The sequence below is a fragment of the Ictidomys tridecemlineatus genome, chromosome 5 (assembly GCF_052094955.1).
Source record: "Ictidomys tridecemlineatus isolate mIctTri1 chromosome 5, mIctTri1.hap1, whole genome shotgun sequence".
NCBI lineage: Eukaryota > Metazoa > Chordata > Mammalia > Rodentia > Sciuridae > Ictidomys > Ictidomys tridecemlineatus.
The window spans coordinates 19,766,372-19,838,460 of NC_135481.1; the positions used below are offsets into that span (position 1 = coordinate 19,766,372).

A 72,089-nucleotide genomic window follows, 5' to 3' on the forward strand; every position below is an offset into this window, starting at 1 on the left:
CAGCAGAGGTGGCTTTCAAATTCTGGTCTTTTTCAGAGCTTGGATTTTACCCAGTACCTAGGCTGCCTCCTCAGCAGTGCAGTTTAAGCTTCCTTTATGACTGCTTCCTCCCACTATCAATGTTTATTACCTAGCACTTGAGGGTCCTCCCCAAACTGAGTACCTGGGCAGTGCTTTTGAGTCCACATAGCACATACCCATTATTTACTCATATCAGTTCTGGGTCTAGACAAGATTACAAACAAGAATAGGTAGCTGTGGTGAACATGTGGCTTAAAGTTCCAGTTTTCATATTTGTGTTTCATAGAGATGAAGAGAGAAACAGAGAATAACCTGTGGAGCTAGATTTCTCTACCCCAACCAGTTTGGAAACAGTGTTTTGTTTCTTTCTTAAGAACTCAATGTGTGTGTGTGTGGGGGGGTTTCGAAAAAAGGCTGTCTAGTCCAGGTCGAAGCAGAAATCACACACGGTTGAGAAGCAGCTTAATTCTATATTTTACATTATGTCTGCAACTTAAAAGAAAGTTTTTTTTTCAAAGTGCATGTTTTTATTTCTCACAAGTCAGAAAATATCCACATTACAAAGAATCTCTAATCAGCCCTAGTTATGAAAAATTAGAAACGACCCAAATGATCAAATATGAGAGAACAAATTATGGCACATTAGCTAAATGAATATCATATAATGATATCACGAAGACTAGCTTAGCAATATAGGAAAGTGCTTATGCAAACGTTTTTGAATACAAAAATTTGAATAAAAAGACATACACACACACTAGCAAACTACACGGAAAACAGAAAATCCTTCTTTTTAAAGGTGTTAAGATTACAGGTAATCTTTTTTGCTTTGTAGATTTTCTCTATTGTATGATTTGTGACAAATAAAAAACTCAAAATGTATACATATGGTATAGTATATGGTAGATTTTACTTTAGGCTCACATTTTGGCTTATTTACCTTGCAACTCTGTAACCAAATAGCTTTTCATTTGAACTTGCAAAGTATTGCATGAAATTTACATATTCCTTTAAATATACAACACACATCTATTCCTGTTATACAAATTGGGATTAATTCTTTAGGTTGGCATCTTTTCCATTCAAATTTAATTATCCATGTTTATCAGTAAAATTTTCTTTTTTTTTTCTTTCTGTTTTGGATAGGAATCAAAATTAGAAAAGCAAATGGCGAGCTCCCACCCCAGCCCAGCAGTTCCTGCTAAGGCAGCAGGAAAACCCAGCACACTGCCCTACTTTTCATCTCTCTTGAAAGACTGGGAAATGGGTTATCTGGAGACGCCCAGCACTCCTAACCTGTTAGGGAGGCTCTGAACTTGGCTGAGGCTTCTGAAGTCAGGCAACCTAAGAGGATCAGATCTTTATTACTCCAAGAAATAGAGCTAGGGCATATCCCATGGAAGAGGATGTTAGTGAACATTCTCAGTTTTTGTTTTTTCCAGAAACCCAAGGCTAACTAGTGGTGTAGAAAGCTGATTTTATGATCTCGGACAGTTTATGCAACTGTTTGTTTATATTCTATTCTTTCCTCTAAAGATTAAAAGTTGCCCTAGGACAAAAGAAAAGGTTTGATAGGTAAGACCCAAAAATGGGAAATAGGTAAGAGGGAGTGTTAAAATGAGACTATGGGAGAAGAAAGCTACAACAATGAACAAAAACCTAGTGGACAAAGTAACTAGTAAAACCAGACTTTCTAAGCCAGTAGAGCTCATTTCTAAGATTTTAGAGGCCAGGGTGAGTCATGACTTGCCTGGGACTGGAGTGCCTTTGAGGAAATCATACATCATGCCCCAGGGAGTCTTGTTTTAGGGGGATAAAAACCTTCCCAGAAGGGAGTATTCCGTTTCCCTTGTACTCCTGTATCATCTACTTTCAATTTGCCATGTCATCGTTTTTTTTAAGTGCGTGTGCATATATTTAGTTGCTTCCTCTGGATTTCACAGACTCCTTGTTGCCAAGAAGTATATTTTAGACCTTTTCTGTATCATCCTGCAACTCTCAATGTACAGTTCCTCAAATAATGTCTTTTAAAAATAGAAATGGAATTTAATTCTTAGTCTTTTAGACCAAATTACAAAGCTTACTTTCCATATATTCCCTAATTAATAAATGACAACATGGAAGCTCTTTTGCATCTGATAGTGAGTAGAATAAGAGGTTAGAGTAATAAAAAATTTCAGGAAATGGTAGAGAAATGAAGATGTTCCAGATAGTTTTTAAGAAGGGGGTTAGCAACTCAAGAGAGATAAGCAACTTTGCCAAGATTTGACACCAGAAACAATTCATTGGGACTCATTTTTTTTCTTACTTTATTATATTCTTATTACTAGACAAATTACTCTGCCTTTGTTGCTTCTTAATTTGGGGGGGCAGGGGAGGCACTGAGGTTTAAACCTAGGGGTGCTTAACCACTGAGCCACATCTCCAGCTCTTTTAAATATTTTAGAGATAGGGTCTCACTGAGTTGCTTAGGGCCTCACCAAGTTGCTGAGGCTGGCTTTGAATTCACAATCCTCCTGCCTCAACCTCCTGAGCCACTGGGATTGCAGGTGTGTGCCACCATACCTGGCCCTAATTTGTTGAGAAGGGGCTGGACAGTCCTGAGTTGTTCTGGAAAGGAGTGTTGGTGGACTACAGCAGGAAAACAAAACATGGCAGTGAGCCTTCAAGCGGAACAAGCTAGCAGTTCTCATTTTCGAACTGCCTGGTCTCCCAAGAGGCAGATATGCCAGCACCTCCCTAACCCCGAGCCCTGCCCTGCCTCTCCCCCATCAATCCCATCGCATTGTTCCCATTTTTGTGTGGATCACTGAGCTTTTAGCAATACTCAGTCCTTTTGGGGGATAGATAGTGAAGAGGTTCACATCATGTCCTTGACCAAAGCATGATCTAAAAGTAGTTCCTTGACAATTTTTTTATGCGAACCATGGTTTTCATGGAGGAACTGAACTTGAGACTGGTATGGAGTGTGGGTGCTGGTGCAGGATCTAGTGAACCCACTGAAACTCAGCTCACTGGAACACTGAAGGGCATTATCATTCCCAGGCACCTGGGAGTGGATTTTCAATTTTTGAGTGTAAAAGAGAGTTCCACTGGAAAGGCAGTATTCCAAATCCTTAGAGTTGGAAATAGATTGAGACTCACCATCATGCAGTATGCTGGTGTCTCTGTACCCTTCCCCATGCAGCATCCACTAAGAGGAGGTGGCTTTTCATTCCTCTGGCCCACCCATGCCCAGCAGGCCCTTGGGAAGATGGAGAGAGAGCTGCTCCTCTGTCACACATACAAAAGACACCTTACCTTTTGTGCCATCAGCTTTCCTCTGAACAGGGGCATGGATTCCACAGTGGTCCCCTTGATGACTCCTCCAGAAAGAATTAAGGCTGCAATGCCTTCCTTTACATCAAAGCCAGACCTTGGCACAGTATCCTGTGTTCTGTCTACTTGCAATCAGCAGCAAATCCAAATATAGTTTGAGAATGGTGTCACAGAAACCTATTCTCAAGGGTAGACGTTTTGATTAAAAGTGAAATGTCAATGTATGACATTCACCTCCTGTGCACAAATGAACAACTTTGAAGCTATTACTGGCGCTTGTTTCTGGGTCATTTTTCCAATCAACAAACATTATATCTTTCATGTATGGGGCATCCTGGCCATACAAAGAATAGCCTCCAGGTCAATGGTACTGGGGATTTTCATTTCAAAAGAAAAAAGTAGTTTCAGCTTGGCTAAGGGCACAATGCAGAAGGGAAGAAAGCCCAGGGCTGAGGAACACATTGCCACATCTACTTCTCAGCTAGCCCCTCTGCTGAGCTGAACTCAACCAGCTGAATGTCTTGGAGCAAGCCACTTAATCTCTCCAGGCCTCCTTTTCCTCTGGCCTTTGTGGTCAGAAGGGGCAATGTTTTGCTGAATCAGCATTTCATTCAGGGCATCAGCATTGGCAGGCTCTGATAAGGCCCTGACTCAACTCTTTGTTCTCCATGGCCTTGGAAACAAATGGAAATAAAATTCTCACAGGCAGCAAGAACCAGCCTTATCCTCTGGGTTGATGCCCATTTGTCATAAATTTGGCAAAGTTACATTCTTATTAGTGAACTCTCAATATAGCTTCATTCATTATGTGACACACAAAATTTATGACATCTGTTGGAGGAATGTAGCTCTGAAAACCCTCAATGTCAAAAAGTATATATAGTGGAGGGAACATTTCTCATACTGCCTGACATTTCTGATTTCTTTCTAAACCCCTGCTAATTTGGGAAATGATGGCTCCCTGAACACACTAATGGTTTTTGTTTTGAAGTGAGGATTCAGAATATTCTTTTCCTGTATACACATCTGATTGTAGACTTTTAAAAATTACATCTATAAATATTGTTGACAAGTTGAGAAAATGGTTAAGATACACTCAAATATTTGTTTAAAAAATGATTATTTTTTCCTGGAGAAGAAAAAAAAAATTCAGGCCCAAAATGTTAAACTATGGAGTATAAATACCAGCATACACAAAAGGTGGATTTTGTTTCTGTTAATGAATCTCTAGGAAAAGCAGGGGAACTGTTCTCTTCACTGCTAATTGCAAAAAAGTTCAGAATGCATTCAACAATGCTTTTATTTCCTCTTACTAATGGATTATAGAAGTCTCATAAGGAATTTATGTTTTTTGAAGATGTTTATATCCTCCCCTGTACCCTTTTCTCTGTGGGTTCTATTGTTTTGCTCTGAACAGGGCAACTGCTACAGCCACTCATTCTGGAATTAGGCCTGGTAAGTTTCAGCAATTCAGATTCAGAGTTGAACCTTGAAATCTCTCTCTATACTTCATGGGTCTCTATACCTGGTGGCCCTATCAGCAACGTTAGCCTTGGTCCTTTCATGATGGACTCCTAATCTTCTGAACCTGACTGCACAGGGCAGCCTGCTCAGAAGTTATCACACTAAGTCAGTGAAGGCGTGTGCCATATAAAAACAGGGCTGTTTTTAAAGTTTAATTTTGTAGATTAGGTAATCCTTCTTGGAATTGGTATGATGCATAATTAATTGATCTCATCTGATACATAAAACCCATAGAGGAAGTTTGATGTTAAACCAGTTGTGGTCACATCAGCTGCTGAACAATAGACTCTCCCTACATCTTCCTCTCCTAACTATGCTGCTTCAACTGTCTTCACCTGTATCTAGTCATTGCTTTTCTTCTGAATGTTTCCAACAAGTGGTACAAACCAAATAGAACTTCAGAGTCTGACAGACCAAGTAGCTCACGACCTGTGAGCTATGGAACTGAGAAAGTTGACTTGGCCTCCTGGAGCCCCTGAGGACTGATGTGAAGTTTAAATGAAACAATACTTGTGAGTACAGGCTCTTGCAAATATAAATGCTATCTGAGAATATTAACTATCACCTTCATTTAGAGTAAAGGTAGTGTAAGTCCCTGAGGTGGTCTTTAGAGCACACATAGCAAGTAGAGGGCAGCAGTATTATGAACCTGCCTAAGTGCCAAGACTTGTGCTCCACCATTCCTTAGGTTACACATTACAAAAGTAACCTGTGTGCTAAGTATTGATCTCACCTCCATTTTACACAGAGAGCACTTTAGATTGAGGTCCCTGACAGACGGCTAGTAACAGTAAATCCTGATCTGAAGTCTGAGCTGGCTCCCAAAGTGAAAGAGTGCCAGGTTTAGGAGAGGTTTCCATGACTATAGCAAAGTAGAAGCTTTTTTTTTTTTTGTAGCTAAGGACTGGCAGAGTGAAACTGTGGACCAGAAGACAGCTTTTTGGAAGTGGTGGGACTTAGAGGCCAGACCTCCAAGCTTTTTTTTTTTTTTTTTTTTTTTGCTTTATAGTCTATGTCTTTCTGCAGAGAGGAGATACTTGATTAAAGATCATGAAGGACACTTAAGAGATATTTGTACTTTTGAATGAAAATATTATACCTACATGCAAGTGAGTTTTCATTTATTTCCATTTGACTGTTTGCTTTTGGTGAGAACATTCTTTTTTCTCCTATAGCACAACTTAAGCCAAGTATTATTGTTTATCATCTGGGTGTGCTGGCTTAGTGTCTCCAAAAGCTATGGAAACAACTAATGATATTTACAGTTTCCAAGTCTGAGGAAAGGAAGATGCAATGGAATTTGCAACCCATTCAACCTAGAAAGCAGAAAATCAAAAAGACTCATGAAAGCAGAACTATTAAGTAGAATCACAGGGGTGTGGGCCAATAGCAGGTTTGGTATATTAATCCACCACCAGTTGATGTGTACATATTAGGGCTAAAGACTTAGCTGATATTTGAGCAAGAAATTCCCAAAGCAGTAAAAGCATTGCAAAAGATCTCTATGTCCATGCAGATACATACCAGTAATATGGAAAAACAACTTCTGGAAAGAGCCCTTCCTGCTTGCTATAACTTTTAAGAGACCAAAATAATGCTGCCTTTACTGCTTCTGAGAGTATAACACATGAGATCCCACTTCCCTCTGGCTTATCATTTTACAAAGTCTTGAAGGTCAATCATGCAGTCTAAACTTCACAAAGTAAGAACATACAAATGACAGGACCACCAAATTTAGAAAATGTCCTACAATGTGCATTTTATTTCATATCATTATACAATGTTTACATATAGTTATAATTCTCAAGAAAATGTATTTTCTTTACCAATTGTATGTAGTGCCTACACCTTTCACTTTAACATGGACAATGGGAAAGAGTGGAAATCCACATTGAATGCTCTTCTACAGAAGTTGTAATGGGCTGCAAGTGTGCCAATCAGAAAGGAATGGAAGCCTTAGAAGAGCAGTGTGGCTTTCAAATCCTTGGCTTCAGTGAACACAGGCATACTGGATCCATAGTCTCATCTTGCAGTAAAACTCAAGACAAAATAGTGTTGGACAAAATTCTAAATTGTACAATATTGAACAAAAGACCACAGGGGACATTTTATTTAAAGTAGCACCAATCCACAACTGATTGTCTCCGACATCAATCTTCCTGTTGCCCCTATCATTGGCACTTTGAGTGGAAATCTTTCTGCTTCAGTGAGGAGTCTTCCACTGACTAAGCAAACTGTGTGGCTAAACTCTACGTAAAGTGTGGCAATGTCAACCTGGGAAATGGCACATTTAAACCATTATTGCCCTAACATGGGCTTGCCTTTTTTGGTGTTTTCTCCCTACCTCCTGCCCTAGCTGGTGTTCTGTGGATGTTTTTGTGATGGTGGTAAAAGTAAATAAAAATGCATTTAAGGGGTATCATGGTAAGCAGGTGTTTAGAAACAAAACAACAAAAAATAAAATAAAAGAATGTGGCCGCAGCTAAGGAGGTTTTCACATGTTGTTTAACTCCAGTAAAGTCTGATCCAGCATCTGATGCATACTAAGGTTTTCTTCTTTGGCATGAGCCACTTTCTCTGTGGTGGGATTAGAAAATTAAGTCATGAATAGCTGCGCTTTGGACACAGTGGTGCTTTGTACATTCAGGCAGGCAAACATCAATCACAAACACAGAATGAGATGATTAGAACTAGGCATGCTTTTAAGACATTACTCATTTCTAGACAAGGACCTAAGATGGGGAAGACATCTTTAACCCAAAGGAACCACAGGCACAGCAGAGTCTTAGTGTGGTCAGAGACACCAGCACCAATAATCCGCCCTGAGAATAAAATGCAGGGTGGGTTTGGTGAAGGTTCACCGATTGTATGCTGTGGGAATACAGAGAGGCAAAAACCAAATACAGCTTGCAGCATTATTATACAAACTGGAGAAATTAATATCAGCAGATGCTTCTGAGTTACAGGCAGTTAAAGGTCTGGGAGACGTGTTGTAACACGGCCTCACAGAAAACAAAGATGACATAATAGGTTTTGGACAACTTTTAAAATGATTTATTTCTGTTGCTCATAAAGTTATCAACATGTTTCATGCACACTTCATTAGGACATTCTCTTAATATTTTATAGTATTCTATTTAGTAGTAGCAAGACATTCTCATCAGATTCCAACAACACTATTAAACTGAATAAAGCATACCTTTCAGACAACCAGGGACTTCTGATATAAGCTCCTGTTTTCAAAAGCTATTTGCCCAAGCATAGGTACATTTAATTATATTTCAAACACTATACCATATATGAATAAGTTAGGAATACAAATATGTAATTATATATATACTTAAAGCGGGACTCACAGTTGTCTCTGTGAAATAGAAAACAAAAATTTTTTGGTCCTCATTATTGAAAGAGGAGGACCTGCTGTTGCAAAAAGAGTGCTGACTTGATTGTTATAAATATTTATCCACATATATAATATATGTATTTTATTTTACCATAAAAAATTGTTTGGGGATTAAAGAGAACTTAATTATTCCTGATATATAGAGGAAAAGACAGGCCAAGCCAGCGCCTTTCAGCCGATTCCTTTCATTTGCATTTCTGCAGAAGAAAGTACCGTTTTCCACCCTATTAGCTGAGGGTTGGACAGTCTTAGATTTCCTGCACATGGGCTCCATTCCTAGAATTCAGCCCAAGAATTTTTCACACTTTTTAATCCTCATTCAGGGCCAACTTTAGTTCATTAGTTAGGCGGCGGTTTTGTTCAAGTTGCTGGTAGAGCTGGTCTGTACAGGTCAGCAAGTAGGTTAGCAGAAAAGAAGAGGCAGAAGAGAGGTTAGGCAGACTTGGTGAGAGACAGTTAATAGAGAACACAGAGATACCTCAGGCAGGACAGCAACTGGTCACTTGCTGAGCAGTCTACCCTCACCCCATTGTCATCTGTCCAGGTTGGTAAAAGGCCTGGCAGAAGGGTCAGAATTTCTCTCTTGCAGGGAGAAGGGAAAGGGAGGCACAGGAAATGAGGAGAAAGAGTTATATTCCCCTTGTACCTTACTAAAATCATCTTATGAACTGATCCATGTGCAGCTTCTGGCAACAGATTTTCGAACTGAAACCAGGCTGGAGGCAAGTCCACATGTCATCCACCCCTTGCTAGGGCTCAGCAGAGATCCTAGGCGGAACTGTGACCTACCCATTTCTGCCCACTCTTCCAGGACCCCTTCCTCTCTGCTCACAGTGCAGGCTTTTCCCTCAGGTAATAGCAAGCAGGTGCCACTGCTTCTGCTGCATTGAAACTTTTTGAAATGCACAACTAAGCTCCTTGTTCTTCGGTCAATCACCAGGATACAGAGTACACATTCTCAACTCTTTGGTAATGTGTTCCTCTATTCAAGTAGCAAAATAACAAGCATTTATCTCTAATCAACATTGATTTAGGAGTTATGTTTAAGAGGATGGCATTTATGTTTGGTGCTAATGTATGTGTATAAAATGAACAAAACCTCAAACATCGCCACAAAGACCTGTGTGATACCATTTTTATATACTGAGATGCAATCTGCTCAGGTGGCATAACAATCTGTTACCTGGTGATATAAGGGATACCTAATGACAACCAAGAGACTGGTACCCACCAGTCTAAAACTGAGAAACATGATTAGAGTGATGGTGATCACCTGGACCTAAAAATTCTACTTAATCATCTTGGTAAGCTAATAGTTTTACTCCTTGGGGAAAATGTGCTGACTATAGCCCCCAGGCCTATTGGGAAATTGAGCAGATTTCCTGATAACTTTCTTTCCTAAACAGCAGGAGATGGGTAAGATGCTATGCTCATTGTTTACTAGCTCACTGTGAGATGCTATGCCCAACATCTGTTGCTTTTTTTCTCTTTGCCAATTCAAATTTTCTGAATATTCACAGTTAATTGTCACCTCCTCCAGGTAGCTCCCAGTTACAATCATTTACTGTTCCTTGCCAACTCAAAACACAAAAAGTCTATTGGACTCACCTCACTCATCTATCTCTGCACAAGATGGCTAGCTCATGGAGGGCAAAGAACACTTTCAGCTCATCTTTTTCCATACTCCTACTACCTTCCAGTGTCCTGCATGTAGCATGTGCTTCAGAGTTACGAAAATGTACAATTCCCCCCCACTCACTATTGGGTATTGAACCCAGAGGCACTCTACCACTGAACTATATCCCCAGACATTATTTATATTTTGAGACAGAATCTCACCAAGTTGCCAAGGTTAGCCTCAAACTTGCAATTCTGCCTCATTCTCCCAAGTCACTGGGATTACAGAGATGGGCCACCACACCCAGTGGGGGGTTGCAAACCCCATTACTATGTTCACACTATCTTTATGGGAAACTGATGCCACAGGCAAACAGGCTGCTGAGCCCAATCGAATGTTTGATCCAGCAGGAACGAAGAACTTTAGAGAAACCCCCCAAAATTCCAGAGGGCCAATGTAAATTCAGTTTCAATGACAGTGGTCCCTGTTTCAGCCTCTTTTGAGCTTGCTCCCCTTCACCTGTCATGGAGCTCTTGTGCCTATCTGACCTGGGGGCATATGCATTTGGAAGTACTTTCCCCTCCTGTCTACTGGACTCCCAGATGTCTGAGGACTTCAATGCCCAGACTCAGTAATGCTTTTGGTTTGGTCCAATAGAGGCTCTTGCAGCAGCTGCAGCTTTGGCCTAACCCTCTGAACTAGAAGCCTGGCCTCAACAATTTCTTGATTAACTCAACTTGTGGTTTAACTTTCTTCTGCTCACCTTCTTAGGCTACAAGACCTGCTCTCTTGATCCACTGCCTTCCTATTTCCTTTGTAGGCAATACTTGAAAAATGTGTGTGAAATCTCTGGTAGGTTTTTCAATAAAGAGTTGTGCCTCCAGGCTTTAGTGAACATCTGCTCAGCAGAACGTTCAGACTTGTCATTTTGTCTATAGCAGGATTACTCAGAGATGGGTCACTTTCATTATTCTGAATTTTAAAAAAGAACAAGGCAGGAATCATGGCAAAAACAGGTCTAAGAAGCCTTAGCAAAAGAAAAAAAAAATTCAGAGGCATTTGTATTCCCAAGGGAAAGACGCTGTCCAGATTCTAAATTTAAAAATGTCTACCATACCATTACTAAAATACTTTAATTCAGAGTCTTAAAAAAAAAGTACTCTCTCTTTTCTCTGAAGACTTCGTAAAGGAACTGACACCATTTTCAGAGTTTTCCAAAAATTTTTAAGTACAGTGGTATATGAGTCCTTGTATACTATCAAATAGTATACAAAAAACAGATGAAGATGACCCATGTTTAAAACACAGAAGAAATAGAGCCAGACTGTTAAGGAAGGAGAAATGTTGAACATTAAGGAGCTAAAGTCTCCCATCTGTTTAAAGTTCTAATTTTGTAATTTAAAAAAAAAATTCACTTAACTGCTGTTTGTGAATTAAAATAGTGAAGCCTAAATAAAATACAACTGTGTTCTCAATAATTCCCACCAACTACTTTTTTTGGGGATTAAAAAGAATAATAATAATCAACTAATGGCTATAATTTAAAAATGTTCATAAATGAAGAAAAAGCTCAGCTACTAAACAGGAAGATTATATAGTACAACCCCTAAGAAATACATGATATGCTTATGAACACAAAAATAAACCTTGACTCAACTACAGCTGCCATATTTAGAAAACCTATCATGTCATTTCATGACCAAAATGAAGGATTCAGTAAGGAATAAACTAAGAAAACCTTGAACTTGTCTTTGTGTTGTAATCACAATTTACATCGTTTGAATCCAAGTTCCTTTCCACTTTCCCACTATGGAAATTCCTAGCTCAGTGGGACAGCTGTGTAGCCATTCATCATAAGCCTTTCATTAGTGAGCCATGTCCTCTGTATCTTGCCATGGCCCAATCTAGACCTCTGGCAGAGGAAGACACTGCTCAAGCCAGATCTTCTGACTCCCAACAAGCACTGTCCCCTGTGCAGAGATTCTCAACCCACACTTCATGCCAGAACTATTTCAGTTCCTAAAACTCACAGAGGCCTGGCCCTCACTCTAACTTCTGGAAAGCAAAACCCTCAGAGGGATGCAAGCGTGTGTATTTTTTTTTTAATATAAAAGTTCCAGGAGGAACTACTGGTTTAGAAACTCTTGATATTAACACAAAAATGTTCAGAAAAAGAAAACAAAAACAAAAACAAAAAACAGAAAAGCAGCAGCCAAAAATCAACCCTCATATGAATGAAGCAGAATTGTAGTTTTATTCAGTGTTGAAACCAAAACGTCAATAAATAAGAAGTAAAAAGAATAGCAAACAGCAATAGCTTACACAGTGTTTATTTTACACTGGAACGAAGAGCTTCTATACAATAGAAAGCACAGTATGTGCCTGGCCCTAAGGCAGGTGCTAAGAGAAAGAACCAGGTCAGCTGGAGAACAGATAAGTGCAGAGCTGAGAGGTGGGATATCCAGCTTGATGAAGGAGTCTTGGGAGAAGTGAAGCAAAGAAATTTATCTGCATGAAGAGAAAAGGTGGGAGAAAGAGAAAAAAAAAAGTGGCATAATGGAAAAAAGGAAGACAAAACTTACAGAGGAGAGCAGCACTTGAATCACAGGCAAGAGGCAGACATGCTTGCAAAACCCACTGTCAGCTGTACCTTGTACTGGCCCTAGTCTAGACTAGGGGCTATCTCGGGTCAACTTTTGGGGAAAATCCATGAACAGAATTTAAACCCTATTGTCAGGACTTTTCTTCATATTTAACACTTAAAGTTTGTCCCACAGAATCACATTTTAGCACTAGAGAGGACCCCAGAGAAAAATGATCTGCCTCATCCCCTCATTTGCAAATGAGGGAGGAGGTTTTCTTTCTAGTTTCCATGGTGACAGCCACTTTATAAGGGTGTGCCCCTGCCCCCCAACCCCATCCCAGTGTGGAGATTCTATATCTCTAAGGCAGCAGGCACATGCCACACTCCTAAAGTTACTGCCTTTCTGCATGGGTAAAGAAATGACAGGTGGGCCTAGAGAGCAACTTGTCCAGCTTTACTGGAATCTAGTGTGATTAGAATGAAAAGCCCTCTGTGAAACATTCCAGGTTAGAATTTAAAGAGGCAGATTAGTTTAATGTTTAAGTTTGGTTAGTGATATGCAAATCAGTTGTGTATGCTTATGGTTCTCCTGAGAACAAGCTACCTACTCCAACTCTTTATAGCTTCTCAAGAGTAAAATCTGGGCCATTAACCCCCAAATTCATAATGTGTAAGCTGTGTTTTATTTACCACCTCCCCTCTTTTAGGTCACAGCTTGTAGCAAATGTTTACTGTGGACATTTTAATTCCTTTTCACATAAACATAGAAATTAAAGGTGTGGTCACACATTGAAGCAATCACATTGCTCTAGAACTTTCATAAGTGAGGAAGAGAAGATCATTTTCAGAATCACTCCTTAGGCTATACTGGGTCATTTCCTTTTCCTCAGATCCTCAATAATCTGATATTTTGGGGTTTTCTTAAATTTACATTTCTTTTATGAAAATGATCATATTGTACTTCATGGAATCTCAGGAAACGAAATTTGATATTTCTTGAAAAATCCCTGCACAATTACCTAGTTTTACTCAAATCTAGTTTAATTTCTTGAAAGGATAGTATTCAAGGTCATTCATATTCCAGTTCATCATTTGGTGGGGACAATCTAATTCAGTGTTTACCAAAGAAAAGGATTCTAAAAGGAGAATGGTTTCCACAAAATGAATCTTCTTGGTCTTTCTATTAGTATGATGGTTATACAAGAGAGCAAACAGAAGAGTGCAAAGATGGAGGTCATGGAGCAGGAAGGGAGCGGTGGTGAGGCTATCACATAAGCATGAGGGCACAGGTGTGAGCAGGCGGATGCATGAGCATTTACATGGAAGTCATATCGTTGAGAGCGTGGTCCAGCTCCTCGCTGATGGCCTTGTACTTCAGTTTCTGAGCATACAGCTCGTCTAGGACCAGGAAGTGGAAGGCAGAGATGCAAGGACATGGAGAGTGATCAAGAGATGGAGGGTGAGCGAGGGTGGCGCAGGCGCCATCCCAACACAGCAGCAAGGAAAGGGCAATGCATGAAGGGGTTGGTGCCGCAGCAGGTGCCAACGCAGGAGGCGTGCGTTTTGTTTTTAAATAAATTGAAACAAAAACAAAGAGAACAAAACCCATTAGAAATTAAAATGAGAAAGACTCGATATGAAAATCATAAATACTGTAGGGCATATCAGTAAACCATGCTAAGTCCTAAACAAAACTACAGAAGGCTGTCTCTCCTGGTGGGAAATGGAACATCTTTCTTTTTATAGAGCTATATTTTAATTATACCAGAGTAGTCAGCCACCTGTCGCTATAAACAATGGAAAAAAATATTCAAAGGCAGTGTTTTGGAAGAACAACTTTCGATTAAAGCCTATAATCCTTATCTAGCTCCACCTTCAAACCACTGACTTCCTGACCAAACTAGACCATGGGATATTGATTTTTTAGTGTCATTTAAACTACTCCTGTGGTCTTCCCTCCAGAGCTGCTTGTACCTTAGTCTAGGAACCTTGAAAAGCATAGAAAGCCACACTTTCAATTGTATACCAGCAGACTGTTTGCGACCATATGTCATTCTTTTTCTCCACTATGGTTATTATTATCTGTACCAGCCTCTAGTCCCTTCTCCAACTCCTTCTGCCCACAATAAACATTTTTTTTCTTCATAAGTCTCAGAATTCAACATTTAGGATTTCTGTGAGATAGAGTCAGTGTCACTCAAATAAAACCTACGTGCCTTGGGGGAGAAATGCTTAAGCATAATCTCAAAATATTATTCCCTATTGGTTCCTATCTTCCTTTTAGGATACAGATTATTGTACCAATGAATGACTGACAATACCCAAGCCCTTCCACTGAATTCATACTTGGGAGAAGATGGGTTGTGTCTAAAACCAATGCACATCATTCTGATAATTAGGAGGTATCACTAAAGAAATAAAATATACCAGAGTCACTCTCATCTATAAGCATCTCACTCACGATGAAAATTAAACCCACTACCTTCTGAGGAGTGTAAAATGCTGGGGGGCATTTGCCATTTCAAAAAGAGACATGTGCTGCCTGGTGGTTAACCAGTCACCTGAAGAACTAAGGACTCAGGTCCAAGAGTTTAAGAGCCACAGATGAAAATCCCAGAGGAAGTTAGAAAAAAAGTGCAGGAACAAAGAAGTTTATCCAGGTAGATGCACTTGGATTGGACAATTGTATGCCAGGTCAGTATTCAACCATGAGGATTAAATGAAAAACAATATTTAAGATCTTACCTTCTAAGTCATCAATGCTTTTCTCCAATTTAGTTACTGACCTCTCGGCAAACTCAGCCCGAGTCTCAGCCTGTAATGATTTAATTTATCTAAGTCAAAGTTTAAAAAGTTTCACAGTTCTAGTAGTCACAAATACAGGGAAAACTAGAGAATGGACATGAGGCATCTCACCCATGAAATGGATTTAAAACTATCTGTCAGTTTTAGTCACTACTGTGGGCAATGGGAACTAGCATAGTATGTTAATTCCAAGACTACCTCTGAATAACTCTGGCTTGAATCAGTAACTTTAAAAGCAAAAAATTCCTGACCAGCTTCATGGACATAAATATGATCAAAATCCAGTTGACTTCATCCAAAATTCTTATGTTATTATTACCTCCTTCAGCTTGTCAGAAAGGACCTTGATCTCTTCCTCATATTTGTCTTCCTTCTGAGAGTACTGTAATTAGAAAGAGCATTCCAGATGTCAAGCTGTGGCTGTTTTCATCCCCTCTAACAAAAAGAACTCGCCAGCTCAACCAACAGATGTTAAGGATCTCCGAGGCAGTAACAGAACCTCCAATATCAAATGGCATACTATAATACATTCTCTGCTTTCTAGCCTATTGTTTTACATAGGATAAGAACAAGAACAAGATAACTTATCCACCTGGCACTCTGTTTAAATTAAATTGATGACTCACATACTCGACATAAAATATTCTCTATGAAAAAAATTATAAAAATACCCCCTGTATCCAATAACCACTAGAAATCATCTAAAAAATTTGCCATTTATTAAAATGTCTACTGTGCCAGTGCTTTCATCAGCAGGGCCTCTTTTGAGCAGCTCTTAAAAGATGTGTTCCCCACACCATGCTCCTGGCCTACCTTCTCAGCCTGAGCCTCCAGTGACTTCAAGTTGTTGGTCACAGTTTTCAATTCTTCTTCAAGCTCGGCACATTTGCTAATGTTTTCGATCAGAGGCAGAAAGGGTGGGAGACAAGCCAAAGGAAGGAAGAGAAAAAAGGAGAGGAATGGGAAAAAATGAAAACCAAGTCCTAGAGATGAAGGGCTGCCTTAAAGTAGCCAAACTATCAGGTATGAAAACGGCTCAATTTTGCCATGGACATTGCCTCCCAACTTTGCAACAGTGGAAAGGCAGGATCACAAAATTGAGCAACTGAAGTGTGATAATTTGGCTTCTTATTTGGCTGCCTCTAAGAGCATTTATAAAGGGAAAAACAAAGGAGCGTAAAGGACCAAGAGAAAGCACTTAAAGCAAGATATAAATAGCAGAGGGTGTAGTGAAGGTGCAGTCGTTACATCAAACCAACCAGTAGGCATTGGAAGCTGAAAGACGCCTGGGTTTCAGTTAAACCTAAAAACCACACATGAGCCATCAGTACCTTATCCTCTGCAGCCATTAATGCTTTCAAGGTCTGATCCATTATTCTTAATTGTTCTTCCAGCTGTCGAACTTGGCTGTTAGTGGACACAGGAAATGCACAAGGCCATTCACAAAATCAGTGTGCAGGTAAGGCATGCAGTGATACACGCATTCATACATAGACACCCCACACGAGTCCTCCGTGTTCCATACTCGTGGCTCATCCACAACAAATGAGCACAAAAGGAGCCCGGAGCTGAAATAGGTAAATGTGCAGCTGCCAGAAGGTCATGCTGTTTAGTCACTGCTCTGCAGCACCCCACACGCTCCTGGTGCTGGGCCCGCTTACCCTTCTGAGAGCTCAGCCCGCTCCTCTGCACGTTCCAGGTCACTTTCAATGATGACCAGCTTACGGGCTACCTGCAGCAGGACAAACACAGTACACACACATTGTGGGGCTTGTGTATTTTGTATAAGGGTTGTTTGGGTGGGAATCAGGCTGCATCAGCCCATACAGATTCCTGTCTACATACAGGATCCTCCCCATTTGGGGAGACTGAAGAGAAGCAACTTTCCCTCAGGAGTGCTGACAGACAGGAGGCCAGAGTCTTTGCTCACCAAGACCCAGAATGGACAGCTACAATTTTGCAATATCAATCTGAAGTCTGACCCAGGTGAAATCTACATAATTACATAATAGCCAGACCAGAGTGTGGAATGAGAGTGAAATATGAAATCCAGTCTCAAAAAATAACATACTGCTATTAGTATGCAAACATACTGATCACCATACTTCTCATTAAGAAACCCATTTAATACTGAAAAACTAGGGACTGCCAAGAAACCATGAAAATAAACCTAGGAATTCCACCAATACAGAGTTCTGTGCCACAGCCTCCTTTTTGTGGAGGCAATTTAAGAAGGCAAAAGAAATTAACATGAGATGTGGTGGTGAGATGACTAACAAGGTCAAATCTGTATTCAGTGGAAGAAAGAACCTGAGAGAAGGGATCCTCTGAAGCAATTCAAAATTAGCAAGCACAGTATAATCTGGAGAAAGGTCAGTGCTGTTTCAGAGAGTCATGATGTGATACAATGAGGAAAAAACTAAAACTTTGACAGTCATGTTGACTCTGTTATCACAGGTCATTGTCACGGTAATATGACCAGGAGCTGATTCTCCTGAGAACCTGTGCTAACAGAGGATTTCCAAGACCTGGGAGGAGAGGCCTTCATGAATCTATTAAGTAGATGCTACTCAGTTGCCTGAACTGGACTGCTAGGTGGATCACACTGAAAGAAATACTTGCATAAGGACAGCCTGAGCATCCTTTCCCAAGGGTTCACCTTTCCCATTTCCTGGCCAAAGACCTTTTATCCTGGTCATTAGGGAAGGGAGTTTTAATTCTTCTTCCCAGTGCCATTGACTAGCTTCCTGATAAAGGCTGGGATCCCCTAGCTGGATCAAAATAAGAACCATTTTCTGGAGTCAAAGAAATTTGCTTCTCAAAACTACCCATTTCTACCAAGGAAACAGACTGCTTCCCTCAGGAATCAAGGCTATGTATGTTCCCTGAACCCCAGAAGACCAGGAATTGATGAGGCTTTGGGCGCTAGGATCTGACCTCTTCATATTTTCGGTCGGCATCTTCAGCAATGTGCTTGGCCTCTTTCAGTTGGATCTCCTGAATTTCCATTTTTTCTTCATCCTTTTGGGCTCTACTTTCAATGACTTTCATGCCTCTGGAAAGAAAGACAAGTACAAAACCCAAGATTTAGAGTTGACCTTACCAGACTCATATTTCTTTGACCTTCCTAGAATCATACTGTCCTGCTGTGGTCTGAGAGGTTTAGATCAAAATAGAGCACAGAACTACTTTTTATTTTTTACCCCCAAACCATGAAGCAAGACCTTCTAGTGCTAAAGGCAGAAAAAAAGACACATTTCTCTCTGCTCATTGTGCTTATACTTTGGGTACTGCAGAACCTGTCCAGGCACTTTATGTTAAGTCAGAGGAACAATATTAGGGTCCCATTAGAATCTGGAAGGCATGGAAACAAGAAAAGCCAAGATGCTTTATTTGTTAAATAAATAAAGGAATTTCTTTCCTTTCCTGAGGGAAGTCTGTTTGAAAATTACAAAAGCTACAATCAAAGCAAATTTATTTTTGTGTACCTCTTTCTATAAAAAAAAGGTCTTACCCCATCAACCACAAACAAAAACAGTAGACTAGCCCATAAGAAACTGCTGATGTTTGAGCATTTTGGACCTATAAAAGTAGCAGTTTTAGTAGAGTCAACTGAATTCTTTAGATAAGAAACCAAGTTTTACTTCTAATGGAACCCTCTCTAAATAGGGAGGTTGGGAGGGATTGATACTAGCTTCTACATCGATCTGTATATTAGGGTCCTATGGCATGGTGTTACATTTCAGAAAATGTTAACTGATCTATGATATATTAAAGATTTATGGAATAAGAAGTCATGTTAAAATGGGACTCATTTACAAAATTTAAGTAGGCAATAAATAAACCACTATTTTTTGATCTAGTACTAGAATATACTTAAGGAGACCCAAGGTCCAGCTTTGGCTTAGACGCAAATATGCTATCAGCCTTTGGGCAGTGATAGTCTCTGAGCCTTAGTTTTCTTATTTTTCCTTCAGGGGATTGGAGTAGATGATCTCTAAGTTCCTTTTACTCCACGGTCTAACATTATCGGACCATATTTACAGTTCACTAACAGGTATATTTCAGGAGGAAGTTAGCTACAACATCACTGTTATATATACACTGTAAGAGATAATCAGTCATCATGAAGAATTTCAAAACTCTTGGCCAGTGAAGAAACACTAATTAGTAGTAAATAATGAGGTGACAACTGAAGCTAAAAACCTTCTTGAACCCTAAAGTCTGAAATCACTTTTATATGTGATAGCAGGGAGCAGAGGCTTGCTGTAAAGATGCAGAAATGGATAAATGACTGACTACATTCTCCTGCCCAGGTTACAACACAGGCAGTCACACTTGTAGTGTTCTAACACATCATCCCTCAAGCAGAACTCTCTTACCTCATTGAGTCTTTCCTGAAGTTCTTCTTTACAATGTGGCAAATACATTAACTTGAACAGTTGAGCACAGAAGAAAAAACCTTCTGGGATGCATGAGGTTAGTTGTGCTGCTGTATATGGACCATGGTTTCCCTTTCCTACCACAGGTGGCATCTTACAGTAATAAGCCAGGTAGAGTCATGTTACAATGGAGGTGGGCTCAGAGCACACAAGTACCTGACTTATTTGTATGTTTGGCAGTGTCTTGTCCGCAATTAATCCTAGTCCAAAACAAATTTACTTCTGCAGATCACATTTCTGTTTTATCTGGGCTTCTTTCTTCCACCTATTTGACAACTAAGAGCCCACAGTTTCTGACCCAGGCCCAAGACTCCTTGGTGTATTTTAAAATAAAGTAGTTATTATTATTTTTTTTAAATGCACAATTGCTCTGTGGGTCAGCTGGAATTAAAGAACCACTACATATCCCTGAAACTTTTCATTTCCAAGTCTGTCTCCCTTGTTGGGTGGTGCTCTGTGAGGACCAGAACAGTATCTGTTTCTTCTCTATAACTCTAGAGCTTAGAATAGTGCTTTGCACACATTCAGTATTCTATTTATTTTATTATTATTATTGTTTTTGGTGGTCCTGGGAATTGAACCTAGGCCCTTCTGCATGTTGGACAAGACCTCTACCATTGAGCTCCAGCTCTAGCCCTTTTCTACTTATTTTAAAGAAACAAAATCAAACTACACATGTGATCAACTGAAGAGATGACTCCACTGAAGGCTGTAAAATTGTTAAACCTCAAAGATCAGAGGAGCTTCCTGTTCATCCTGCCAGGAGGAAAGGCTTGTGCTAAAATGGCTGGATGAGATGTTCTCACCTCTCGCTTTCATCTGCTGCTTTTTCAGCCTCCTCCAGCTTCTGCAAAGCTGTTGCCAGACGCTCCTGAGCACGATCCAACTCTTCCTCAACCAGCTGGATGCGTCTGTTCAGAGAAGCTACATCAGCTTCAGCCTAGGCAGAGAGAGTGGAAGGCCTTTCAGAGCTGGAGAGAAAGTGAAGGTGGCACTTACAGAAAGTGGCTGATTTTAGATAGGACGTGTGGTCCTAGTGGTCAGTTAAAAGTGCATTACAAGCCCTCATCAACTTTGGAGTTCTCAGAAATGTACATATGTTGAATTACAAAGTGAGCATCCATATTTACACACAATTTTTATCAAATAAATGTACCATTAGCAAAGATTCACATAAGCCCATTTCTCACCCTAGTATTACTTGTCCATTGAAGGAGAGTTTTATCACAGCCACCTCATTCACTAGGGGCCTGAGGTGTAGATAAAGACAACAAGACTTACCCAGAGATTCAGCCACTTATGACAACAGCAGTACCACAGAAATTGGAACCAGCAGTTTCATTAAATTCTTTTTTTTCTGAAACCACTTTCTCAAAGAAGCCTTACAAAGGAACTAAATACTCAAAAATCCAGTAGTTTAAAAATACATACCACATGGAGACCTAACACAATTTTAGAAAGCTTCCATCTCTCACCCCCGCCTTTTCAGGAACTCCTTCAAAATAAGTGGTCACACCAGAAAGAGGCCAAGACAAATCTCCCAAGAGTTTTTGTCCTAAGCCTACTGGATATTCTTACAAGTCAAGATTGCTACAAGAAAAGTTTCAAACTCTTATGGAGAAAAGGAATACAGATAATGTTTTTACTTGGAATCTATGCTTCTTTGGGGGTACTGGGGATTGAACTCTGGGGCACTCGACCACTGAGTCACATCCCCAGCCCTATTTTGTATTTTATTTAGAGACAAGGTCTCACTGAGTTGCTTAGCTTCTCACTTATTTACTGAGGCTGGCTTTGAACTCTTGATCCTCCAGCCTCAGCCTCCGGAGCCGCTAGGATTATAGGCATGTGCCACCTGCCCAGCTGAAATCTATCTTTTAAATAAAAATTTCCTTCCCGGATACAGATACTACCTCCTGTCATACACATTTGTTACTATATTTGAGAATACTAGAAATGTTGTAAAGGTGGCCATTCAAATTTTTATTGCGTGGAAGTGAAGATGGAACTTACTAATTAGGTACTATTTATTCATCTTTATCCACTTTGAATGTACATCTATCAAGGGGTGATGGGTTTTCAGGACATGTAGATTTCTAAATATTACAATATACACCTCAGGACCCACAGTAGTTCTTTATATACATCTCTGTCTTTACTGAACTATAAGCTACTCATATTTTATATATATATATATATATATATATACACATATATATATATATAAATACACATGTGCGTGCGCACACACACATATATATGTAAATATGCAATTCTCTGCAGAGTATAGACACAACAAATGTCTATTCAATCAAATACGTAAAACCATTCTAATTTAAACAATAGCAATTTTCCTAGCTCATGGCCCCATGACAGAGTTCGAAATGCACACGTAGTTAGAGAGAGGTTGTGGTCATGGCCTTGAGTCAAAGGAATATGAAAGAACATTCAGCTTTTTGCTCATTTAGATTTGTAAGATTTTAAATGCCAAGTTTTATCTGGGGAAGAGAGGTGAAAAAGGCACTTCCAACCATAAACACATTTAAATATACTTTTATCTCAACAAAAAACTATATGGTAATTGACAGATGGAGGCAGGGAGCAGAGCAAATGTGAAATGAATCCAAAAGGAACATTTACAACTGAACTGGCTCATAAAGTCAATCCTTATCAGTGTTCAGCTAGCAACTAGGTACAGCTAGGAATGGCTGGCAGGTAACCCTTGATTTCTGCTTGTTTTTGAAGGGTGAGGGCAATAAGGTAGGGAATTTTCAAAGTACAGGGAACTGCCTTTTAAAGTCATAGTCCCCCTTTTTTTTTTTTTTCAGTTGTAAGAATGTATATACATTAAAGGTGCAATTTTGGGCCAAGTTAAATGTCTTCACTGTTTTATATTTTCCTTTTCCAGTAAAATTCTATTCCTTTTATGACTAGAGGTGGGGAACAGGGACAAGCAGTCAATCCTGAATGTTGAAATAATAAGGGTAAATATCCCCATTACAGATGCTGTGGCTTATCAGATAAATGGCAACAAGATTTTCAAAAACATTTTTGTAGACACCAAAGTCTGAGTTTCCTGATCTGCTTTAGATCTGGGTCCAAACCTTGAGAACTTGGTGCTCACAAAAAGGTGACTGTTTATTCTTTGGGGAAAGAACCTTCTGGGTGACAACTGGGTCTATGGCCCCAGCTCCTCACACAGTTGAAGCCCCAGAGAGGAAGGAGCGGGCACCCTGAGTTCATCCTTGCCTCTGGTATGCAAGACTACCCCACATGAAAGGCTCACCTCAATCAATCTCTACTTCCTACTGCCCCCACCAGCTTTATTCTTTCTTTTCCTTAGCCCTTGACTCTGTTTAGAAGAATATTATTTTGAAAATATCACTTACACTTCTGCCCCAGGAGCATTTTGTAGAACCTGATTCTCTGATAGTAGAGTATATCCTCCAAAACTAGTCTTCAGGGACTTACATAGGGTGTCCACACAATGGCAGGGAATGGAGACCTGTCTGTAGAAGCCAGTTTGACACAAAGATGGGACTGGTGCACACACAGAGAACCTACCTATAGACAGCTGGCTCTTCCTGAGAAACTGATATAAGTAAACAAAATGGGGGTCTCATTTTTTTTCTTTAGCTGGAAGAATCCATGAGCATCATCTAGCTCCCACAACTGGCTAGGTGCCAGAATCAACTAGAATATGTGTATTAAAAATATAAACTTCCAGAGAGTTTCCCATCCCTTCCCCATCCCTAGAGATTCTGATTTAGGAGATCAGAGGGGCAGGGCAGGAATTTGCACTGTAAATAAGCAATCCCCTCGACTCCTCCAGCACCACCCCAAGAAGCTGTCAAATTCAGTGGATCAAATAGGACTATTCATCTACCTCTCAGCTCTCTGGGACCTCTGACCCAGAGTGCTGAAGCAAGCTCCTATATAGCCCTCAGTGGAAGACAGGACTAAACTCTCTATAATACTGATCCAACAAATTTTGTACAGTTCCTTGGAATTCAGGAAAAGTTTAATTTCATATTTTAATCAAGGCACTTTCTTTCTTTTTACTTTTCCTCCCCTTATTTACTATGCTCTGTGTTCAAAGGCTTATTCTCTCATTTCTGGTATTTTTTCCCCCCCGGAATTTTGAGTCTCCTCTAGATATTTTCTCAGGTTCTTTTTATCATAGCCTGGGTAGTTTTAAGGATCTGCTGCTACCTGTTAATACTAGTTCACAGACATGACCATTTGCTATTTAAAAGCAGTCAAATAACAAGGCACTCGGGAGGGTCAAAACCCTAGATACAATTTTTTTCCCCAAGGCATGTAAGTTACCCTTAGAGTACTGAGTTAGCTTTCTTCCAACAAGGGCCTATGTGTCCACACTGCGAGTGAAGACTTTCAGTCTGGGTTGCTAGTTTCTTTTATTTCAAAAGTGCTATTGTGTCCCAACATGTGATAAACTTCTCAGAAACAGACTGCTGCATTAGTAAGGCTACCAATGTCTTCTTGCAGATCTATTGTTAAACTACCACCTAGCACTCTGAACTTGTGAGGTCCTTAGGGTTGCACATGCCCCTCACCCCAGCAGGTACTAACTACCTATACAGAAGTCAAGCGCCTGCTCACTATTCCCACTCTTCTGTGTCCACCTACACAGAAAACAAAGGCACACATACTGTTATCCCACCTCAACAAAGTACAGAAATCAGTACATGCCCACCCAATATAGCAAAATGTTATTCCAAATAGGATTTGAAAAAGTCAAAAAATAAAATATCTTTATAAGGCCTGGGATTTTGAAGAGATCCAGATGTTTTAGCCAATACAAAACCAACAATTTAAAATTGCAATGATTTTTACTTTAAAAACAATGCCCCAGTTAGGGCTAATCACAAGAAATAGAGGTAGGAGAATAATATTGTATCCTTAAAATCAATCCTCTGGAATATATTTTCAAAGTCCTGCCTGAACCAGAGTGGATCATGGGATGACCAAAGTTCATATCTTTTTATTCATGTCAACCGTAGTTATACAGAGGTTTCTCCCAACTTGCTGTGTAAGATCAAGTGACTATAGCCAAGTTAAACTTCTGCCCTTATATGGTAAGGAAAAGGGGGAGGGAGACCCAAAACACTGATGACATTAGTGGCCACTCCCATGGATAGCAGATAAACACAACCTCGTCTATTTGTGCCAAAGCCTATAATTTATGAGGCATATTTGTATAATGAGGGAAAACAGACTTGAACAAGGCATTGTGGTGCCTCTGCTGTGCTACAGAGAGTGGAAATGGAGGGTACTGTATACATTCCAATTACAGCCACTTTGGGAGTGCCAATGCAAGCACAAAAAGCACTCTCAGTTTCCTGGTCCCAGAACTATTTACCAACTCTTCAGAGGGAAAGGGCTGGGCATTTTTGAAAACTGGTTATTTCCCATGACTTAATAAAGTTACCAACTAAGAACTTGCTGCAACTATAAGCCTCCTCATTTGCTGGGTACTATCCAGAAAGGAGAAAAATCTCTTTCTTGTTATCTTTTTTAAAAAAATAATAACAACAAACAAAACCCTTGTAGATCACAAGACCTACAGTCAACCATTACATCAAGCAAAGTAGCCTCATTCCAACATTTTGAAGGGCCCACACACCTTGGAAAAACAAACTAGGAGGAAATAAGGGATGGCTGCTCTTTCCAAGGTAAGTGTTGGTTTAGTAGGGCCAATTAATGAGAGCCTGTCAGAACCTCTGAGTATCTGAACTTCAGCCAACTCTCCAGTCAAATATTTTTTGCAGTGGTTCATGATTTTGTCGCTAAACCTTTATCTTTGCTGCCAAGAGAAACTCTTGCTGCTAGCTTGATTCATGGCTACCTAAATTAGCTACACTGAAGTTCTAGTTTTAGAAGTTAGGGACAACTCTCAATCGGAAAGTCTCCAACTGTTAGGAACAATCCTCAACCAGTCTTTAAGTTACTGTTTTATAAGGTTTTGTGTCTATAGATAGACTGTTTTTTGAAAAAAAGTCTTAAAAATTTTTCAAAACAATTTATGCCGCTTTTGACATAAAGTCTTAAGAAGAAAGCCTTGTCCTTAGTCAACTAGCAAAGGAGGAATGCTGCTATAAAAATGATGCATAAAATAGAAGGTGAATATAAAAATCATAACATAGCCTTCATAAGATCTGGTGGTTTTTTGGTGTCTAATATCAGTCACTAGGCCTGGAGTTGATCCAGGCTCTCTTGCATATGATCACATATTCCCTTTCTTGTTAGGATGAGAGTAGTTCAACTCACATCACCAATATATTAACCCACCAAAATTCATTCCAGTCTGCTCACTTCCCCTCTCTATTCAAATTCCAAAAGGCAGGGGTGGGGTTGAGGTTTGATTAAAAGCATTAAATGAAAAATTTTATGATGTAGTGAAATGAGCAGGCCATTTGTAATAGCCCTTGCAAGGTGGTGAAATGCAGGTAAGGAACAGTGGGTTAGGCAGTATTGTGCAGAGTTAATAACAGGGGAAGTAGCACAACCCCTGTTGTGCTGAGTCCCACTGTGATCTCTTTACATACCAACCCCTTTAACCAGTAGATATATTGTTACCCACATTTTACACTTAGGAAACCCAAAAACTAAAAGATTAACTGTCTCCAGCTAGTATGTAGTAAAGTCAGGATTCAAATTCTTGCAATCTGGGTCCAGAGTTCTTGTTCTTATTCATCATGTCCTATTAGGTCTAATGGTTCAAGGACAGCTGCAAAACAGAGAGGGAGCTGGAATTAATCTATCACCCAGCCAAGTTCAGAGGCATTGGTGGGGTGGGGGCACCCTGTTGACTTGTCCTCAAAGCAAATACTGAAAATTATCTCTTGCCTATTGATTTCCTTATTTCTGTATTTCATCTGGAAACTTCTCTAATCAGGACTTGAAGAGGACTTGTTTTTTTTCTGTACTTTCTGCAAAACATGTCTTCAAGTTTCTGTTGTAAGCCCTACAGTCAATACAAACATTTAACCTAAAGGATTTATTCAGTTCAGAAAAGAGTATATGACGCACAGTATTTTTTGATTTAAAACATACTCTCAAAATGGACAAATACCCCAAACTAAACTCCCTATGAAATCCTGCTCCTGTTTGATACCTTTGCCTTAGGAGAAGAAAGGAAGCCAGGTATTACATTCAACAAGAGGGGAAGCCAGCCAAAAGAATACACATCCAACAACCCTTGACATTTACCCAACCCTTTCAAGACTTGATAACAAAGGAATATCTATTTGTATAGACAACTTGGGAGGAGCGATGGTTAAGGGAAAGATAAAAGGGCTGCATACTATATAAGTTGGTTCTTCCATCAGAATCCAGAGCTGTCAATGTCTTAACCACCACATAGAAACCGCCACCAGAAAACTACAGGATCGACGGGGACAGCAGAGTTTAGCATCCAGGCCCAACGTCTGACAGAGCTTCAGGAACTTAACCCCTTCCCCAAAGGAGGGATCTCCCTCTTCCCCATTGTTAGAGTAAATAATGCCAGCAGTGCAAAGTGCACGTTCCCGGGCTCCCGAAAGACCAGGACACAACCAACCCAGAAATGGAATCCTTTCCTGAGAAAGTGCTGCTTCCAGAACCTTCACAACACCGTTTAGGCTTGCCCTCTGGGCTTTTAAATCAGCCAGATAGAAAGGGCTGAGGAGAAAGGGCAGGGCTCCTCCCCGGAGCTGGACGCCAGCTGGCCCAGGTGCGCCAGGTGCACAGCGGAGGCGTGTGTCCGCCAGCTCCCGGAGGGACGGGGGGGGGGGCGCTGCGGGATCGACTGGAGAGGTAGCGCCTCTAGGGGATTGCGGGGTGATGGTGGGTGCCTTACGGTCTCCCTCAGCTTTCTTTCAAGGTCCAGCTCGTGCTGCAGGCTGCCCGCCCGCTCCTCCGCTGCGTCCGCCTGCTCCTGTAGGCTCCGGATCTTTCTACGCACCGCCTCCAGCGAGCTGCTCGCCGCCATCGCAAGGGCGGCGGCGGCCGGCGGGTTGCGGTGGAGAGGCTGGCTGCAGCGCTAAGGCCACCGCGGGTGTTGCTGCAGCCAAGCGCCCGTCCGCCCCGCCCAGGCCGCTCCGCGCGACGGCGGCGCCCCCAGCCGCCCAGGAGCAGCCCGGAAGTCACGGCCTCCCCGGCGGCGCCGACGAACCGCGGGCGGGTGCGCGAGCGCCGGGGGCGGGCACCACCAACGAGCAGGGCGGGGCTGGGTGCGCGCCGCGGACCCCGGGAACTTGGGGCCCGCCGGAGGCATTGCGCATGCTCGCGGCCGCAGAGACTGGGCTTGTGGCTAGCAGCCCACTGAGACCTAGAAGGAGGCGGGAAGGAGAGGCCACAGCGCTAAGTATTTTACTTGGACTGGCAGTGCCCCTCCCTAGCACCCAGGAGGTGGTAACTAGGGTAACGGACCAGGCTGCTAAGGGCGATGGAATCCAGATTACCATGTCTAGAAGTTAGAGACGCTGAGAGTGAGGGCTGAGCCTGAATGGGGCCTAAAGAAAATGTTTAGAACCCTAGACACACAACCTCCTAATCACAATCTCACCCCCAGTCTCCAGCGAAACCCACTAATAAAGCATAGTGTGGTTGGCCCTCCTGTTCTAAATGCAGTATTCCTATATTTGAATCTGGCTCCTATTTCCCTTGACTTGTCTGGTCTTCAGCTGTAAAAATAAAGGTAATAGTATTCATAGGGTTGTTATGAGAATTATGATATAATTAAAGCACTTTTCACAATACCATATATGTAGTTAAAAACTCGAATGATAGCTATAATTAATAAATATGCAAGCACTGCTTTAAGAGTCAGGTTGGGACCCATAACTAGCTATGCAATCTCAAACAAACCAAGAGTCGCTTCTAATTTCAACCGTCCCTAGTTTTAGACCAGCCAGGGTCTGAAATCTGCTGGAATTAGATGGATTCTGGGCTGGACTAGGATGTCTTTAAAAGGCACCCCAAAGAAAGCCACAGAACCCTAGGAAAGAACCTCTGTCTACCACCTAGAAAACCATTCTGGAACACAATTTTTGGGGACTGACTTGTAGGTTCCCCTCTTGGGCTGCATTTTTGGCTTTTTCCCTTCACCTTTGTCACAGGGCCATTGAAGTCAATTTCTGACAAGTTTTCAGAATGATAAAGTGTTGGGGCTGGGGATGTGGCTCAAGCAGTAATGCGCTTGCCTGGCATGCGCCGGGCGCTGGGTTCGATCCTCAGCACCACATAAAATAAAGATGTTGTGTCCACCGAAAACTGAAAAATAAATATTAAAAAAAAATTCTCTCTCTCCCTCTCTCTCTCTTAAAAAAAAAAAAAAAAAAAAAGATAAAGTGCCCGGGATGGGAGGATAGGAAGAGACAGTAAGAAAAAGAAAACATGCCTGTCAACATCCTCATCCTCCAAAGTCCTAACAGTGAGCTTCCTTTGCTTTCCTAACACTTTCTGTGGAGTTCCTCAGTATTTACTGAGATGCTCACAAACCCCAGCTTGGGTCCTCTCATCCTGTAGGTGGAGCCTCTGGCTTTGTTTCCACACAGTTCAACTGGACAGGCCCAGTGGTTACAGCTCCTCCTCTAAGAACACAGACTGAGGGCCTCTGATATTGGGGATGGGGACAGAGGGCATTTAAGAACCTTCGGGGGCAGACAGGGAAACTGCTGGACACTTGCAGATGCTCTAAGCCAACTAATGACTTAATATCCTGCTTTTCAAACACCCGAGGAATTCAGTTTCAGGTGAGTTCATTTTCAAACTGATGTCACTATAGAAGAGTTTGGGACAATTGTTCTCAGCCTTGGCTGCAAGTTGGAATCACCTGGGTATTAAAAAAAAAAAAAAATTCTGATTCTGCCTCCTGGGTTCCAACCCCAACAATTCTGACTTAATTGACTAGGTGCAACCTGACTTGAGTTTTACAACTTCCCTGGGTTGTAAAACTTTACTTAAATAAGGTTGAGAATCAATAAAGACCTAAGTAGGGATAAAGACCCACTGGAAATATCATATCACAATTATTGGGGAAAAAGCTGGGCCAGAGACAATGGAGCCCTGACACTCCCTTAGGCTCACTTAGCCAATCAAAAATTCAAAACAAAATCATCATCAGAGATGCTACCTCCTGAATGAGACCCTTATAATCTAGGAAAAACCCACTTCTGGAGTTGAATTTGTAAAGCATGTTGGTAAATTGTAAAAAACATTTTTAGTAATAGTAATCAAAAAATATAAAAATTGTCTTTATGTGGGGAAGTAATGACAGTGAAATTTTCTAATCCCACTTCCTTAGGACACTGATTTCTCTCCCAGCTCTCTTTTTCTCTAGTGACATTCTCTCTTTCTCCTCAAGTTTTAACTATTTTTACTAGTTCAGGAATTATTCTAAATATAGCATTTCTTCACAAACTTCTTCAACATCCCTACAGTCTCCAAACAACCTAAAATGTCTTAAAGGGAAAGACGATCAATACATTCACCAAAAGGAGACACACACACACACACACACACACACACACACCATATTTAGGGTTTTCTGAAGGATAAAGAACCAAAACAGGATTAAATGACCTTCTCCCCTGCTGATCCTGCCCCTACAGCTGAGTTTAGAGTAGTCTCTTTCCATTTCTGCCTTATTCCAAGCCCCTCTAAACAAGACTTTTCAATAAAGACATGATAGCACTACATAGTTACAATAATTATTATCTTTTTTTTTTCCCCTTAAGAATTGTAGTAGCATTTTTCTCCTTCTCTTGCTTTCAGTCTTACTGGGCTATTTTCAAATTCTTTGCATTCTTTTCCTTATAAGGAATATCTCTTTCTTGATCTATCAGCGGCTCTTTTGAAAAAGTTAAAGAAATGTCCTGTTGGAGAATTTGGGGGAGACAGGCATCCTCCATTTAGCCATATACACAGAGCAGACATTTGATCCTTAAAAACAGGCTTAAAGTTACATGTGAGTTGTTTTTGTTTGTTTGTGACTCTTTTTCTAAGCCAGGTAGTTTCTAACTTAAATGTTTTAGCTTAAATGTCAATGCTTTCCTAAACCCCCTACCTAGGAATCTTGATATTCACCAAAAATTTCTTTTTGTAAGATTCTAAGTGTTGTACATCTGGATTTCTCATTTATAGAACACATATGTATTGCAAATTTTTTATGCTACAAAAGCCTGTGGAGATTTCAAGACGTGAGACCCTTCAGTAATGCACATTTTACTCCCATACAAAAAATTCTGCTATTGCACTTGGAGGTTAACTTCTGGGCATAGCTTTCCCTGGTGCTCATGCATTCTTGGAATAGTTACCAACTTCCCAAGGAATTCTTTTCTAATTGGGCCACTAGGCTTAATTGGCTTCTAGAATAGAATTCAACAGTGTGAAAAGAAGTCGGTTCTTTGGAAATCTAATCCTTGTCTTGACTTTTGGAGGCAGAATAGGCAAGTTCTACAATTAAGATTCCAAAGGGCAATGGACAAAGTGCTAGTGAGATTTAGCTAGTGTGTATCACCCCTGAAAGTATGCAGTGGTTGTCAAAGGGCTGACAGGTGGGGGTGGGGCAAGCAGGAGGGGCAGGGGGCAGCTAGCTCACTATACCATATAAAGCACTGAGCTATATATAACTTCTCACTTATTTTCTGGCTCCAGTGGCCTCAGACTGCCTACCCAAGCAAGTATCATCTTCCCAGGCAAATCTTAAAGGCAGGGTTAAAACTTTGCTACTGAGAAAGGAAGTCTCAGAGTGTCCCTGTGCCCCACCATCAAGCTCAGCCCAAAGTATTACTATGTTTGGAGGCCAGCCTCTCTGTATCTGACTGGGACCACCATGAAAAGACAGATTAGATTGTCCCCCACACTAGGGATGGCAAAAGGAAAGAAATAGAAGAAAATTGAACCTGATGATGACACCCACCTTGGGTTTTCTGCCACTAGTAGTGAAGTTTCACCTTCAGAGTCCAATCCAGCGGCTCTGCTCTCCCAGCTTCTCACCCACCCACATCCAACCCGAGGGGTAAAGAAGAGGAGAAAAAGAGAGGAACGGATGAAATATAAATGAACGTGTGCAGTAGCAGTCAGAGGTAGCATCCAGTGCTCTGGGCTATAGTAGGGCTGTGTACTGGCATCCAGCAGGAGGTTACCTTCCTCCATTACTTTTTAGCCCCTGTGGTGACTCCAGAGTGGCTATGCGGCAGGAGGTGAGGGAAGCAGTGTGAGCGTGCACTTACATCAGTGGCCTTTTTCTCCGCCAGCTCCAGTTTCTCCTGGGCATCTTTGAGAGCCTCAGAGTATTTGTCCAGTTCATCTTCAGTGCCCTTGAGTTTCTTTTGCAGCGACACCAGCTCATCTTCCAGCTGGGAGTTGGCGGTGGCGCGGTATGGGGTGGGGGTGGGGGGTGGGGGAGGGTGCAGCAGGCAGCGTGATCCCGCAAGGCGGGGGTGGGGGTGGGGGTGGGTGGGGGGGGTGCACAGATATTCAGACAGGGACAGAGGGAGAGAAAGAGGGAAAGACAGGGAGGGAGAGAAAAAGAGAAAGAAAGAGTTAGCCATTCGTGCCGCACCGCGCCGCGCGCCCCAGGTACCTTGGCGGCGGCCTCGTCGGCGGCCAGGAGGCTGTCCTCCGCCTTGTGCAGCTCCTCCAGCACCCGGTCCCGCTCGTCCTCCGACACCCGCAGCAGCTTCTCCTTCGCCGCGATGTCCTCCTCAAGCTAGGGGGCAGCGGCGGGCGGGCGCGGGCGACCGGCACGGACCGGGTGTTAGACATACACACAACACATGGGCGCCACATTGGCTGGGGAATCCCTGGGCTTGGGGCGCCACCAAGTTGGGGCTCAAGGGACCCTAGGTAACTTCCTGTCGCCAGAAGCTGTAGCCATTCTCTGGCGTCTCAACAACCCCCTCACCCCCACTCCGCGCGCCCTGAACAAGCCTCCAGCCGAGGTCCCAGCCGGCTCAAGTCCACAACTTGGGGGCGCAGAAAAATGATCCTGTTTGCCTGACTTTCCGGCCGCATCCTACCTTCTGTCCCATCTTTGTTCTTAGGAAACATCCCCGTGACTCCGTTCTCCTCCCCTAAAGTCTCCATCCCAGTTTGAGGTTTCTTTCTCCCCAGTCAAAAGTCCAAAGGACTGAAAGCACTTTCAGGAATTTGAAGCTCCCTCTCTCCTGCTCTTTCTTCAAACGTCTTCAAAAGACGCCCCCACCCCGCCCTCCGATCTTAACAATATTGATTCCCAGCCTAGAGAATTAAGTGCTTTAGGACTGGGATAGACTCGGATAGACTTGGATAGCTATGGGAACCAAGAAGGGAAATAAGCTCACTCCAGCGAGACTGAAAAGTTAGAATAAGCCTCAGTCTTGCGCTATCCCTCCCTCTTTTCCAGATGCTTGCCCCGGCGGCCTTGGCTTGGGGTGGAATGGGGATAGAATCCTCGGGTTGGGGGCAGGAAGGGATCCTAGGCTCTGATCCCCCGGCCCGGGGTCATGCGGGCAAGCGCAGCGCGGAGGACTAGCGGACGCGGTCCCGGGAGGCGCAGACCTGTTTGCTCCTGTCTTCTGCTGCCTTCTTGTCGGCCTCTGCCTGCTCTGCTCGATCCAAGGCGTTCTCCTTGTCGAGCTTCAGCATCTGCATCTTCTTCTTGATGGCGTCCATGGTGGCGGTGGCGAGGGGCCCTTGGGCTGCGGCGGGAGCTGAGAGGCGGGCACGAGCACGGTGAGCCGACGGATCCTGAGTACGATCGCGGAGCCTCCTGCTGCTCCCAGATATGTACTTTCCCAAGGGGACGACCGCATTCCTCAAGACAGCCAATACTTTTTTGGAAAAGCTTTTTTCTCCTGCCCCCTTTCCCCTACTCCTGCCTCCGCCCCGTGCCCCCTCCCCGTTCCTCCCGCGGGGGCCGCTCGCCCATTCGCTACCTCCCGTCGGCCTCTCAGTTGACGGTGGATATGACTATATATGGGGACCCGAGCCCGGGAGGCGGCGGCCAGGCGAGGCCGCCCTGTTTCCAAATCTGCACGCTTAGGGAGAGGGCGCCGGGCCTCGCTGGAGTGGAGCCGTGCTCAAGGCACTAACCTCTGCCCTCTGCACCTCTTCCTCCCTGGGCCAACCTTGCCCTTTAGGGTCCTCAGCCAACCCGATCTGAACCATCGGAGGCCTGGGGGCAATTGTTAGGTGCGCGTGGACCCCCTGGGTCGCCAGACCCTGGCACTTAAGGCCACTTAAGGCCCAGGGATTCGTCCTAGTAGATGAGCTCTGAGCACCCAGCTGTCTTCTTGGCAGCTCGCAGCCTTTCAGGCTCACTCAGGGCGCTAACTTTCTGGAAACTCAACTGAAGCAAAGGGAGAGCTGAGAGAAAGGTCTGGGATCACTCCTGAGAATTTCTTGCTTGTGCAGGTTGGAAAGGTAGGGTGTAGCACAACCACAGTGCACAGTATCCCCCGGCCCCCTCAGGGGTGGCCAAACAATTTGTAAGTCCTTTAGAGAATGATCAAGTTCCCTTCCAGGATTTTATCAGGTTTCTTTCACTAACCCCACTGCCCAAGATGGAAAAAGTACTCTGATCTACTAGTCAGAACATCAGGGAGGGACAAATACAATAGGGAGACAGGACCCAATTGGCTTAATTTTGAGTGTGCAATTGTATGGTGCTTCCAGAAAGGGTAGGGCATGTATTGGTGTGTAGGTGATGGGCAGGAGTTTCAGGGGAAAAAATGTTGAGTTTAGACTCAGACAACTTGGTATTTTGTTTGCTACTTAGTCACGAGCATCTGTTTGACCTTGACTAGTGATAGTATTGCGCTGTAGATTAAAACCAGAGGATAGTTGATTTCCTGAAGTTTCTCTAAATCTCCCTTTTCATAATTTTCCTTGCACTGATTTTAGGGAATCAATCTCTTCCCATGTTAGGCACTCAGGTGCCAGGTTGCCAAAACATGGGATAAACAATATCCTAGTTAAGTCTTTGTATCCACAGTCACAACTGTGAGGAGGGAATAGAGCCAGCTCTGCATTGTAAGCTCAACTTGAAAGCAGAATTTCCCCTAGTGCCTCTCAAACTCCCATTCCTCCATCCCCCAAGGGAGAAAATTCTGCTCTTTCCAGAACTTCAGTGGAAGAGCAGGAAAGCCCTTTCCTGAGACCAGCAGAGGCAAGGTTGGTAAGGGTCTTGTTAACAATCCCCACAGAATAATTCACAGCCTGTACTACATGGATACTGAATAGTCCCTGGACGGTATCTGAGCAGATTAGGCAGGCCAAACAATTTGCAAGTCCTTCAGAGAATGATCATGTTCCCCTACAGGATTTTATCAGGTTTCTTTCACTAACCCCACTGCCCAAGAGGAAAAAAGTACTCTGATCTTCTGGTCAGAACATCAGAGCTATGGGCATAGGTGCTGCATGGCACAGGAATTTACCAGAGTCTTTTAATTCACCACTTGTCAACAAAGCCACTGCAGCACTGACGCATTTCCAGCCAGGCCTATGGGCACTACACAAATGTGTGGCTGACAGGGAGCTGACTCTCCAGCCTGGAGTTTAGCAGAGGAGGCAAGAATAAGAACTCAGGAGTTAGACCTTGAGACTCAAACTTGGCTTGGCCACTTGCACCTTATTACATATCACAACCTCTCTGAGCCTTAGTATTTTCTTTGCTATAATGAGGCATCTGAACTACAGACCTTCTTTAAGGGACCTTGTATTACTGACTTTTCTCCTTTCTTTGAGCCAACATAGCTGAGGAACTCAGTAAGTCTTCCTTAAATGAGCCAGTGCTACAGACAATTAATTAAAAAGATCATTATTGATCACCTACTGTATATTAAGCTCTGGAATCCCCAAATAAGTAAAATATATCCATGTCCTCCAGGTGTTCAACATGAGCACAGGTATAAGAATTCAGTGAATGAAGAACTAGAAATGATGAGGCCAGAGCAGACAGAAAAAGCTTTTCTGAAAAGGTGGTGACTTTTGAACTGATTTTAGAGGAAGGGTGTCAATTAGATAGAGAGGGGGGCCATTGTATGAACTAAGGAAAGAAAAGGGAATGTTTGATGGTGGTTGGATGATAAGGTTTTTTGGACATGAGACTGGAAAGATAGGATAGAGCCATATAATAAAGAACTTAGAATTCCAAGTTCAGCTGTCCAGACCTTATTGTGTGGTTTGAAGCCATTGATTTCTGTTCTTTCCATCTCTTCCCTTTCTTCCCCTCTCACCTGGAGTTATTTCAGAGCCTGTAGTATTCAAGTATAGAAATGGAGCTACACAAATCTAACTTTTTAAATTCCCTGATCCTAAGACTGGTGAGTTAGCCTGGCAGGTCCCCTAATTCAAATCATTTCTATTTCATCCTTGTTGAGATTCTACCCCATCAGCAACCCATGGAAAATAGTCTCTGCTTCCTGGATGGGTTTGGAGCTCTGAGAAAAGTCTTTAGGCCATTTGGATGCCTGTCCTCATAGTTAGTGACATTCCTGGTCACTAAACATCCCAAAGCTCAGATGTGGCCCTTAGGCTTGAGAAGGCACCTGCTACTGTTCTGATTCTGCTGAGAATGCTTGCTACCTGGAGAGTTGCATGGGGGAAAATGGTTCTTCCAATACATTAAAAAAAAAAAAAGTAAGTCAAGCATAGGCATTTCCTCTTATCTTCTATCTCTCAACAGTAGCATCTCTGTGTAGGGTTAATCAAATTCAATTTGCAATGGAATTTAGCCACCTCAAGAATAGAAATTGGGGCTGGGTTGTGGCTCGGTGGTAGAGCACTTGCCTAGTTTGTGTGAGGCACTGGATTCAATCCTCAGCATCACATAAAAATAAATAAAATAAAGGTATTGTGTCCATCTACAACTAATTTTTTTTTAAAAAAAGGAATAGAAATTGTCTCTTATGTATGCAAAATTTTAAAAAGAACTTTCAAATTCATTACCTCCTCACAACCACTTTCAACAACTTCAGTATGAGTGCTGCAATTCCCAGACTGTAGATTAGAAAACCAAAGGCAGTGACTGGTTTAAGACTATCCAACTGGGAGGTGGCAGTTCAGGGACAAGAATGCAGATGTTTCAGTACCCAACAACAATGCTCATTTCACTCATTCATTTCCAAGTCTGTTTTTATATTCACATTTTATTTTGTGTTTAAAATAAACATAAGGTCATGATAAGAAGAGAGGGGACTACCAGAGGTCTTGTCTAAATATAGAACATAGTGAAAACATGATCTAATAAGGCTGAGGCTGAACAGGCGTCTTGAATTTCATGGGCCAGCTCAGTACCACACCCTAGCTTCTAAACCCACCTACCCACTTTCAGCTGATGGAAGAACCTAGCAAAGAAATGAATCCTTTTCCCATTGTCACGCTTATGGCTCAAGATGGGATAATTCAGACATCTTCATGAGGATTGAAGGCTGGATGTGTTAATTTTATTCCCAGGAGCTTCAAGGGAGAATTTGAGGCAATCATTAGAAATCTATACCTGCTTCCTTCAAAATCCTTAGGTGGGCAATGGAATAAACTACAGTTAATTTAGGTAGTATATTTGAGGGAAAAAAGAAGACAAGACCTATGGTCAGGACAGCATCTTTTGCCTCCTCAAGCCCAGCTTGCATAGCAATAAAAGGGCCTATAGATCTTGCAGTCCAGAGACTGTAGCCAGCCTAAGGGGCCACATCTGAGGTTTGAGATGGTTTTAATCATTACATCCCAGCAAACTTCACATTCTTTTTATATTGAATGCCACCTGTTCATTTTTAAGTTTTTATATTCGGTTCTCAAGTTTCTATGGATGTCCTTAACAGGAACACATGTGGAAGTGACCTTTGCAGACTCCTGAATGGCAAGCAGAGCTCCACTCTTATTCAGCAAACCATGAAACCTGACCCCAAAATGCTGGTAGGAGCAGACAACCCCAGGGGCATCTTGCTGTACTAGACAGCCAACTATAACTCATTCAGGTGGAAGGGGATGGCTGAGGGCCCTCTTGCTGTATTTTTTGTTTCACTATAGCTAATTCAGGCTTTAGAGGGATGCCATATTAGATGAATTCAAAATTATTTTTCTAAAGTTTTATTTCTATGCATGTTAAACCCACTGCCAACAGCTAAGTTTTTCGTGCAGATGATTTGGCTTGGAGGCCTGTAAGCGGCATGAGGTTATTAAGCAAGCAATGGACTTGCTTTTTGTTTTTGTAAGGATTCTTTCTCTAGTGACCAGTAAAACCTTTCCCTAAGCACTTTCTACTGGGACCCTGGCCTCCCCTTCAGGGTATCAATTCCTCAGGGTAAATGCTTCTTCTAGGGTTTTCTCCTGAGAACCATTTCCACCCCAGTAACTTCAGTGCAGGAGGGAGTCAGAGCTTTCTTATGACTTGAGGCAAAGGAAACTTTCTTTTCTGGGGACCTGCCACTGAAGGAGGAAGCTCCATCCAATCTGTCGGCCGCGTTCCAGAAGAGGCTGGTATTTTTAGCATGGCCTTCTTCACTTCCCAGCACCTGCCATGATCTGTAACCCAAGGGGCTACTTAAATGCCAGCAAGATGACTGAGGACAAGGCAGCCTGAGCTAATGTCCTAAAATTACCACCCAGGGGAGGCTTTTCTTATGGGAGTCATTTCATGCCTAGCTCTTCTCCTTTTCTTGATCCTTCCTAAATGGTGGGGCTGCCTCAAATCCTGGTTGAGATGTGTAACATCAGCCCTTCGAAGAGGTCAGAGAAAACCATCGACTTGATTCGGCTAAAGTTGTGATGACACTACTACTTGGCTCTCAACTTCAATCTTTCCCTCCACTGTGCATGCCAGATGGAAGCACCAAGAGAATGTCTACACATAAAGCAAAATGCTTTTTGGATATCTGAACATATGTAAAGATGAGAGACAAAGCCTAGGCAATGTTTCAGATCAGATAATGGCAAAGGGAATGCAAACCTCTTTCCCATAGCAGGTAGAACTCATGGAACTCATGATCCCCTAAAGACAGTGCAAGCTGGAAATAGAAATGTGTTTTCAAGAAGCCCAGTGTGTTTGTGGAGGACAGATACACCAAGGGTCATGAAGCATAATGAGAATGTCTTAGGAAGTCTCTAATCCTGGAGTTTGACATCAGTTCATACCATCCACAGCATTCCTTGTGTCACTGGCAGTATGATATGGGCTGATAAATTCTAGGGCTGACCCAGTGTGGAAATATATATGTGCTTTTCTCTGGTAACTTTAAATTCTTCCAAATGCTCTGCTATGAAATGCCATTGAAATGAAGTCAAGAACTTATTTTGAAAGGAAGTGAACCAGGAGCTGCAGTTGTGGCTCAGGGATGGACAGCTTGCCTAGCATGTGTGAGGCACTGGGTTCAATCCTTAGCACCGCATAAAAATAAATAAAATAAAGGTATCGTATCCATCTACAACCAAAAATATTTTTTAAAAAAGGAAGTGAGCCAGAATATTAAAATATTGAAACAAGTTTTATCTCCTTTAAAGTGGTAAGTTTTCATTTTAGTTGCATAAAAATGTTATTGACCAATCATACATATGGTGATCAAATTTAATTTAAAAAATAATAAATATACATATACATTTCATATATGTGTATGATTATACACCCACACATACTAACGTAGATTTGGAAAGTTGCACATCAATCTGATAACTGAATTCACTTCCTCTAGGGAGGTGAGTGGGAGGGATTTGAGGATCAGATATGGTGGCAAAAAGGGAGTACAGACATATCATTAAAGTTTAATTCTTAAAGGAGGCTATATTTATGAATTATATAACTAAAGTATTAACCACCTCTTAATTTTGCTTTATTATTTAAATATGTATTCTTGAGTTTATTACAGAAAATTTTATAAGGTTTATAATTTCCTGAGTCTCCTAAAGGAGGAAAAATCCATGTTAGCATGTATATTGGCGCAAGCCTCACAGAAATGAAAAAAATTTTCTTTTTAAATTTTTTTTTAATATTTATTTTTTAGTTTTTGGCAGACACAACATCTTTGTTTGTATGTGGTGCTGAGGATCGAACCTGGGCCGCACGCATGCCAGGCGAGCGCGCTACCGCTTGAGCCACATCCCCAGCCCCTGAAAAATTAATTTAAAAATAAAGTGATCAATTTCCTTCAGGGTGCTTAATTTTTAAAAAATGCCTACTATTTGTCAGGCATAAATCTGGGCACCAGAGATTTAAAAGTGAGCAACAGCATGCTGGCCTCCTGTGAGATCCTTTATTACTAAATTAGTGCTTGTGGCAAATTCAAGTTTCAAACTACCTACTGGAACTGTCATTAGTGCTCTTTTACAACCCACCCACTAAAATTAGCTTCATTATTTTGCCATCTTATGTTTGGACTAAAAGCAACATGCCCCCAGCTTGATCATGTTTCAAATTTGCCACACCTGGTTCCTGATGACTTACGGGTGTTTCCAAAACTCCAGCCTACCTTCAAAGGATGGAGATTTGCCTCACCCAGCAAAGTCCAGAGAATGTGCAGATCAAAAATACTGTGGGGAAAATATGAATAAAAGAATATGCGGTACAATGTTGACTTGTTTTTGGATGATAGAATTATAATTTCAGAATAGCTTTCTATATTTTCAAAAATTTCAAAGATGAGCATGTTTTATTTTTACTATGATAATAAACTATTTAAATGTTGTTTAATGACTCTTTTAATCCACAATGATTCCTATGTAAAGATGAGGCTTTCCAAATGTTTTGAAAAGGGCAGAACCTATAACTCTGAATTGCCTCTGGGATTCCAAGTCACATCCTGCATATTTCCTAGGTTATAAGCACAGGCACAGTGTGCTTGCTCTAAGGCCTAGAAGGAATGCTCCTTGAGTATTGTGCCCTGCTTTTGGCACACACCTTTGGAATCCCACTGAGTGTAATTCAAGTAATGATGGCATCAAACTCTCACTGGTCTAGGCTTGTGTGAGACTTGGAATTGAACCCAATTCAGATAGGCACCAGAGTTCACATTCTTAACCGCTGGACTATATCACTCCTCTACATGTGTTCTGAGAGTAGACCCACAATGCTTGTTTACCAAATGGGCGAATGTTCCCACATGCATTAAAAAAGTGCAGCCCCTATACCTTGTAGTTTCGCGTCACTAACAGCAGTAGGGAAGCCAGAAGACAGTGTCTTTAATAGCAAAGGTCATTCCTGCCTGTGTTCACCTCTACTCCCTCCATTAGCATGAATCTGAATATGGATAATGACCCTGCAGATGGGAATGATGTTCTCTGCATGCGTGTGGCAGCCAGGCAGCAGTTACTCATGTACTGCCTTTTGGGGAAGCTGAGTTGCCTTTTGACTTCTCATCATTGGCCAAATTCTTCCAAGGCAAAAGTGCTGATGGTTGCTCTTGGGTTCCTGGGTTCCTGGGTTCCTCCATCAAGGAACCCTACCTGGATTTTCTCCTTGATGTTATCATTTCTTGGTGTCTGTGGAGCTGGTGAGTCTGAGCACCCTGGAATGGCCAGAGAAAAGCTCAAGCACTCAGCGCCCCTGTCCTCATGCCGGGCCAGGTCACATGTGAATCCTTCTGTCCAACCAACAGCCCAGCGGGGCCAGTTCAGAGGCTAAAGTAGGACATAGATGCCTTCTTGGGCTTTGGAGTCACCAGGCAAGAGTTTAATGAAGGCCCTTTATGTTCCCAGCCTCAATGTCTCCTGTAAACTAGAGATAAGAATATCTAACTTAAAAAATGGTTAAGAGGGTGAAGTGTGGTAACAGAATTGTCATGTTTGCTGCCTCCCCTCCAATATTTTCATATGGGAAAATGATCAGCAAATTAATTATTCTCTGCTTAGCCCTTGAAATAAACGTGCTCACTGGTCTGCATACTAGCTGTGTCTGCAGTATAAACTATCCATGAATGAAACCGAACATTTCCTGTCATATTTCATACAGAGGAGTCAAGAACACAAACCTTCTTACCTTTTTGGGAAGTTGAATTTTTCCACCTAGTAGCCATGTGACATTAGTTGAGTCACTAAACCTTTTTAAGCTTCAATTTCCTCATCTGAAAACTAGGGATGATAATATTACCCACTTCATAAGGTTATTCTCATAATTGAGCCACTCAGTGAATATAAACCACAGTGCCTACCATGAATAGGATTCAATAAATATTACCTTTGTAATTATCATAAATTTATTAAAAGGTCCAAGGCAATATACATGTGTATGCACACATTCGTATGCTTTGGATCTATATATAAAACATTAGCCCAAACACATTACTGTTATTATACCATTTATGTTGTCTTTGTGGTAATGAGATCTCTCTCCCCTCTTGAATTCCAAAAAATGCTGCCCTTCTGTGTTGACTTCCTGATTCCTATTTTACTTTCTTTCTTTTTTTGTGGGAAGGGTGTACTGGGGATTGAATTCAGGGGCACTTGACCACTGAGCTACATCCCTAGCCCTATTTTTGTTTTTTATTAGAGACAGGGTCTTCTCGAGTTGCTTAGCGCCTTGCTAAATTGCTGAGGCTGACTTTGAATTCGTGATCCTCTTGCCTTCGCTTCCCAAACCGCTGGGATCATAGGTGTGCGCCACCACGCCCAGCTAATTGTTTATTTCAACCAGATACCACATGTATGGAAATGCTAGGGAGGTGGAACCTTGAATTCCTGTCAGGACTGTATCAGGCAGGCTCTGGGGACAAATCAAGACCTGACCCCTGTTTGTTTTACTTTTGAACTTTTTGCTGACAGAGACCATATATGACAGATGTGTATATATCACACACATGCAGCTCACTGAATTTTTACAAATGCAACAGACCCATGTAACCAACATCCAGACCAGGAACCTGAACATTCCAGAACTCCTTGTATTCCCTTCCACATACTATCTCCACTAGGGGTAATGAATGCCTGACTGTTTTTTCTTATTTTTGAACTTTTTACAAATCTGTCCTCTGATTTTAAGCAGCTCCGTGACCTTTTGTTTTCCCCCCAAATCTCCCTTGTGGCCAGGCTTCCACAGGGGAGATAATTAATTCAAGTGGCAACAAACTTACCCAGCAGCTCCCATGTACAAGGACCCTGTGAATTACCTCAAGCAATGAGGTCAAAGAAGTTCAGAGTCTCCAGCTAGTGTTTTTCGCATGGGGCTGCCTCCTTGAGCTGTGACTCTCTGGAATGAGGTACAAGTTTTCCATCTTCTCTCTCTTCTGGCTTCCAATCTAACTTGTTTCTGTGAAAGCCAGTGTTCTTGGATAAAGACCCCAACAGAAGCTGATCAGGGTGTCCAACACTCCAATTCTAGAACTCCAGGAGAGAGAATTGGCTGGCCTGCCTACGTCTACTCTTGCTTATGTCAACCATGGCAGAGGGTTTATGAACATATGATGCTAACAGGCCTTGGGACCCACCCCTGAAAAGTAGAAACTGCTGAGACAGAGAGTGGGGCAGGACTTGGGGGTCTACTTTAGGGATATGAGTCAGAACTGCCCCTTCCAGGCTGTTCGTCTATGATACCTCTTCTTCTCTGATTCAGATACTTGACCCAATATCTAGACTGACTTATTATTCACCCAATGCACCAATTTGGAACTAAAGCAATTAGATATCATGGTTCATGGGTGACTAAACCTGCTGCTTCCCAAACTGCCTTTGTGGGACTCTTCTGGTGTGATGCAGCAAGGGCCACTCAGAAAGGCAATTCTTTCACAGGGCTCTGAGGATTAGCTGGGATTTTATAGACACACATGCTCTGCAGTCTCTCCCTTAGAGGGACTGGTATGTTCCATCACAGCACAGACTTGGCCCCTGAAAATTAATTTCCTGAATGCAGGGACCACTGACTGTTTATGATGATGATTATTATTACAGAGCATGGAATTCCTGCCCTGGTTCCAAAAATCACCCCCAGGTAGGAAAGTTTGCAGCAGCATCCTGAATCCTATACAACATTGTGGTCAGGGTGAAGAATATAATGTTGGGTCTACTGTTCAGACTGTGGTTGTGATGTGTGGGACCAGAGATGGAAGCCGGGAACTTCACTCAGTTTGCTTTACAAACATGATCTCACCTCATCTTCACTGTGAATTCAAGAGAGACACTAGTACTGCTTTGGTTTTTATGGGTGTGCAAACTGAGGCCAAGACAGTTGAGTATAACACAAGTAAAACTCATTTTCATTTGGAAAGTGGATTGCTTCTTATCATCTCATTTCATACTTATGAAATGCCACTTTACAGATGAATTCCTTGTGACTCAGTCTCCCAATTTTGTCCAGGTCATGAGTGCCAGAGATTGGACACAGACTAAGAACTCAGATTTCTATCCCCTAAGGCAAATCTGCAAATAGAAGATTATGGTAATATCTTTACATGATCCAGGTGAAATTCTATGGTATTTCCAAGAAAGGAGACCTTTCATTCCCAGGAGAAAATTTGGGAAAGGATCAAAGGAGGAGGTGACAGTGGTGCCTAGTTGTACGTGGACAGTAATTGGACAAGGGTAATTTGGGATAAGAACAGTCCAGGAGGGGGGATCAACTGAAAGGTTGGGGAGGGGATGTATGTTGGGAAAATAGTGGGAAGGCATTCAATGCACCAGGGAGACCGATGGGTGGAGTAGGAGGTAAGACTGGTCCATGGGCTATGCTGCTGTCTCCTTGACAGGTTGGGAAAGACAGGTGATAGGTTGACAGTGCACAGGTAGAGGCCTGTAACCTCAGAAGAACTCCCAAGTCTGCTTAACTGTCTCCCTCACCTTACTGTTTAGGGATAGGGTGGAGGTATCAGTTGGAGCCTCAATTGTTTACAAGTGCTGGGGAGATCCAGCAATCTTCTAAAAGAAGGAACAATAAAACTTTTATAGACTATTAAAGAATCAGACTCCACTAAGGGGGAGTCACATTTCATGTGCATTTTGATGTTTGTGGGTCAGGGAGGGTAGAAAGCAAGCCAGTCAGGGAATGACACCTGAGCATGGCCTTCTTTCCCATCTTTAGGGGAAAGGCTTATAGGAGGATATCATCCCTTCTCTGAGCCTCAGTTTCCTCATCTCATCTCATCCATAAATGGGGAGAGCATAATACCTATGCCAAGGATTGCTACAAGAATCCAGGGAGATGTGTCAATGTGTCCTGTGACATTGCTTTTATTGTTATTTTATATGTCCCTTTTTTGGTACTGGAGATTGAACCCAGGAGTGCTTTGCCATTGAGCTATATCCTCAGCCCTTTTTGTTTTTTTGTTTTGAGACAGGGTCTTCCAAAGTTACTGAGGCTGGACTTGAACTTGCAATCCTCCTGCCTCAGCCTCACCATGTTGTTGGAATTAGACGTGTGTGCCACTGCACCTGGCATTATTTTATACTATCATTAAACTTAAGCCTCCTCATGAGTGTATACCTTCCCACCTAGAAAATAAAAGTCTTTAAGAGTAGGGCCTTATCATCTACTTCTTTTAATCTTTGACAGTCACACACACACACACACACACACACACACACACACATCATACATCACACTGGTTCAATAAAAAACAAACAAACAAACAAAAAACACATTCTAGTTGAGGTTCCTTTGCCCATGGAGACAGATCTCATTGAGCAAGAAGCCAGATGGGTTTCACCCAGTCCTTTGATACGTGTAAAACAAACCTAGATTGAGTTGTGTGCCTGCCTACATGAGTCCTGGACATGAGTGAGTTGTATTGAACCTATTCTACTGTATAATCTATTGTAGAGTAGATTATTTTGGAATCTGGAACATAAGATTTGTTTAGGTAATGATAACTTAAGGGACCATGTTATTGAAAAATGAGGTTCTTGTCCTTCCTGGTTCTCCTGCAGGATCATCAGAAAACGAAGGAGAGTCACTTTCTCTTGAGACTGGTGGGATAAGGCTGCCAGCCCTCCCATTCTTGAGTTCTGCACACCTTGCCCTGGTGGATGGACTGGAGAGGCTGATGATAATCAGCTTGTGTGTGCATATGTACACATATAGGGTTCCAGAAGCAAGAGGAAAGCATTTGGGCCTTTTTTGGAAGGTCTAGACGTAACTATGAGGAAGGTCAAGGCCTGACTATGGTTCCTGTAGAAAGTGCCAAAGTCTTGCAGCTTGGGGCTTGGGACTTGGGTTTGGGATGACAATGGGAGTCTTTCAATCCTGAGGGTGGCAGAAGCCAGGGTGGGATGACTGTCTGGATACTTAAGGACAAAGACACAAATTCCACACTGGGCTTCTATCCACGAATGGGCTTAAGGATTGTAGTTTTGGATATGTCTGTGGAGCCCTGCACATTTGAATGGAATCCACAAGCTTGGACCAGAAACCTCAACAGTGACCATGATGGATTACAACTCCCAGTCTTGCTATGGCTTATGAAAACCTTAGTGGGAGGGCCAGGGAGTCATAAAAAAGATGACCCACGTGGGACTTCACACTATCTTGGAGGAATTAAAGCCTGGTTTGATTTAGTTCAGAAACATTTGCAATAGTAACAATTCTTACACCTCAAGCAAAGTGCAAAGATTCATGCCAGTTCATTTCACAATGGTGAACATTAGGCAGAGAAATTGCTATACAAACTTTGTCCTAGGACTTGCATATTGGAGTGATAGAAGAGAGAGAGCTGACATTAACATGGAAGAGATCAGGTCCAGCTGCCTAATCTTTGGGTGATAAACTTTTTTGGGAAAGAATTTACTTTAGGTGTGAATGCCTGGAAAATTATTTTTGACGTATTTTTAAAAGTAGGAGATGATACAAAACCACAGGTAGTTTCTGTACAGTTAGGAGAGAATCTGGATCCAAGCCATGACATAGCGTTGGGAGAAGTTAAGAATATCTATGGGTAGTGAGGGCTTCTTTTTCTCCTCTTTCTTTTCCTCTTCTTCCTTCTTCATGTTGGGGATTGAACTCAGGGCCTCATAAATGGTAGGCAAGCTCTCTACCTCTGAACTACCATCCTCAGCCTGAGGATTTTTAAAAATTGTTTTGTATATTATTTTCATCTGATTATGCCCAGAGATCCTGTGTTGATAAGTTCTTCTTGGTTCAGTGCTGGAATAATGCCTGACATATAGTTACTTAATAAATATTTAGTGGATATATGATTGAATGAATAATATCCATTAGTTTCAAGAAATGCTTTATAGTTTACAAATTAATTGTCCAGCTTTATATAATTTGACCCTTACCTCTGTGAAATATGTAGGATTGGGATTATTAGTGCTCTCAGAAGCATTAACATATGGTCAATATGTGAGGCATTGCTCAAAGTTACACAGTCCTAAGTCCGACGTTCTTTCCTTCATACTCTAATCACATGACCATGTTATGACCTCAGTTCACTGGACTTTGTCCATACTCATTGGCTATGAAGTGGGTATTTTGAAGTGTAGATGAAATGACCCTTGGGAGGCTGGGCCAACCAAACCCTTTCTATGGTCACAAGGTGGGTGATTTACTGTGAAGCCAGTGCTGTTTGAGCCTTAAAGCCACTTACTTGTTCTGGATCTTTCAGGACAATTCCTGACTCTTTTGCCAAGTGAAAACTATGTATGTGTGACTTCATTCAACAAACCAAATCAAGTTCTAGAAGAAAGTAAGTTTCCATTTAAAAACATCCAGAGTCACAAGTGAAAATAGAGCTGCAAGCATTCTTTAAAATCAGTAGGAGGGCTGAGGCTGCAGCTCAGTGGTAGATCACTTGCCTAGCATGCATGAGGCACTGGGTTTGATCCTTAGTACCACATAAAAGTAAATAAATAAAAGCATTCTGTACATCTACAACTACAAAAAAAAAAATCTGAGAATAGATGTCAGAGATCTATTCTAGTTTCCTTAATCTCACAGGAGAACTCTCTTCCATGACTCCTGAAGTTGACATTTTCAGTGTTTTCCAACAGTTACATATTTTCTTTTCAAGTTTGTATTATAGACATAATATTTAAAATATAGATGCTAACCTGGATTTTGCTTTAGCTCAAGAACTGAAAAAAATTCAGACTCAAAAATTAATATGTTGTGAGATTGGTGACAAATTATTTTGATATCAAGAAACAAACTAGGGGCTGGGGTTATGGCTCAGTGGTAGAGCTCTCACCTTGCACGTTCAAGGCCCTGGGTTCCATCCTCAGCACCACATATAAATAAATAAAATAAAGGTATTGTGACCAACTACAAAAAATAAATATTAAAAAAAGAAACAAACTGTAACCAAAGAATTTCAGTGCCCAGAGTAGTAATTTATTAAGAAGAAGAGGTACGTTTTGAAGATAAGTAATACATAGAGTCTCAGCCAGCTGACAGTTCTATCTTTAAGGAGGGCTCCTCTGGGTGATGGAGGCTTTGGTTAGAAGACACGTCTTCCTCTCAGCCCAGGGTCTGTGGTGTGCAGCTTCTACTAGCCCTGGCCAGACAGGGGACTCAGTGAGCTAGCGCTTCTCCTGCAGGCTCCTGACCACCCAGCTCCTCCTATGCCCCATGTGACCCAGCCTCCCTCTAATGAGCCAGTTGGAGTTCTTAGGCACGGGCAAGTAAAAAGAAACCCAGAAGAAACATTCTGTGTTTATTTAAAATAAATGTTTGCTATCCCCAACTCTTCTATCGTTCTTCAGTTTCAGAGAAAACTTTGTGTCTGGATTAGTCCAGCTGAAGTTATTTTTCTTACCATCTGTATGGGGAATTTTCCCATTTTTCCAACAAGAAAATAACCCCTGGTTAAGGGAACTGTGAAAATGTTTAGTCTCCAGAAAGGCATGCAGACTTTCTGGGCGGCAGGAGCCCTGTAGTTCAACTTTGGAGAGGGCCATCATGTCATTATGAAATAACCTTTCCTGCTTCTCCTTTGCACACTCAGCGTTCAATTTCTGAGCCCAACAATTCACCATTAACTGTCCTTTGGGATGTCAGGGGAAGATTTATTGGGGTGGGGTGGTGCAGGAATGTCACACAATTATCCCAATAGGTGGTGTGGAATCAAAGAATGGATGCTGGAGAGATTGGCTGAGAGATTGGCTCTTGTCTCAGTTCTCTTGCTGGCTGATCAAGGACAAGTAATTTCTATTCCTTGTGTCTTAGTTTCCCCAATTATAAAAAGAATGTGTTGAACTGATAATCTCCTAAGGTTAACGATTTATATGAATTGCCTTGAAGGACACAGGGCAAGCCTAGGATCATGCTACTGAAATGAGCAAGGGAAAATGCCAATCTGTGTATTCTTCAGGGGAAGCAGGGAAGAGCCTTAATTGGGGGGGCGGGAGGGGAGGTAGGAGGCTTGCACATGCTAATCACATGCTTTACCATGTAGCTACACCCCCAGCCATGCCTTGATTTTTGAAATGTATATTCAACATTAGTGAACTGTATCATGCTAGGCCAATGGATGCCAGGGGCCATTTGGTAAGAAAGAAGCAGATGTTGTGATCATCAAAATAAGGTTAACCCTGACCAGAATCAAGAGGACAGTGACTAGGCAATCAGTTAAGGCAGACCAAGAACCAGGTGATTAGTTAGATACTAGGAGACAGTCCAAAGACCAAAATCAAAGCAAGGGTTGGGCATGGTGGCACATGCCTGTAATCCCAGTAACTTGGGAGGCTGAGGCAGGAGAATCTAAAGTTCAAAGCCAGCCTCAGCAAAAACAAGGTTCTAAGCAACTCAGTGAGACCCTGTCTCTAAATAAAACACAAAATAGAGTTGGGGATGTGGCTCAGTGGTTGAGTGCCTCTGAGTTAAATCCCCAGTACAAAAAAAAAAAAAAAAAATCAAAGTAAGACAGAGGGAGGACATTTACAGTGTACCTAGCAGCAGCTAAAATAGCCTGTAACTGAGGGTCTTCCTGCCCCAGCCAGGAAGGCCTTTATATGCTTCCTGCTCAGCCAGGCTGAGGACAGGCTCTACACCTGGCTGACCTACTGTTTGCTGGTCCAGGAAGGGTTCCCAGGGAGGTGAGGATGACTGGAGTAGAGTGAGATTCACCTTATTTGGGCTACTATAACCAAGTACCATAGATGAGCAGCTTACAAATGACATAATTTAATTTCTCACATTTCTGGAGGCAAGAAGTCTGAGAGCAGGTTGAATTCTTCCAGGTTGTATGTAGACTATTAACTCTGAGTTGCACCTTCCCATGGCAGAAAAGAGCTGGCTAGTTCTCTGCCCTTTTCTTATAAGGGTACGTGTCCCACTCATGAAGTTTCCACTTTCATGACCTAATTATTTCCTGAAGCCTCCCACAACCAAATACCAGCACTTTGGGGTTAAAGTTTCAACATATAAATTTTGACAGGATACAAATATTCAGTTCATTGCATTATCTAATGTTTTCGTATGACAATATTTATATGACTAAAATATTGACATGACTAAATTGCAAAACAATGTTGGAATTAAAAGATAGAATTTAAACTATAATAAGTTCATATCAACTGTAAAAATCAACAATTACTTGGATAAAAATTGTTTTGAAACAATCTTTTGAATATGTAAATAAATCTTTAAAGTATTTTTATAAAACAAAAACTATAGTTCTAGCTGGGCCTGGTGGCTCATGCCTGTAATCCCAGCAGTTTGGGAGGCTGAGGCAGGAAGATCACAAGTTCAAAGCCAGGCTCAGCAAAAGTGAAGTGCTAAGCAACTCAGTGAGACCCTGTCTCTAAATAAATAAAATATAAATTAGGGCTGGGGATGTGGCTCAGTGGTCGAGTGCCCCTGAGTTCAATCCCAGTACAAAAAGGTAGGTAGGATCTAAGCAGAGGATGCATTTATATAAGGATAAACAAAATAACAACAACAACAAAAACCACAACTACAATTTTAGCTTTAAGATCTACTGCAAAGTCAACATTAAGAATCAATTTGTTTCCTGTGTGTTATGGATTCACCTGCAGATACACAAATTTAAAATACTATGTCTTAATTAATATTACAATATATTTTGTAGCAATCATATATAATTGTTGTAAATACTGCTTTAAATTTGAGTGCCTCCAGAACCACAAATTGGAACACAGAAGCAAGAAATAGACACTTAGCACTGCTAGGAAAGTATACTCTACTTTGTATGAATCTGTTGCATTCATGCTAACTGCAGGAAGAGTATGATATGCTAATTAATTTGCTTTTATCCTTATATAAATGCATCCTCTGCTTAGATCCTACCTACCTTTTGAAGGGTGGTGTCTATCTCCAATGTTGGCAGCAGTACAACTCACAAAATTTCATGGCATTTGAGTACAATTTCCTTTTGATTCATAGACACAGACACGAGATGTAGAGAAGTGTTTTCCTGGGGCCTGATTGGTGTTACAAGGTAGATGATTAGGGTTCCCAGTTGTGTTACCAATGCCGAGCTCTGGATCCTGAGCAAAAGAAGCACTCTCTTGTTCTTCAATATAATATTTTATTTTGTGCTTGTGATATGTGATACTTGTTGAACCATGGGCTCAGAGACAGGGCCCCTTTTTCTGGGTCTTGCCCAAATTATGGGTGACTCATTCAATAGATACTAGTGTGGACAGATGATGGCTAAAGAATACATACTCAAAATAGATGAGAAGTTGAATCATAAAATCCCATTTTTGGAATGTTCCTGTGTGAAGCCTTCCCCAATCTTTCTTCCTTCATTATTGAAAGAATTAATCATCATTCTTTGGTCCATTTGTACACATACTTTTTATCCTTAACAAATATCACACTATAATACATACTTTTGCAACATGTTAATATTTCTGTCTCTGGTTAGGTTGAAATATCACAAGACAAGGAGATATCTTAATCATTCTTATGTTTCCAGTGTACAGCTTAGCAGTTGATATATCACAGGGATATGGGCAGAAATGGACAGTGAGCATTAAGAGTCTGTGCTTTGAAACCATACACTTCTGGGTTTAAATCCTTGACTTGTCACTTCCTACTTGGGTGACTTTGAAAATTTCTTAACATTCTAAGCCCAATTTATTTACCTGAAAATATAGTGACATTTTCCCCTTATATGATTTACGTATTTGGAACACGGTTAGCACAATGTTAATTAGCTACTGTAGTCACTCTATCGTTAACCACAACAGATAATATAAACGGAACCTTTTCCCTGTCCTGCCGCACAGTGTTGACATTCAGATAAACTAGGCAGTGTGTACTGGGACACTTGCAAGGACATTGCAAGGAGGCACTATTGTTAGGCCCACTGCTAAACTTATAAAGGATACCGCGTGTGTGAAAGGCTTGCAGCTCTTTCAGCTGACTGGGAGGGAGGAAAGATTAAGGAATACAGCTAAGCTAAAAAAGTCCTGGAACAAATGAAATGTAGACCTTCAGTTGTCATTCTCCTCCTGGAGGGTGACGCTCTCTGGCAAATATTTCCTGCACTAATGGGGTGGTGGTGACGGCCATGTCCTGAAGCAGCTTCCATCAAAAGCTGAGGAGCTGCAGCAGGGTGTAATATGAGCCCTGCTCCAGTGAGCCTGAAATCTCAGCCCAGATAGCACTAGTGTTCAGAGCCACAGTCAAGCTGAGCTCTGTGTCTGCATGGCTGTGTCCTTCCTCCCCAACCAGGAAGAAACATGCAGCTTGTTTTCAGCTTGTGTGTTCCTATCTGTCAACTGACTTTTAATCATCAGTCCTGGCCCTGAGAAGCACCTTGGCTTTCCATTGCCCCCCTGACCACCATATATGCCATTTTTCTGGTGGGAAGGGACTATAGCAGTGTCCTGTGTCCTGTGTCCTCCATAGAGCAGCTACTTGACAGACATCTTGTAAACTTAGTTTCTAGGCTCTGTGCCGAGTACCAGGGACAGGAAAAGTATAAGAAGGTTCTTCACTTTAGTTGGGAAGAAATGGGCTGCTACTCAATTCCTAGTGCAAGAAATGTATGTGCTAAGTGTCAAATTAGTGCTCTCGAGAGTGAGGGAGGGGACCCCAGAGGTTGGCTGGTTTGTTCAAGGAGAGAGTCTCATTTCTTCCATGTTAAGAGGATCTGCTGACATTGCAGTTGCCCATTTATCTTCAGGGTCCATGTAATCAGCATTGGTGCCACTACCCAACTGCCAGGGTTTGGGGTAGGGGAGGTCCAGACTGGTATGAGAATGTAATTCTTAGAGCAGCTTGGGAAGGGATCTGCAAATCACTTCTCACCAGCATCCTAGGCTCAGGAACAACCCTTAGAAAAAGTGAAGCACTGGGGAGCAGCTCCCTCCGGCTTACATATAGAGCATCTAAAAGTGAGGTTTTCCATCCAGCATGTGACTCTGGCTCATGGGGCTGTGTCAGGCAGAGGATCCTGGTCAAGGCCCTACCTGACCTGAGATCAGATAGCAAGGACATGATTGCAATAGCATGATACTGCATGGCCATCCAGGGTGCTTTAGGACCTCAGGGCAGGCCAGATCAAGTTCTATTTGCAAAGCACAGTAGAGTAGGGGCATCTCTTAACTGTGCTCTGAACTATCAGGCTCCTAATTGGGGGAGTCTATTCAACTCCATGAGTAAGGCCAGTTTCCAGGGTTCGAAAGAGCAATTATTATAAGCCAGGCCATTCAAAATAGTTCAAAAGACCTATTATCAGATGTGAGTAACTTTGTCTCTGTCAGAAAACTTGAAGGGGTTCAAATAAGGAGGAATAGAGCACAAGTCCATCAACATCATCATCATCACCATCATCATCATGATTTATTATATAAGATCAGTCATTAAGCACCTAGTATGTGTCAGGCAGTGTGCCATATGCTGATCTTCATAGCAATCTTATAAGCTAAATGTTACAGGTGAAGCAACTGAAGTTCAGAGAGGTTAAATAACTTGTGGAAAGCATTCAAGTGGCAGGTCTGAGACTCTGAAGTCCATGTAACGGTTTCCACAGTAGCAGAAACATGGTGACTTTGGCACTTAGTGAGCTTTGTCTGGGTGTGAGCACTGGAGATTAGGACCAGCTAGGATTCTTGGTTGCACATAACAGAAACTGAATAGCTAATTTAAACAAGAGAGGGGCTTATTGGAGAGACAGAGGATTACTAAAATGCTGCAGAAAGACTGAAGAAGAAGATAGGGACCTGCCTCCACCAAGACTTGCATAATGGGGAGTTCCTCTGGGAAGGTTTGGATGTTGGGAAGTCAAAATAGTATGACAAACATCTACTGCAAACTCCTGAAAATGGCAGAGGATCAAGGATGGTGGGATTGGAACTCTAACAATGAAAATTTATGGACAAATGAATCTAAAACCCATAGATATTGGTACTTGAGTCTTGATGCCTGGAAAAACAAGTTACTTGTAAATATTTGAGCAAAAAGGGGATAGAGTCCTTTGTATTTGTATCTCCTCATATAAAAACTAAAATCAAGTAGCTGAGCTTTTTTTTGGGTACTGGGGATTGACCATTGAGCCACATCCCCAGCTCTATTTTGTCTTTTATTTATAGATAAGGTCTCACTGAGTTGCTTAGTGCCTTGCTTTTGCCGAGTCTGACTTTGAATTTGTGATCTTCCTGCCTCGGCCTCCCAAGCCCCTAGGATTACAAGTGTATGCCACTGCGCCCAGATAGTAACTGAGCTTTTGTGGCGATCACTTCTAGGGTGGTGCCAATGTTGGGACCCACCCATTTTCAGATGGCCCTAATGAGCTTTGCCTGCTGGTGTCACGTCCTTGTATAGTCACCTTCGACACTGAATCAGGCTGACATGATGGGACAGTGTGTGACATCTTGAACTAGATCAAAGAGGCATTACAGCTTCCTCCTTGGTCTAGATTAGTTGTTGAAGCCAGTTGTCATGTGAGGACACTCAGACAATCTCCTGGAGAAGTTCAAGTCAGAGAAACCTCTTGCCAGCATATCAGTAAACAGTTGAGTTTTGGGGATAATCTGCTACATAAAAACCACTGGAGGTGAGTTAGAAAGGAGGTGCTATGTATAGAAGACAATAATCACTGGAGCAGTGGCTGGCACACAGTCCTCCTCTGGGCCAAAAGGGACCTTCCAGTGGTGTAGAGATTTCTTCAGGAACAACCCTAATGGGCACCCAGCTCTCAGCAAACCTGGAGCTCCCTTAGCTATCTTACTGTGTGGTCATTGGTTGCAAGAGATGCTAAATGCCCTGGCTTACTGGGCAAAGGGAAGGTAATGGTGGAGTCAGGGGGAAGGCAGGCTGGAGACTCAGGGGGAAGGCTTTCTGGTCCTCTGAGCCTATCTGGCCTCAGGTCTTTTATGCTTTCCCTTTGTATAAACCAGTGATTAGCATATCTTGGCTCTTGAACCAGCTGCCTGCTTTTGTAAATTAAGCTTTATTAGAATCCAGCCATGCCTTTAGTTTATGTATTGTTTAATGCTGTTATTCTCCCCAATGCTGTTTGTTGAGAGCCACAGCCCAAGAGGCCCCAGCAAACTTCCAGCTGATTGGCTCACAGTGGCCCCAGCAAACTTCCAGCTGCCAGCTGATGATTGGCTCACAGTGGCCCCAGCAAACTTCCAGCTGCCAGCTGATTGGCTCCTCTGCGGTGATGCTCATTGGGCTGTTTCCCTGCCCTTTCAGACCATGGAGCTGCTCATTGGGGGACTCTTTTGGTTCCGCCCACACGACCCAGCCAATGGGCCTCAAGAGCAGGAGGAGGGGGGGGTGGTTGAGAGGCTTATGGGAAGCCGGTGGTGGCAGTTGGGCTCTGAGGGAATTCCTGAAGAGCTCCTGTGGTGTGACATGTGTGTTCTAAAAATAAAGTTCGTTTCTGCTTGATAAGTGGCTCGTGAATTGTGCCCAGCCAGACTGCGGTAGCTGTTTTTAATGCTATCGTGGCAGGGTTGAATAGATGCAACAGACATAGTATATGGTTTGCAAAACCTGAAAAGCCTATGGGTTGACTCTCCCTTATCTGAAATGCTTGTGTTCAGGATTTCAGATTTTGTAATATTTGTATGTATTCGCAATGAGATATCTTGAGGATAGGACCCCAGTCTGGGCATAAATTTATTTATGTTCGTATATACCTTATACACATAGCCTGAAGGTAATTTTATACAATACCTTTTACTGCATTTGCATTTGAACTGACACCTGTCTTATGAGGTCAGTTATGAATTTTTTCACTTGTGGCATCCTGTGCTCAAAAGTTCCAGATTTTGGAGCATTTGGGGTTTTCAGATTAGGAATACTCAATTTGCATTTGGCCTTCTAGGAAAAAGTTTACTGACTTGGTAGAAAAGATGAAAGCATTGCTGGTTAGCATAGCTGAGATCAGAGAGGTAGTCTTGGTTGTCTTCTCTCTGTTCCTAGCAATCAGAGGATAGCAGGGCAATAGGGGGACACTCTGGCTTCTTTCTTCCCTTCTCTCAAGACCAAGGACTTTCCAACAGGACAGAGTAGAGAATCAAATTCTACATACTAGCCAATAGACATCCACCCTCTTGGGTTAGTTAACTATTGCTATGAAACAAACTACCTCAAAACACAGTGACTTAAAACAATAGACAATTACTCTTTCTTATGGTTTCTGTGGGTCAGGGGTCTAGGAGTGACATAAGCTTTTTGTTCTGGCTGGGGGTATTTCATAAGACTCCAGTCAAGATGTAGGCTAGGGTTGCCATTATTTTGGAGTCTTGTCTGGAAGATCAGATATCAAGGTGGTTCACTCATGTGGCTGGCAAGTGGTTGGTGTTAGTAAGTTCCTCACCATTTGAGCCTCTACTTAGATAGCTTGAATGTCCTTACAACATGACATCTGCCTTTTCTGAGAGAAAGTACGCAATCTTTTCTGTGACCTCCTATTGGCTATCCAGATCATGGGGAGGGATTTCATGTAGGGTAACTACCAAGAGGTAGGAATCATTGTGCATCCTCTTTGAGGCTGGACATTACATATCCTACCAGATAAGGGTGCTGATGCAAGGTAAGATGTGTCCTTTGGATAGAAAAATAGATGGATGCTCTTTGTGTCTGCATGGTGGGGTGGAGAGAATTGTGTGTTGCTAATCAGGAGACCTGGGCATCATTGCTTACTCTGCCCCTGATCTGGTGTCCTGGAATGAGACATGTTGGAGCTACAGTTTTCTTATCTTTTAGACTCAGGTCAGAGCAGCATAGGGGTCCAGTCCTCAAAACTTAGCAAATTCCTTCATATCTGTGGACTTTGGTTTCCTCATCTGCAAAAGTGAGGATAAAAGCATCACCTTCCTCTTAAGGTGGGTGTGAGGGACAAATGAACTGGGCTATGCAATGTGCTTGCATATGAAAGGTATTCAGTGAATCTTAGCTGTCATTAATAGCCACAGAAATAGCAATATTAAAATCTCTTATCACACAATTTTTGCTGAGCCTTGAGAATAAAGGACCCTTTCACCTTTCCTTCTCCTCCCTAAGTTCTTGCTCCCACCAATTCCCTCCAAGTCTGGTTTTGGCGGCTATGCTCAGGACTCTGGGGTAGGTTGGGGATGTCTGTTTCCTTTTTCAGTGTCCAGTGGTTAAAGCAGCTGCCCACCTGCTAACAGCTGTCTAAAATTATAAATTGAGCAACCAAAACAGCCTTCAGTTTGCATGTCTTAGAGGTCTGTGCTTGGGACAAATGTGAAATGTGTGATCACCAGGTGGCAGAGATGAAGTGGACTTGAGATTTCATCAAGTATCTAACCTGACTACTCCTCCTGCCTGGGGGGTTACTACAAGCCCTATTTGAGCAGTCAACTGAAGGCTTACTGCCCACCACTCAAGGTTATAGAAGCTGATCTTAGGGGCCTGCTGACCTGAGGCCTGCACAACTATCATGCCTGCCTGCCCAAATCTGCACTGTGCCAAGCTATGGTGTAAAGGCTTCAGTTACAAGACTTCTTTCATTGCTAGAGACCCAGGGGACTAAGTCCATCAGACCTGTCCTCATTCTCTTCAGCTTCAGCCACAGTCCCAGACCTCTTCCTGCACTCATTGGCTGACAGGCTCTATCCCTTACTGCTGCTCTGTTCCCTTCCCAGCTGCCCTGGCCCCACCCCCATTTCTCTGAGCTTCCCAGCTCCATGCAACACATTTCTCTGTATGCACACATAGCCCCTTCTTAGAACATTATCCTCCCTCTGTGCTCTATCTCCTTAGATAGGAGTTGCAATTTTCACATGCTCTGCTCAGGGTCAGGGTGTCAGTCTAAAAAACTTCTGGCTCCCCACACCACTCCTAAAAGCCCCTCATCTTGGGGAAGCCCCTGTTCTCTTAGATCACACTGTTTAGGCCCCCTCCATCCTTGTTGCTCTCCTGGGCCTTCTGGTCAACCTGCTTACTCTCTGACCTTGACTCCCAGGCTCTTAGACATCCTTTCCACCCCAATTCCCTAATCATTCCTGGGCCCTTTATCATCTATATGGATGACTTTTCCAGGATCCCCATCTTGATCTCCTAACCAAGAACAGTGAGTAATACCTCAGGTAATTATCTTCTCATCACCAACTTGGCATAACCTACCAAATCCCAAACATCTCACTCTTTGAACATGACCTCTTGTTCTTCCAACTCACTTTCTCAAGGTTTCCTTCAGTGATTTTTAAACCTCATTATGAACTCAGGCCTACTGGGCCTGAGTTCTCACTGTCCATCTATCCATCTATATTTTGACCTCTTGCCCGGCCTTTCTGTCTTAGATTCCAAGGTCCTTCATTGGAATCCCTTACTTGTCCACACCTCCAAGGCCCTCACTCTTCTTTCACTCCTTTGCACTTTGCCCAATTTGTAATAGTGCTTGGCATTAGTCCAGAGCTCTTTAGTTCGTAAAACTTTTTAAAATGCATGATTTTGTTTTGTTGTCTTGCTGATCACATATGACAAAGGGTGGGCAGCAGGGCCAGTATACATATTTCTGACTTACAGATGAGATACAGTATTAAGGCTCAAAGAGGTTGATCCAGAGCAGAATCTCAAGCCCATGTTTGGTGGCCTCAAGTCACCCTTACCTCTTGGGGCAGCCCTTCTAGAATAGGTTGGGATTTGTATAGCAGGGCAGAACAGAGGTAAGAATATTTCCTAGCAATGATGGGGACAGGAAAGGCAGCATCCAGAGGGAGTAGGACCATGGTGCTCCTCGCAGGCCCTGTGAGGATTTGTAGAGGCTGACAAATCCTTTTCAAGGGGCCAGCTTGCAAAGGCGCACTGGCCACAATGTACAAAACCAGATGCCGTGGGTAATGCACACTGTCTGAAACAGGATTCCTCCAGCTTCCCAGCCTTCTGCAAATCCCATTTTCTTTCCTTGTTGGGGCTCAGGGGGCCAGGGGTCCTGCAGCACTCCTCACATCAAAGGCGTCACCAGGTTTCCCAGCACAGCTCTCAGAGGCTTTTAACCAGCCTTTGACAATAAAATCGCTTTAAAATAAAAACCAAGACTCAATATTCGGCAGGAAAGGGATTAACAGGATCAGCTGGGGGTGACATCATGCTATTTTTGTTGGCATTTTCCCAGCTCAAGCATGAGGAGCCAGGGTGTGGGAGGGAGGATATACATTTTTCTTTTCAACTGACTTGGTCCCTCTAAATCTAGACCTGGAAAATCCAAGGAGCTGGAGAGAGTGGACGGTGCAGGGGGTGGCCCTGCAGCCAGGTCTGGGCACTCACCAGCCTGAGGGGTGAGGACACTGGCCATGCGGGGAAGAGGTTGGACTAAGATGGGCTTTTGCTGGGCTAGACTTCCTGGGAGCAGGCAACAGCAAAGGAAAGGTCCTGTTTGGTGATCAGGGCCTGAACTTGCAGGAAGATGCCCTGCAAAGTGGACAAACAGATGGTTTACCCAGTGGAGACAAGTGTCCTAGGGAATGTGGGCTTGGACCATTTACACATAGACCTCTGGATAATGACTGTCAGGCAAAGCTCAGAATGAGGACACAGTGAAGACCTGAAAGGATACCTGCTCCAGTGCTTTTCAAACTTGCTGGTGTTTTAGTTAAGGAACTCTTGCTTCAAATGAGACACTAAACGTACACTGCATACAGAAGACTGAAGGAAGGAGAGCTACAAGATCTGGGACCTCTTGGCTAGACTTTCCTGGCTCCTAAGCCTGCCTTGGAGTCTTAATACCGCAACTACAAATTGAAAATCTCTGATCATTCATTTAGTGAACACTTACTAAGTGCCTGTTCCAGGCCTGGTAATTCCCTAGGTGAGCAAAACCAGGAATAAGTGAACAAGTGAGAGAGGTGAGAGATCTGGGGCCTGGAGTGCCCAATAAAATGTGCCTGTCAATGAACAAATGTCAATTTTTGACTCCTAATGAACTTGAAGCACTGGTCTTAATGTTGAAAAAAGACACAGGAGAAAATCAATTCTGGGACTCAGGGAATATGCTGCCCTCTTTGGGCTTACAGATGGATGCAGGAGATAGATGTTAAGTATATAATGATAACATAAAGTGTACACTCCTCCTCCCAGCTTACATATGAATAAACTGGGATGTGAACCTGCTAACTTCTTAGCTAGACACTCATCTCTCCCTGCCAAGTCTTAAGCTTCCTTTCTAGCTCTTACCCATATCATTCTTTCACTCAAATCCCAAATACTGTCTGGAGCCTTGCATTATGCATTTTTCCCAAGTATAGCTCACTTTTCTCTGCCTCAGTTTTCCCTGGGCCGCCTTATACTCCTTTCCCTCTTCCTCCCTGCCAATCATACCTGGTCACCACTGGAAAGTCCCCTGACAACCTCAGATCCTGGAAGTTCCTTCAGTTGGAGGCGATCCTGCCAATTGTCCTGGGCCTTTCTTAGTACATCTGCCTGGGAGAGGAGGGGAGTGACCGGCATCAGTTAAGGGGTTAAGAAGCTGGGCAGAATCCTCATCCTGACACTGAGATCTTAAAGGAGCCACCTGATCTCACAGAGGAGCCCATGATCATGGAATTGTTTGATCTTCCCAGGTGCACACACTTCCCTAGGAAATTCCCTGAGGGCCTGGATTGGTTTTTTCTCCTTCTCTGTCTTCTCCTAGTACCAAGCCCAGTGCCCTGAGCTCATCCAGAGCCAAGGTCACATTTGTGCATCGACAGGTGTGTTTTGCTGGGCACTCCTGGCCTTGTCTCTCTTGCCCATCAATGCTTCAGGTTAGCTCCTGTTCAACTGCTCTGGGCTTCCACGGGAAGACTGAAGTCATTCCTTCTGGGATCTCACTCATGTTCCCAAACGTTGATTGGATACTCATGATGCTGGGAGAAGCGGACAAGGAAAGCAACAACACTGGCACGTGGACAAGGATGCTGCCCAGGGCTGGGCGCCCTCCCTCCTCCTTTTGGGAGGCAGAGTCCTCTAATCTACAGATAGAGCAGAAGCTTGGGTTGTCAGGCTGTCCTCTCCAGGCCTCCTGGGACCCCAAGTCATATTTTAGAGGCGAATCATCTTTTTCTTTGAGACCTGTGAGTAGACAGGGGCTCCATTGACACCCCATCTTATTGGGCTTCCTAGAAAGCCATATCAGGCTGAGTGGGCATAACCTGTATTATTTACTGGACAGTTGCTGCCATTACAGTATTATAAAACAGGGGAAGAAAAGTCAAATTTTTTGTTACATGGACTTTCCTCTTAATCTTAAAAGAAAGGTACTTAAAACTCAGTCTATTGCAAGAAATGGTTCCTGATGACTGTCCTCATTCCCTAAACTTCTCCACTTTGGCAAGGGTCTGGATCTTCATGGCTCCACTCACCTCCCTTGGGAAAACCCTCCCCTCTCCCACCAGAAGTTTCTAATTCTCTGGATCCACCCTTGCCATCCCCCCTCCAATATCTCTGAACAGAATATTCATTGTGGAGTATTTATTGCCCATTCTAGCATTTGTGCATCGACCCTCTCCTATCCTCTCCCTCTCATGGCTATTGAAATCCTAGGGATCAGCAGGGACCACACAGGGAGAAATGTCAAGTAATGCAGTCTACAGACAGCGGTAGATATGGATCCTGCTTGTTGGATTTTTGTGGCATGGATGTGCTTTCTATGGTCTAATAGCACTATTAAATTATGAACATAGGAATACACTCTTCTCCCCAAAACAGTAATTAACTTTGGAAGAGAGTACTATACCATTTATGCCACATAAAAGAAATTCAGTTGTTTGGTGGTGTGCTGGAGGGGGCCCATACTGGCTTACCAGAGCTAACTGATAAGTTTTCAGGAAATTTGCAGGCTAGTTGTCAAACATTACCATCATTCAACTACAAATTATATTAACTTGCAATGAAATATATTAAAATTTTAATCAGCACTGCCTGAGTTATTGTAATTTACTGTTATCTGTTGTGTCTACATGGTGGAATACTATATATGTGTTGCTGCACATCCTTACCTAGCTCCGTGTTCAGTGACATCATGCTGGCAGCTTGGTGGAAGTATTTATACCATGGAATTTGGCAGATACTACAAATCAGGGCTGCCTTCCCAGCCCAGGCTGATAAACCTTTACTGGCACCTGAGAAAGGCCACGTTTCCTCCAGTGGTTCTGCATTTCACTTTCCTTACTCTGCTCCATCATTTTGCAGGGTAGCCCTTGGTTTCTTGCCTACTCTGCCTCAGGCCCATTGGAGTGAATAGCTCTTAACTGGCAGCTGTCTTTATTGCTTAAGGACCAAGTCACTACTTCAGAGATGGGAGAGTTTACAAATCCTCTGGAAATGAGAGATCTCTTTGGTGGTTTGGTGAGCATGTACTTAAGCTCCTAGAAGAAGCTTTCCTGGGGAAGGGTGTTTGCATTCGGTATACTTCACATGCCTGCAGGATGTGGGGCTTGTGCTGTGGGGTAGATGAAGTCACAGGATAAATCTGATGCTCTTCTAAAGTGTCAACTTGCTCAATGATACGTAATTACAATTATCATTATAAAAATAAAGCAAACATGAAAATATTATATAAAAGAATACAAAATCTGAATGAATTTTTAAATTAAAACAAGAGGCTGGCTAGTCACTGTCCTTTGACATTAAAAGTCTTTTAGTGGAAAAATTTGAGCAGCCCTAAGCTAAAGGGTTTCGAGACATTGATAGAAATTAGTTGAATGAAGGGTGAGTAGAGAAGGAACTACCGTATTACAAAAATCAGAATTCAGTAAAGAAGATGAGGTGTTGGATCAGATTACTTGGGTTTGAATTCCTGCTTTTCCACTTGTTAGCTGTGTGATCTGGAGTAGGTTATTTAACTACTCTGTGCTTCTGCATCCCACAGCTGTAACTGAGGTAGTAAGAATATCTATCTAATAGATTTTTTCAAAGATGAAATTAGAGGTGTGTATCACACTTAGAGCAGTATGAGTGCCTGGGAGGGAATAGCATGAGGAAGCCTGATCAGGAAATGGCAAGCTAGGCCACATGGTCAGGGCATGGTATGTGTCAGGTGCGAGAGGCTGGGGCTCTCTAGGCTCACCTGCCAGTAGACCTACTATGCATCACACCCCACTGCCCCTGGGCAACTCACTTCCCTACTCAGGGTCTTCGTTGTATACTAGAGATTGTGGCATTACTGACCTCCAAGGCCCCTTTTGGTGTCCACAGCCTGCTTTTATTTCATCTTTTCTCCATCTTTCTTTTTCTGGAACACTTCAGAAGACATACAAGTCCTCACAGTTTAGTGATTAAATAAATTTTATATTGCTCACCAACTGACCTGTGAATTGGTCTCACTCTTCTCAAACAACATAGAAAATGATATACTGGATTTTTTTTTAAAGGAGATTAACAGGGCCTCAATGCTTAAAGCCAAGGTGAATGGATAATCTCATTTTTAAAAGTATCTTTAAAAAAATAATTTGTGCCACTTTCATAGCAAATTTATAACACAACACATGAGAACACAGCTCTGTGATCTATGGAATCAAAGAGATTTTGTTTTAACTTTTGGTGGACTGATTGCCAGAAGTGGGCAACTTGTTTCTATTTTAATTCTACTTTTCTCTAAGTGGAACTTGTAATCATTGTACACATTCCATAGTGTTATTTTGAAAATTAAATGTCAAATTTCAGGCCCAAGCTACTTGGGAGGCTAAGACAGGAGGATTCTAAATTCAAGGCAAGTCTCAGCAATTTAAGACCTTATTTCAAAAAAATAAAAATAAAAATGACTGGGTATATGTCCTCATGATAGAGTGCCCATGGGCTCCATCCCCAGTACTGCAAACAACAATACAAACCAGGTCAAGTTGGGCACAATGGTACATGCCTGTAATCCCAATGACTCAGGAGGCTGGGGAGGCTGAGGCAGGAGGATTGCCAATTTGAGGCCAGACTAAACAACTTAGGGAGACCCTGTCTCAAAATAATAAATAAAAAGATCCAGTGGCATGGTTCAGTAGTAAGGCATCCCTGGGTTAAATCCCCAGTACCACAAAACAAACAAACAAATCAGATCAAACTGTGAGAAGATAGAGTGACTTCCTGTTTGTCCCTGGAGACCCCTGTCTTAGCTTTTGTCACTACTCTCTCCACACGGCAAATTCTGTCTCCCACCTCTGATCCCTTTAGCCCAGGGTGGTAATGGCTCTTGATATTCACCCTGGTACTGCGTTTACCTGTAGGCTTTCCCCACACTCTGCCCACACCCTTGAAAATTGCCCCTTTATTCAACTCTCCTCAAATTACATGATTTGAGGGATCAACTTGCTCTCCCTTGGGGCCTGACTGATATACAGCATAGCACCTGGTCCATCATAGGTGATCAATAGATGGAAGCACTTACAGTATTTCAGAGAAGAAAATTCTGTGCCCTGTTAAAGGAATACCTGGACATATTTATTAAAAAAAAAACATTCATCAATTCAACAGATATTGAGCTCAATATCATTTCAAATCAATATAAAAATCATGTTATTCATTAAGTTTGCTTTTTGTTTATGTTGTGGCACATTCCATGTGACAGTCAGCTCGGGGGATTGACTTCTTGGTAATGGGAAGGAGCTTGATGGCATTTCCTTTCTCAAGCCAATCAACAAGCAGACTCACCATTCACAAGATGACTCACCTAGAACTGAGCAGTGAGCCCTTAACGGGAAAAGTGAATCCTACTCCCTGAGTGCTCTCACAGAGAGGGGTAAGTGGCCCTATAAAAATGAACTCTTTTTTTGGCCCTCACCCCAGTGTGAAGTCCTGTCACAGACACAGAAGATTCCCTAGAGGATTCCCTGGAGGGCAGGAGGAGCTGTGGATGGGGCAGGAGCCTGGCTTCTAGCTATGGTTAGCTGCAAACTTTCTGTGGGTGAACAGGGACCACGCTTTATGACCTGGTCCTCTTCTGGAGATGGAGATGGTTTGTGTTTATTTTCCCCAAGGTTGCTGCCACAAATGACCACAAAACAACAGGGGTTTCTTCTCTCCCAGTCCTGGAGGCGGGAACCCTGGGATTGAGGTGTCAGCAGGGCCATGCTCCCTCTGTGGCTGCTGGTGAGAATAGTCCCTTGCCTCTCATAGCTTCTGGTGGTGTCCAGCGTTCCTCAGCTTGTGGGGGCTTAATCCCCATCTCTGCCTCCATCCTCACATGGCCTTCTCTCCTATGTGACTCGGAACTGCCCTTTTTTGTCATATCTTTCTTTCCAGACCCCCCAGACCCCAAACCTCGATGGTGGAGTCCAGTACCCTCAGGTCTGCTCCAACCACCTCACGTCCTCAGATGTCCCATTCCCACCCAGGTAACTATGTCCTGTAACAGCACGGACTGCTGCCCTGCCTCACTCCTCACTGTGGTCATTCTCAGGGTCTCTGCATTTTAATTAGCATGTGGTCCCGTGTACGTGGAAACCAATTCTCTTGGCTCAGTTTTTCTTCTTTTGCCCCCACAACCCCCGCCATTTTTCTACAGGAATAACTGGGCTTTGGCTGATTGGCCAAGGCAGAACTGCCTGTTCCACTGTTACGGCTGGAATCACAGTAGTGTAGTTTGAACTCTTAATTACATGGTGTATATATATATTTTTTTTTTCTTTTCCTTTTTTACTTAACAAACTTAAAAACAATTAAGCATACTCTTCTGCCAGAGTATAATCAATATTATTTGCAGAAACATGTGTTTCATCATTTTTTGTAATATATATTAAAAATTGGTTCATTAATGTCCTTATTTCATCTCCTGTACTCCAATGGTACGGCAGCCACATTTTGGGAAGTAGTGACTTGGTGGAGCAATGGTCTGTGGCCTATTTGAGTATCCTCTGCTTGTGACAATAAGAAGCAAAAATTGAAGGGATTATGCATTGGTATTATTCTTTTGGAAATCAGTTTGATGATATGTATAAGGAGTTTCACAACATTTAACCATGCACCATTGGCTCTCTGAATCTTCAGGTTCCACATCCATGGATTCAATCAACTGTGGATCAAAAATATTCGAAAAAAATTGTGACTGTACTGAATGGGTACAGGCTTTTTTTCTTGTTATTATTCCGTAAATAATATAGCATAATAACTATTTATATAGCATTTACATTGTGTTGGTATTATAAGTAATCTAGAGATGTTTTAAGGTATAAGAGAGGACGAATGTAGGTTATATGCAAATGCTACATCATTTTACCTAACGGACCCGAGAATTCACAGATTTTAGTATCCTCAGGGGGTCCTGGAACCAATTCACTGTGGATACCAAGGAATGACTATACTTATTATCCTAGAAAACAATAACTCTTAAAGTAGAAAACACTTGCTTTGTTCCATAATTTCGTTTCCAATAGCAAACATTTTGGCAACAATCTAAGATTTCAATGACTGGGGGAAGGTTGCATAAGTCATGTTGGATCCTTCCTTATAAGATGTTATATAACTATTAAAATAATGCTCACTTGGGGCTGGGGATGTGGCTCAAGCCGTACCGTGCTCGCCTGGCATGCGTGAGGCACTGGGTTCAATCCTCAGCACCACATAAAAATAAAATAAAGATGTTGTGTCCACCAAAAACTGAAAAATAAATATTAAAAAAATTCTCTAAAAAAATAATTCTCACTTGATAAAGTCTGGTGAAAGAAGCAGGACATGAAAGCAGGACACACATAAATGAATGTCAAATATGTAGGATGACCATTACATAAAGGAAAAATTTGCAAGAGAGATTGCTAAATGTTAGCAAAGATTTGGGGAGGGTGGACCTATTCAAAGTTTTCCCCCTCCAATTTCTACCTCTTTATTCTTTCCAAGTTTTAAAAAGCAAGCTTAAGGGTGGATAGGATCAGACCATTGACAAGATGATTGTGAGTCTTCTGGGCAGGGATATTGCAGTGATGACTCAATTGGAACCAATGTCTCCAAAAAAGTTGTTGTGGATGAGTTGATACTATTGTGTGCTTGTTTGCATGTGGTGAGTGTCAGGTTAGTGCAGACAGAGGAACACTGAAGACTGAAGGGAGTCCCTAGGGAAGAGACCCATACAAAGCTTCTGAGGTTTTCACCACAGTCTGCTCCCAGCTGCCTGAGGAATACTTACAGACATTGTCCTCTAAGAGAAATGCCTGGCCTGACATCTCAAAATACTGCCCAGAGCAGGGGGAGAGAGTAGAGAGATGACCTGGAGGTGGGGTGCTTCCTCCTGGATGTCTTCAGGACAGACCTTTGACCATGGAGACTCTGAAAGACCCTGATCACCCCTGAGTTGGTCACTGAGCTAGGCCTGCAGAAGCAAACCAAAACAGAAAAACACAAGGTGACACCAATTAAAGAGAGCAGAATCACCAAAAAGACAAAAATAGCTGCTATTTACTGAGTGTCAACATTGCACATGCATACAATGATTTGATCTGTGAGTTTTGTCCCACTTAACCCTTATAACCACCCTCGGGGAAAGGGTTTTAGTTTCCATTTTTGGAGGAGGAAGCAGATTCAGAGAGGTTAGGTAACCCATGCAGATTACACATCTGGGATTCACACTCAGATTTGACTGATTCCAACACTCCCATCCCACTCTTTCAGTGCTTCTGCTCTGACTTGCTATAGAGAAACTAACACTATTCATTCTTCCTCTCCTTTGTTAAAGAGTTGTGTCATTAGAGATGTGGTAATATATCAATCCATGCTTCTTGGGGGATACAAATCACAAGTGCTGTTTCCACTGTCTTCTGTTCATCTCAGCCTTCTTTGGGCTGCCACCAATGCCCAGCCATGGAGACAGCCTGGATTCTGGGGGCTCTCAGCTGCTGTCGTGTGCACATGCGATCTCACAGAACAGGCTAGGCCTGATTAAACAGTGATGTTGATGGCTTTCCTGTTAATAGAAAAAAAGTAATGCCTGGCAACCCCCCCCCCCTTCTCCTTGGCTCCTGTCACCCATCAGCTTTCAGCCTGGGGCACATACTCATGGTTAAATTATTAACCCCTACAACAGGATAGAAATGATGACAGATGAAATCCCTAAGCACTCACAAACACACACTCCCTCACACCAAGACAATTTGCTGAAAGTGCTGACTTAATAGTATTAACCTAATTGCTAGGTTGCAATGATGATGATAGCAGTAATACTGAAAGAATTGCTCTCAAATTATTCTGAGATGTTGCAACATCAGCTGCCACATTCATCCCCCAAGAAAGAATTTGCATTTTCAGCTTCAGTTCACATTAGGCAAACGGCTCCCCAGGAAGATAAATGATAGCCTTAAATGAGGGTTTTCCTTGCCTGGAGTGAAATCTTACTCCTTTCTGTAAAAGCAGGTAAACACCAATTTCCAGGTAGGATTTGGGCCAAATTTATAAATTTCCAAATTTCCAGGGGGCAGATTGGAAAACAAAATCTGTTACAAGTCCTGAGCTCTGACTTGAAGTGGTCTCTTGTGGGGTAACATTGAATTTTAGCTGTGGTTTCAGGGGTGGAGGAAATACATGATAGTCACATGGCTTTCAGACTCTGGCACAGAAATAGTGGGAGCTTTTGTGGACTCTCTGGAAACCAGGGTGGAATCTTCCCCCTAACTGTGGCAGCAGGTTGTGGTCTCAAATGCTCCAGGCAGTTAAAGATATAGGGGGTTGGGCTGCAGGACCCAAAGGTCTCACTGCAAAGCCTTTACTGACCCACTGTGCCTGGCTCTGCAGAGTGGGAAGAGACAGCCCTACAACCTAGGGTTGCAGCTAGTCAAGGAGAAAAATACAAGTTGGGAGTTATTTGTGATCAGGAAGTACTCTGTAGGAGAGATGCTTAAGGCCCTTATAAGAGATGGTAGGAAAAAGGAACTGAGCTCAGGAGGGGAGATGGTTTTAGAGGACAAGCAGAGAGGGTGGGTGTTCCAGAAGGAGGCAGCAGCCCCAGCAAACCCATAGAAGAACAGAGAGTACTTGAGATGGAACCTTGTCCTCAACTTCTAAAAGGCTTCCTCCTGTTCCCTGGCCTACTTTTATGGGTTCCCTTCTGCTGTCTTATTCCCATTCTTTTGGGGCACCCCTGTGCTAAGTAGTGTTTTTTGGTAGGAGAATAATCATATTTATATCTTTGCTATTTTGTTATATATTTTGTTGTCATTGAGTTATAGTTTATAATTTCCATGGTTATTCTTTCTTTTACTCATTAATAAGTTTTCTTGACACATGGGTTTTGTGTGAAAGTATTTTGCTTACTGATATATAATTTTATTGCACAGAGGTCAATTTTATTGCATTGAGATCTGTATATTACCAATTGCTTGATGTCTTTTGCTACTTCCTTTGTGGCTTAAAGTACATGGTTAATTATTATAAGCAATATTGGACAAGTTTGTTTTCTTCCTTCCTTCCTTTTTTTTCTTTCTTTCCTGGGAATTGAACCCAAGGATGCTTTACTACCAAATATATATGTGTATATATACATATATTTTTTTTCTAATGAATTGTTCCCTTTATAAAGACCTTCTTTATTACCAAGTTTTTGTCTTAAGGACTATTTTATTTCAAATTATTATCTCTAAATAAGCTTTTGTTAGTGGGTATTTACCAGGTATATTTTTTCCCACCCCCTCCCTGCCCCAGGATTGAACCCAGGGGTGCTTAACCACTGAGCTACATTTCCCAGCCTTATAAAAAAAATATTTTTATTTAGACAAGTTGCTTAAGTCTCGCTAAGTTGCTTAAGTCCTCCCTAAGTTGCTGAGGCTGACTTTGAACTTGCAACACTCCTGCCTCAGCCTCCTGAACTGCTGGAATTACAGGTGTGCACCACAGTGCCAGGCTTCCCAAGTCGTTTTTACTTTATTTTGAGATAGGGTCTCACTAAAGTTGCCCAGGCTGATCTCTGTCTAACTTGTGATCCTCCTGCTTCAACCTCCCCAATAGCTAGTATTACAGTGTGTTGCCATCATGACTGGCGTTTTCCTAATTTTTAAAATTTCAGTCTTTTTCTTTTTGTGGTTTCAGATTTATCTTTTGTGAATGGTTTTTAGCTGGATTCCAAGGCTTAGTCCTGTGCCTGCACATATTGGATGCATCATAATTATTTGTTGAATGAATCTATGAATGGAAAAATTAAATCCAATCTGAAAATATGTTCTTTAGAGGTGAATTTAATCTGTTTATATTTGTTATGATTGCCAATACAGTATATTTGGCTAACTTCTATCACTTTTGTTGTCTAAGTACATGTTTTGTATTTCCTTCTCTTTTCCCCTGCACTTTGCCTTTTACTTGATCTGTCAAACGAATTTTATATCATTTCCTTTCTTACTAGATTTAAAGTGATTTCTTTTCTGTTCTTTAGTAAAGGCAAAATCACCATCTATTTTCTGTATTGCCAAGAAGACAGAGAAAAGAAATAACAAGTTATTGAACATTTTGTGATGGGCAAAACACCATGTTCTTGGATCAGCACAACAGCCCTGTAAATTCAATATTAGTATTTCCATTTTCTGAATCTCAAAGAAAATTGAGATTCGGAGGGTGTACATAAACTGTCCAAAACCCCATCACCAGGGGCCAGCAGGTCTTGGGGCAGGTGTGTGATTCCAGAGTTTATGCCCTTCCTACCACAGGTCTGCTGCTGACACTAAGGCCAGCCCTAGATTGCTGAAGGGTGGTTGTCAAGTCTTGGCCCCCACTGCCATATTCTAGTCAGCAGATTTGTCTGTCTAGTGATAACTCAGAAATAGAAATGAATGAGCATAGATAGGCCTGGCTCTCAGTTCTGGGCAGGAGAAAGCCAAAAACTGAGAAGTAAACAGAACTCTTGAAATCCTCCAAAATGAAATTCAGCCCACACTGCATGCCTCCGAATTAACCATTTACTCTCTTTAGAAATGTGTTCTTCTCTTTTTCCTTAGCTGGAGCCCATTGATAAGTAGAAGTGGACATAAAGAACTATAGTTCTTGCCACTATCTCTACAAACTGCTCCTCAACTGTTCTTTCTTCAAAGAGGTCCCTCTCTGCTTTGACTTTTCTCCCTCTTAAAGGGTCTTTGGCTCTGGACTAGTAAGAGGCAGGAACACAGGGCCAAACAGTCACAGGCTGTGGAAAGGCAGAGCCAGAGGATTCTGAGATGGGATCAACCTTCGTTGCCAGGCACAGTTAGATGGGAGGGATGAGCGGCAGGCACCTCTGAGGGGGTCACCTGTGGAGGAAGCAGTTGCTATGAGATTACCACAATCCCACCAGTTTCCCCATGGGTTCCCGTTGCAGTAAACAATGCCCACTGGAGTGATAATCCTGGTGTTGGATGTTCTGCTGATTTTGCAGGGGAACAGGTACATCTTTGCTTGAAAAAGTATCATTCCTTTTCAGGATGAAGGCATGGAAGAATGTGATCAAATTCCTGAAGTGTCACTCAGGTCTGTTACTGCAGCTGTGTCCAGTTAGAGCACACATGTGGCTGTTGGTGAACACAGCACAGGTGGGCCACAGGCTGGGCCCTGCTCAGGATTTCATGTCTAGTGGACAAAGTCTTCGAGGTGGATCTACCTTGGAGATGCAGTTTTCAAAGTGGGGACTGCTTGAATCAGAACCATCTGGCTGGGGGTTCAGGTTGGTTATACTTGGTAAAGTCTAGGACCCCACACAAGAATGAAAATTACAGAATGGAAATCTATAGGAGGACCCCAGCAGTTTACATTTTCAATAAATGGCCCAGGTGATTTTGAGGCTGAGACTAAATTATTGATCAATGGCTCTCTGCAGGTGCCTGCAGCATTCCTGTATGGTAGCCACATAGAAAGTGGTATGAGGACCCTGGTCAAGGAGTCCTGAGTCTCTGTTTTCCCTTTACCTTACTGTGTGATTTTGAGCAAGTCACTTGGCCATCCTGGGCTTCATTTCCTTGTTTGTTAAATAAGAGCTATCCAGAGTCTCTTAATGGAGAAGTAGGACCAGTACTGACTCAGGACTCTTCTGGACTTAGGAGTTTGGGGGTGAGAGCAGGCTTCAGGATAGAGATAATAATTACAGGTTACTGTGCACCAGGTACTGTTGTAGAGACGTATCTGTGAGTTCATTTTCTTTTTACCATAGCTCTGTGAGGTTGCATTTTCATATTCTTAGT

General features: G+C 42.4%; 1 protein-coding gene across 26 annotated transcripts; it reads right to left on the reverse strand.

The window, feature by feature from the left end:
* Window positions 1-6,605: 6,605 nt before the first annotated feature.
* On the reverse strand, window positions 6,606-33,571 carry Tpm1 (tropomyosin 1). 26 transcript variants are annotated; one of them, XM_040276297.2, is made up of 10 exons: window positions 33,264-33,561; window positions 32,308-32,433; window positions 31,955-32,080; window positions 20,522-20,655; window positions 18,211-18,328; window positions 16,935-17,005; window positions 16,087-16,162; window positions 15,593-15,655; window positions 15,214-15,283; window positions 6,606-7,440 (listed from the first exon to the last, which is right to left on the reverse strand). In XM_040276297.2, exons 1-10 carry the CDS (start codon window positions 33,375-33,377, stop codon window positions 7,358-7,360), a joined length of 981 nt encoding a protein of 326 aa, XP_040132231.1. In that variant the 5' UTR covers window positions 33,378-33,561; the 3' UTR covers window positions 6,606-7,357. The 26 variants fall into 26 exon arrangements, with proteins under 26 accessions (XP_040132231.1, XP_005316703.1, XP_077905640.1 ...); XM_005316646.4 differs by lacking the exon at window positions 32,308-32,433 and adding an exon at window positions 13,788-13,866 and having other exon boundaries at window positions 6,606-12,392; window positions 33,264-33,560; XM_078049512.1 differs by lacking the exons at window positions 6,606-7,440; window positions 16,087-16,162 and adding exons at window positions 13,013-13,866; window positions 16,605-16,680 and having other exon boundaries at window positions 33,264-33,569.
* Window positions 33,572-72,089: the final 38,518 nt, after the last annotated feature.

What these genes read in the sequence shown, in the direction of transcription:
- Tpm1 (XM_040276297.2), bottom strand. Translation starts at nt 33,377, where the DNA reads ATGGACGCCATCAAGAAGAAGATGCAGATGCTGAAGCTCGACAAGGAG. An exon ending in CGGAGAAAAAGGCCACTGAT is followed by an intron (nt 20,656 to 31,954) that starts GTAAGTGCACGC and finishes CTCTCTGCCTAG; the next exon opens with GCTGAAGCTGATGTAGCTTC. An exon ending in GCAGCAGATGAAAGCGAGAG is followed by an intron (nt 18,329 to 20,521) that starts GTGAGAACATCT and finishes CTTTCTTTCCAG; the next exon opens with AGGCATGAAAGTCATTGAAA.